At 35.6% G+C, this 69,043-nt stretch overlaps 7 protein-coding genes across 10 annotated transcripts; 5 read left to right on the forward strand and 2 right to left on the reverse strand.

Moving 5' to 3' along the window:
- The first annotated feature begins 11,257 nt into the window (after nucleotides 1–11,257).
- Nucleotides 11,258–14,201, forward strand: LOC110727275. The gene is made up of 3 exons (XM_021906842.1): nucleotides 11,258–11,378; nucleotides 11,488–12,690; nucleotides 13,819–14,201. Exons 1-3 carry the CDS (start codon nucleotides 11,258–11,260, stop codon nucleotides 14,199–14,201), a joined length of 1,707 nt encoding a protein of 568 aa, XP_021762534.1.
- Nucleotides 14,202–16,819: 2,618 nt separating this feature from the next.
- On the forward strand, nucleotides 16,820–17,416 carry LOC110727276 (uncharacterized mitochondrial protein AtMg00810-like). The gene has a single exon (XM_021906843.1). The coding sequence runs from the start codon at nucleotides 16,820–16,822 to the stop codon at nucleotides 17,414–17,416; it is 597 nt and encodes a 198-aa protein (XP_021762535.1).
- A 95-nt stretch (nucleotides 17,417–17,511) lies between these two features.
- Nucleotides 17,512–19,042, forward strand: LOC110727277 (probable serine/threonine-protein kinase PBL7). Its single transcript, XM_021906844.1, has 5 exons — nucleotides 17,512–17,686; nucleotides 17,923–18,192; nucleotides 18,288–18,460; nucleotides 18,553–18,632; nucleotides 18,763–19,042. Exons 1-5 carry the CDS (start codon nucleotides 17,512–17,514, stop codon nucleotides 19,040–19,042), a joined length of 978 nt encoding a protein of 325 aa, XP_021762536.1.
- A 10,271-nt stretch (nucleotides 19,043–29,313) lies between these two features.
- On the forward strand, nucleotides 29,314–29,748 carry LOC110727278. Its single transcript, XM_021906845.1, has one exon. It carries the CDS (start codon nucleotides 29,314–29,316, stop codon nucleotides 29,746–29,748), a length of 435 nt encoding a protein of 144 aa, XP_021762537.1.
- A 10,653-nt stretch (nucleotides 29,749–40,401) lies between these two features.
- On the reverse strand, nucleotides 40,402–40,899 carry LOC110727279. The gene has a single exon (XM_021906846.1). It carries the CDS (start codon nucleotides 40,897–40,899, stop codon nucleotides 40,402–40,404), a length of 498 nt encoding a protein of 165 aa, XP_021762538.1.
- Nucleotides 40,900–41,019: 120 nt separating this feature from the next.
- On the reverse strand, nucleotides 41,020–43,442 carry LOC110727280. Its single transcript, XM_021906847.1, has 3 exons — nucleotides 42,774–43,442; nucleotides 41,911–42,039; nucleotides 41,020–41,316 (listed from the first exon to the last, which is right to left on the reverse strand). The coding sequence occupies exons 1-3, from the start codon at nucleotides 43,440–43,442 to the stop codon at nucleotides 41,020–41,022; spliced, it is 1,095 nt and encodes a 364-aa protein (XP_021762539.1).
- Nucleotides 43,443–51,533: 8,091 nt separating this feature from the next.
- Nucleotides 51,534–56,340, forward strand: LOC110727224 (histone H2A.Z-specific chaperone CHZ1-like). 4 transcript variants are annotated; one of them, XR_002512507.1, is made up of 3 exons: nucleotides 51,534–52,218; nucleotides 53,025–53,184; nucleotides 53,289–53,623. XR_002512507.1 is itself a non-coding variant. In XM_021906790.1 (2 exons), the coding sequence occupies exon 1, from the start codon at nucleotides 51,675–51,677 to the stop codon at nucleotides 52,200–52,202; it is 528 nt and encodes a 175-aa protein (XP_021762482.1). In that variant the 5' UTR covers nucleotides 51,534–51,674; the 3' UTR covers nucleotides 52,203–52,218; nucleotides 56,139–56,340. The 4 variants fall into 4 exon arrangements, 3 of the variants coding, with proteins under 3 accessions (XP_021762482.1, XP_021762481.1, XP_021762483.1); XM_021906790.1 differs by lacking the exons at nucleotides 53,025–53,184; nucleotides 53,289–53,623 and adding an exon at nucleotides 56,139–56,340; XM_021906789.1 differs by having other exon boundaries at nucleotides 53,025–53,623.
- The last annotated feature ends 12,703 nt before the right edge of the window (nucleotides 56,341–69,043 follow it).

Raw genomic sequence — 69,043 nt, forward strand, 5'->3', positions numbered from 1 at the left:
CCTGTACGTTACTGACTTGATCGTCGGAGGCGGAGCTCCCACCAACCGGAGTCTTCGTGGTTTTGCATGTACAGGCGTCGGTTGCACATACTAGGAATTGTAACTCTCTCGCAGGACACATCAAAAACCCCTGAAACATCACTAATTAGAACCATAATCAAGGCATTATCCTAAACATGATACTAGAAAATCATAAAAACATCCTAAAATGATACTAGGAATTAAAATAAAATCCTAAACATGATACTAGTAAATCATAAAAACATCCTAACATGATACTAGGAATTAAAATAACATCCTAAACATGATACTAGGAATTAAAATAATATTGAAAACATGATTTCTACTCCAAAATCAAAGAATAATAATAAGGGTGATTGAATTACTCACTTTGAAGCCTCGACTTTCTTGCTATTAAAACAATAGACACCTTAGTAACTTCAAGAAAGATTAAATCAACAAATTAAATAAATCAAATACGAATTGTAATATAGATTTGGGACCAAACCCTTAAAACAATCAACCTTTCACGTCGAGGTTGAAGGAAACATTGAGGATGGCTAGGAGTATTCAAATCTCGTGAATGAGGAATGGTGTTTGATTTGGGAGAATATCAAGGATGTGTCTAGGCTAAGGCTAAGAAAATAGATATTTGATAAAGATGAAGATGATTGGAGCTAGGTGGTTATAGCTTATGATTGATGGTTCTAGCTAATTTGAAAACGGGGAAAACGACCTTTATTTATAAGGAAAAAAGAGAGTTTGGACGATTACAAAATATCATAATTCCAATCAGAATAAAATAGCTTTCATCGTGGGGCAATAGGAGTACCGCGGCGCGACAGAGTCCATTGCGGTGCGATGGGACTATCATCCTGTGATGGTTTTTAAAGATAAGAATCCGTACGGAGTTCGATTTTTAATAGAATTGGGTCAATGAAATATCCGTACGTCTTCTATTTTGAACGGGATTAGGATTATAAAAAAAAAGAGATGTTTTATTCGATATCAAACTCTTTAATCTTATCTTTTGGGGAAAGGATAAATTATAACCTTCTAGAGGATTCTAAAAGCTTTTAATGAATCCTAATTGGTTTACAATTGGGATTAAGTTATTTGGACCCTTACATGATCAATGGGTCGTAGGTAAGGTGGACCTAGGTCCGGTTTGGGCTTGGTTTAGTATTTTGGCCATAACTTATTCGTTTATAAGTCGGATTTAGGCTTATAATATATCGTTGGAAATCTCTTTTCATGCTACATCCAACTAAACAATAATTGGACTAGTATAAAGGACCAAAATTATCTAGTTTGGACGTTTTTATGGATTGGACACGAAATGAATGATTTTAAGGACACGAAATGGATGATTTTGGATTTAAACATTTAGAAAAGGTTAGGGGTATGGTCAAGGCTGAAGGAAACTTCACGAGACTCTTCAACTCTTTACCGAACTCGTAAATCAAAGACGTGAAAGGTACTCATCACTGGGTTTGGTTTTTGGGGAGACTCAATCAGGTGTCTACAGAAGCCCCACTTTGACTGAGTTTGGTGAAAAGTAAGTTTCAAAAACAAAAGTCAAAGTAGATCGAACGGGACGGAGAATGATTTAGAACGTTCTGCGATCCTAAATCATTCTTTTTAACGCTGATACCTGTAGAAAGCGTTAGTTTTACAAATAAAGGAGTTAGGGGGAAAGAAACGCGAATCTGGGTGACATCTTTTCGAATCAAAGTTGTTTTGTTTGACAACCTCCACATTCTCAGGGAGTGTTGTCGAAGACCACTTCGCTTTGAGCCATCTTCTCAAGTTAGGTGACAACCTCCACATTCTCAGGGAGCGCTGTTGATGTCCACTCGTGTCCGAACAAAAGAGCTTTGGATGAAATGTTAACTCACCTCTAAACAAAAGAGCTTGAAAGGAATGTCCACTCGTCTTTGAACAAAAGAGCTTGAAAGGAATGTCCACGCGTCTCTGAATAAAAGTGCTTGATAGGAAATGTCTACGCGCCTCTAAACAAAAGTGCTTGAAAAGGAATGTCCACGCGTCTCTGAACAAAAGAGCTTGAAAGGAAATGTCCACGCGTCTCTGAACAAAAGAGCTTGAAAGGAAATGTCCACGCGTCTCTGAACAAAAGAGCGTGAAAAGGTGCGAGCGTTCGATTCGCTGCGAACAGGAGCTTCAAAGAATTGCTTTTGGAATAGTGAGAGTGTTCGATTGGCTGCGAACAGGAGAGTCAAAGAATCGGTGACAGATGGTGAAATTGTTCGATTGGCTTTGAACAAAAACTTCGATGATTTGATGAAATTACTTGATTGACTCCGAACATGAGCTTTAATGATTTGGTGAGATTGCTCGATTGACTACGAACAGAAGCTTAGATGAATAGGTATATCTTGTAAAATCAAATATTGTAAAAGGACTTTGCTGGTGGTTGCTTACGGTTGACCCAAGACTTGGAGTAATTGAATAATTATGTGACTCAACATACTCAATTCGACTCGATGTGATAATGTGGTGAAATGACATGACTCGATATGCATGACTGTGTGTCCATACTCAACTTTATGTGGTGACATGACTCAATGTGCATGACTCGTGTGTGCATTGTGTTGCGATTGTGCTCGTGCAACTAGAAAATTTAGAAAAGCAAAAAAATTCCGTCATTTTTGTGGAGGGTATCGACTTTCTCCCGAAAAGAAACACGTGAAAAAAGGATGAAGAGTGGGTATAATTGAAAAACAAAGTTTTTAAACTTTCTCAAAGGAAAAGAATGACTCAAGTAATGATGCATGTTGAGTGAGCTTAATCAAGTGTATGGATTAACCGTTGTATCTCATGGTGCGAGGATTGCAGTAACCTAGACTATCTTAGTTGAAGATTCGATAATGAAAGTATTTGGGTAACTTAGGCGCAGAGGCTAAGTACCTCATACTTTGTGATGCGATGACGATTATGAGAGATTCAAAGATAACAAGGCATGCTTCAAAGTCGTACCAAGAATTTCATGACAAATGGTTCCTAAAGGAAGAATTATTCACTAGTGGAAAAAACACTATTAGCAGCTGGCAAAAAGTGACTTATAGCAACTGGCACATGGGGCTGTTATTGCGGGGGCTGCTAATAGGAATATTATTAGCAATTGACACTTGCCAGCTGCTAATAGTCATTATTTACAACTGGCGTATTTATTGGCCGGCTGCAAAAAGTCTTTATTTGCAGCTGGCATATAGTTTGGCCCGCTGCTCATAGTAATTAATTGCAACTGGCATATAGTTAGGCCAATTGCGAATAGTATTTATTTAAACTTAAAAAGGTGTTATTCGCAACTGGCCGAGTATTAGGTTTGCTGCTAATAGTATGTATTTGCAGCTGGCATATAATTTGGCTAGTTGCGAATAGTCAATTTTTAAAATAAAAAAAAATGCTATTTTTTTAGCCAAATTGACGTATGAAATATATCATAGATGGTACTATAGTAACAAATTTTTTGTTAATTTTGCATTATACATTAATTACAAACTTTTTTAAGAAAATGCAAGGCTTCTGGGAATGACAGTATTGGATCAGTTTTGTTTTTATTCGTGCTAGAGGTTCTTTCTCCCTTTGCTGAATTAGTAGATTGTGGTTTGTCTTCAACCAAAGATCCTGAAAACAGCTGGTTGCTGCAATTTTGAAAAGAAATTAATAAGCTTCATCAAAAAACTACATAAGACATCACTAGAAAAACAAAAAGGGAGGAAGGGAGGTTTACAGTAACACTTTAAGGCAGCAATAACACATTGATATAGGGTTAATATTCACAACAAATATTAGCCAGCCCCAGCCAGCCAGCCACCAGTTGCCAGGCAGCAGCAGCCAGCCAGCTAGCAGGCAACCAGTTGCCAAGCAGTAGCAGCTGCTAGCTAGGCAGCTGCATTGAGCCAGCTAGAACCGCAACACCCAGCCAACAGCAGCCAGCCTACAGCTACCAGCATCATGAGGCAACAGCAGCAAACAACCAGGCAAGAGCAGCCATCCGAGCACACACATGTAAGCTAGAGCAAGTTAACAAACAGCAAGCAGCATCATAGCAGCAACTAGATAGCATAGTCCCTTTATATTTTATATTCAAAAAAGCAATCAATTGTTAAAAAAAAGACATCTAACCTTAAGAAAGATTTAACTGTATTCTAAAATAACCCAACCATATTGTTTTATACAGAGCTATGATGCTGTGGTTACATGTATTCCAGTACAGATTTCAATTTGTATAATTCAAAGTAATAATTCAAGATCATTATGCTTACAAATCTTTCAAGTTTGTGCAAAGATTAATGTTCAAGTATAGTTTGACTTACCTCTCTAATCCTTCTTCCCCCCCCCCCCTCGTGCGATAGTTGTACTCCTTAAAGTTCCCCCAAGATGTCTCCTTGTTGGCTGCCTTCGACCATGGTCACTATTACAACCTATGTTAGTTTAAAGGTCACACATGATTAATGGGCCCAGCATTTGATGATTATCTTAGCACAGTTTTAATACTAAAAATAGATGCTCAAAAAACTTAATGGCTCAGCTCTTAAATAACATATATAGATCATAAGTATGTGTCAATAATATGTGTAAAGAACACTAGAAAGGAGGAACCTACTCTGCCATGAGCCCGTGAAGAGGTAAGTCAAATTATACTTGGTCAGCAACAAGAATCGATCACAGCAAATTATAAGGAAACTTTTTATATTTTCACGCTTGAAATATTACGACCTTGAAATAAATAGCAGCAACTATCTATTATCCTCATTGTAAGTAGTAAAGTAGCAACAATATCCCCAAACTAACAACAATAGTAGCTACAAAGACGTGAAAGGTACTCATCACTGGGTTTGGTTTTTGAGGAGACACAATCAGGTGTCTACAGAAGCCCCACTTTGACAGAGTTTGGTGAAACGTAAGTTTCAAAAACAAAAGTCAAAGTAGATCGAAAGGGACGGAGAATGATTTAGAACGTTCTGCGATCCTAAATCATTCTTTTTAACGCCGATACCTGCAGAAAGCGTTAGTTTTACAAATAAAGGAGTTAGGGGGAAAGAAACGCGAATCTGAGTGACATCTTGTCCAATCAAAGTTGTTTTGTTTGACAACCTCCACATTCTCAGGGAGTGTTGTCGAAGACCACTTCGCTTTGAGCCATCTTCTCAAGTTAGGTGACAACCTCCACATTCTCAGGGAGCGCTGTTGATGTCCACTCGTGTCCGAACAAAAGAGCTTTGGATGAAATGTTAACTCACCTCTGAACAAAAGAGCTTGAAAGGAATTTCCACTCGTCTTTGAACAAAAGAACTTGAAAGGAATGTCCACGCGTCTCTGAATAAGAGTGCTTGATAGTAAATGTCCACGCGCCTCTGAACAAAAGTGCTTGAAAAGGAATGTCCACGCGTCTCTGAACAAAAGAGCTTGAAAGGAAATGTCCACGCGTCTCTGAACAAAAGAGCTTGAAAGGAAATGTCCACGCGTCTCTAAACAAAAGAGCTTGAAAAGGTGCGAGCGTTCGATTCGCTGCGAACAGGAGCTTCAAAGAATTGCTTTTGGAATAGTGAGAGTGTTCGATTGGCTGCGAACAGGAGAGTCAAAGAATCGGTGACAGATGGTGAAATTGTTCGATTGGCTTTGAACAAAAGCTTCGATGATTTGATGAAATTACTTGATTGACTCCGAACATGAGCTTTAATGATTTGGTGAGATTGCTCGATTGACTCCGAACATAAGCTTAGATGAATAGGTATATCTTGTAAAATCAAATATTGTAAAAGGACTTTGCTGGTGGTTGCTTACGGTTGACCCAAGACTTGGTGTACTTGAATCATTATGTGACTCAACATACTCAATTCGACTCGATGTGATAATGTGGTGAAATGACATGACTCAATGTGCATGACTGTGTGTCCATACTCAACTTTATGTGGTGACATGACTCAATGTGCATGAATCGTGTGTGCATTGTGTTGTGATTGTGCTCGTGCAACTAGAAAATTTAGAAAAGCAAAAAATTTCCGTCATTTTTGTGGAGGGTATCGACTTTCTCCCGAAAAGAAACACGTGAAAAAAGGATGAAGAGTGGTATAATTGAAAAACAAAGTTTTTGAACTTTCTCAAAGGAAAAGAATGACTCAAGTAATGATGCATGTTGAGTGAGCTTAATCAAGTGTATGGATTAACCGTTGTATCTCATGGTGCGAGGATTGCAGTAACCTAGACTATCTTAGTTGAAGATTCGATAATGAAAGTATTTGGGTAACTTAGGCGCAGAGGCTAAGTACCTCATACTTTGTGATGCGATGACGATTATGAGAGATTCAAAGATAACAAGGCATGCTTCAAAGTCGTATCAAGAATTTCATGACAAATGGTTCCTAAAGGAAGAATTATTCACTAGTGGAAAAAACGCTATTAGCAGCTGGCAAAAAGTGACTTATAGCAACTGGCACATGGGGCTGTTATTGCGGGGGCTGCTAATAGGAATATTATTAGCAATTGACACTTGCCAGCTGCTAATAGTCATTATTTGCAACTGGTGTATTTATTGGCCAGCTGCAAAAAGTCTTTATTTGCAGCTGGCATATAGTTTGGCCCGCTGCTCATAGTAATTAATTGCAACTGGCATATAGTTAGGCCAATTGCGAATAGTATTTATTTAAACTTAAAAAGGTGTTATTCGCAACTGGCCGAGTATTAGGTTTGCTGCTAATAGTATGTATTTGCAGCTGGCATATAATTTGGCCAGTTGCGAATAGTCAATTTTTAAAATAAAAAAAAAATGCAATTTATTTTAGCCAAATTGACGTATGAAATATATCATAGAAGGTACTATATTAACAAATTTTTTGTTAATTTTGCATTATACATTAATTACTAACTTTTTTAAGAAAATACAAGGCTTCTGGGAATGACAGTATTGGATCAGTGTTGTTTTTATTCGTGCTAGAGGTTCTTTCTCCCTTTGCTGAATTGGTAGATTGTGGTTTGTCTTTAACCAAAGATCCTGAAAACAGCTGGTTGCTGCAATTTTGAAAAGAAATTAATAAGCTTCATCAAAAAACTACATAAGACATCACTAGAAAAACAAAAAGGGAGGAAGGGAGGTTTACAGTAACACTTTAAGGCAGCAATAACACATTGATATAGGGTTAATATTCACAACAAATATTAGCCAGCCCCAGCCAGCCAGCCACCAGTTGCCAGGCAGCAGCAGCCAGCCAGCTAGCAGGCCACCAGTTGCCAAGCAGTAGCAGCTGCTAGCTAGGCAGCTGCATTGAGCCAGCTAGCACCGCAACACCCAGCCAACAGCAGCCAGCCTACAGCTACCAGCAGCAGGAGGCAACAGCAGGAAACAACCAGGCAAGAGCAGCCATCCGAGCACACACATGTAAGCTAGAGCAAGTTAACAAACAGCAAGCAGCATCATAGCAGCAACTAGATAGCATAGTCCCTTTATATTTTATATTCAAAAAAGCAATCAATTGTTAAAAAAAAAGACATCTAACCTTAAGAAAGATTTAACTGTATTCTAAAATAACCCAACCATATTGTTTTATACAGAGCTATGATGCTGTGGTTACATGTATTCCAGTACAGATTTCAATTTATATAATTCAAAGTAATAATTCAAGATCATTATGCTTACAAATCTTTCAAGTTTGTGCAAAGATTAATGTTCAAGTATAGTTTGACTTACCTCTCTAATCCTTCTTCCCCCCCCCCCTCGTGCGATAGTTGTACTCCTTAAAGTTCCCCCCAAGATGTCTCCTTGTTGGCTGCCTTCGACCATGGTCACTATTACAACCTATGTTAGTTTAAAGGTCACACATGATTAATGGGCCCAGCATTTGATGATTATCTTAGCATAGTTTTAATACTAAAAATAGATGCTCAAAAAACTTAATGGCTCAGCTCTTAAATAACATATATAGATCATAAGTATGTGTCAATAATATGTGTAAAGAACACTAGTAAGGAGGAACCTACTCTGCCATGAGCCCGTGAAGAGGTAAGTCAAATTATACTTGGTCAGCAACAAGAATCGATCACAGCAAATTATAAGGAAACTTTTTATATTTTCACGGTTGAAATATTACGACCTTGAAATAAATAGCAGCAACTATCTATTATCCTCTTTGTAAGTAGTAAAGTAGCAACAATATCCCCAAACTAACAACAATAGTAGCTACAAGATACAATTCCTTCATTTACATGATTTTATCTAGTAGAAATTTAGTTCCAAAAAACCAGCAAGAAAATATTTAGGAGAGAAGAGCTATTGGTTATGTTCATTTAGCTCGTGGTCAATTCAAAAATGTCATGCTTAGAAATATGACATGCAAATCAAATTATTTTCATTTAATCAAATAGCAACTATTGGTTATGTTCCAAGATCAATAGTAGCTCTTTTGTGGAACTGCACTCACAAGATCAATTGCAAAATTACATACGTGAAATGCAAAAAGTTAACAATTTTAAATATACAACACCAGAATTACAGAACAAAAACATTAAAAATAAGAGAAATAAAAAAAAAATGTCGAATACCTTAGGATTTTGAGGAGCAACACCTCATCGTAAACGACGACACTTCTTATATCAAACTCCAGGTAAATAATTAAGAACTCCATAGTTTCCATTGTAAGAGCTTCGATTTCGAGGTATGAGAAAGATGATTCTTTGAAGCAACAAAGGATTGTAAAGGGGCATTGTCATTTTTGAGCAGCAGCCACCTCGTTTACTCCGCCTTCTCTCTCGCTGAAACCCTAAGTAGCCAAATCAATGGAGAGAGAGTGAATACTACTTTGATGATTAATTGAAGTCTGTCGGTCATTGTCTGCCTAAAGGGCCTTTTTAAGTTATCTCGTCCTCATTACTGTACGAAGTGTCATGCAAAAAAATTTGCATCTGAATCCTTGCATTTCTGTTGTGGTGATGGTGAAATTGAAATTGCTGTTAACTTGCACGTTTATTTACTTCCCAAGAAGAAGATGCTATACATTTTCGAAAGTATGCTAGGTTATATAACAACCTATTTGCTTTTAGTTCTTTGGATGGCAATTTTGATGCAAACACATGTAAGGGTATATATGTCTTCAAGTTACATGGGCAGATGTATCATTTTGTGCCGGATTTGCTCCCTGATAATAATTGTCCGAAATATTTGCAATTATATTTTTATGATGGACAGCATGAGGCTCAAAATAGGCTTGGATGTTTTCCAGAGCTCAGGGAAGATTATAGTTAATATTCTTATGAATGTGTCTCTTCAAAATCCATACGCCAGATATTTTCGTTCTTTGAAGGAAAGAGAGGTGACTGAGAACACACGGATACTTCTTAATCAGAATACTGTATTAGATCAGCGAGTTTACAATGCTCCTTCTGTAGATGATGTTGCTGTGATTTGGCCAGACAGTGGAGCATCTAAAGAGCTTAAGTCCTCACATTTTGGTCTCTGGTAAATCTACTGAATCACATCAAATCTACCATAATTATGGCTGCTATGATCCGCTACAATATCCTCTATTGTTTCCTCGTGGAGAGTGTGGCTGGACTTAAGGACTAAAGAAACGTTCTTCTGGTGGTAGGAGGCAAGTTGCTGTGGAACAAGATCCTGTAATGTCTTGCGCTGTACATACTACTGAAGACTTATTGGAACAAGAAGAATCTCGTACGTAGTTAATTATCTAGGATTATTTTACTAAATGGTTTCTTGTTTTCAGTTGTTTATAATGACAAATTTGATAATCAAATTACTGATTCAGGTTTTTAATATGCAGGGGCAAGTAGAAAACACAGTAAAGCAGACAAACATATTTCTCCAAGAAAATATTATGCCCACAAGTTACAGATTTGTCCTAATAATATGCTATTGCGCGCTGGAAGATGTTTCCAACAATACATAGTTGATATGTATGTGAAGTTTGAATATACAAGATTAGATTACTTCCGTAATAATCAAGAGACCATTAGAGCTGATCTTTATCAGGGAATTCTTGATTCACTTGATTCTAGAGAGAAGATGGGCTGCAATATTGGTCAAAGAGTTATTCTACCTCCAACATTTATTGGAGGGCCTAGAGATATGAAGACACGTTATCTAAATGCAATGGCTTTGGTGCAGAAATATGGGAAACCTGATTTTTTTGTTACTATTACATGTAATGCAAACTGGCCAGAGATTAAAGCTGAGCTAGCTCCTGGAGAAATAGCTCAAGATCGGCCTGATTTAGTAGTAAGAATATTTAGATCAAGATTACTTTTGTTGAAAAAGGAAATCATAGAGAAAAAACTATTGGGGGAGGTAGCTGCGATGATATGTGGTTGAGTTCCAGAAAAGAGGGCTAGCACATGCTCATTTTTTAATCATTTTGAAAGAAGATTTTAAAATGAAATGTCCTTCTGACTGTGATAGGTTTGTGTGTGCTGAGATTCTTCATACAAGCAATGGAAACCTTTAGGAAAATTGTGTTTGCACATATGATGGACGTTCCTTTTGGTCAGTTGAATCCTCAATGCTCATGTATGCGTAAAGAAGGGCATAAAGAAGTCTGTAAGAATAAGTATCCAAAGCAATTTTCAGCTGAGACAACTAACAATAAAGATGGCTATCCAGTGTATCGAAGACAGGAAACAGGAGAAAAAGTGATGATAAGGAATACTCAGCTAGATAATCGATGGGTCATTCCTTATAATCCTTATCTCTCGATCTTATTTGACTGCCATCTCAATATTGAAGTTTGCTCAACTATTAAAGCTGTGAAGTATCTCTACAAATATGTATATAAGGGTCATGATAAGATGTCTTACAATATAGTTTCTACAGATGGCAGTCCTGTAGATGAGATCGAACGATATCAATCAGGAAGGTGGGTATCACCGTGTGAAGCTGCATGGAGAATCTTTGGATTTGACTTATTTCAAATGTATCCACCTGTTCTTCCTTTACAGGTACATTTACCTAACATGCAGACAGTTCATCTTTGACCGCATGAACAATTGCATTCTATTGTCTTTAATTCTAAGCGGTCACGAACTCCTTTGACTGAGTTCCTTGCGATTAATGCTTCTGTACAAGGTGGAACAGGATATTTATATGGTGAGTTTAGTGAACATTATTGTTGGGACAAAAGCAGCAAAGAATGGATAGAGAGAAGTAATACTCGGTTTTCTGTAGGGCGTTTGGCGTTTGTTTATATAGCAGAAGGGGAGCGATTTTTCCTTCGACTTCTACTACTAAATGTCAGAAGTCCTTAATCATTTGAGCACCTTCTTTGTTCGTGCAACTTTTCATGAAGCAGCTCTGAAACTAGGATTCCTAGAAGATGATGATGTAGCAAATTCAGCTTTAGCTGAAGCATGTGAAGTTCAATTGCCTGCTGCTCTACGACGATTATTTGCAACAGTCTTAATCTTCTGTCAAGCATCTGATCCTTCTGCCTTATGGCTAAAATATTTTCCTCTTTTTAGCCGAGGACTTCGCTAAAAAATATCCAGAGAATTCACAAAAAGTGCAGCAGCTAACTGTTAGAGGAGTTGAGCAACATCTTGAAGCCATGGGAAAATCTCTGTCTGCATTTGGCTTGGACCATCTATATAGTGAAACTGATGATGAGTTTAGAAGAAAAAAGGATATTATAGATGCTCTTGATGCTCCTATTCCTGAAGAGTGTCTTAATTGTCGACCAAGATTAAATGCTGCATTTACATGTATAATGCAGCATATTTTGGAAGGAAAATCAGGTGCTTTCTTTATCGATGGCCCCGGAGGACCAGGCAAAACATTTTTGTATAATACCTTATACGCAGAAGTTCGGCTCATGAACAAAATTGTTTTACCTACAGCTGCATCGGGATTTGCTGCGGCAAATATTCCATCTGGTCGAACAGCTCACTCAAGGTTTAAAATCCCAATTGACAACGAAGGTTCTTTAGCATGTGATGTTCCCAAACAAAGTAGCCTTGCAGCACTTACAAGAAAGGCAACATTAATAATATGGGATGAAGCGTCAATGGCAAAAAAACAAAATCTTGAATCTTTGGACTTATTGTTGCAAGATGTATGTGAGAATAAGACCATGTTTGGTGGGAAAATAGTAGTGTTTGGTGGTGATTTCAGGCAGTTATTGCCTTTTGTTCCTCAGAAAACAATGAAAGAAGCTGTTGAAACAAGCATTGTTACATCGTATCTTTGGCAAGACTTCATAAAATTTAAATTGACAGTAAACATCAGAGCTCAGGAAGATCAAACATGTTCTGCATTCTTGCTTGCTTTAGGTAATGGTGAATTACAGACAGCTGAAAGTGGTTACATTCAGTTACCTAGACAAGTCGCACATTTCATTGAAAGTGACACAGATTTGATAAATGATCTTACACAAACAACGTTCCCTGAAATTAATCAAGGCAGCTTTGGCTCTGATGTATTTACAAAGGGGGCTATTCTGACTCCATTGAATGATGAAGTAGATGTAATCAATGCATATATGATTGAGAAGTTTCCAGGGGAGAGCATCATCTACAAAAGCTTTGATATCATGTTAAACGATACATGTAATGTATATCCAACAGAGTTCATAAATAAGCTATGCCCTGGAGGAATGAGCCCTCATGAGCTGGTGCTTAAACCAGACTGTCCAGTTATACTGCTAAGAAATTTGCTTCCTTCATCTGGTTTGTGTAATGGCACTTGTCTTATATGCAAGGGCTTTTTTTCCGAATGTTATCGGGTGTGTTATTGCTGTTGGCCATTATAAAGGAGTAGAAGTGTTTATACCCAGGATTAATTTGAGGCCTTCTAATTCTGTTAATTATCAGTTCCAATTTCATAGAAAACAATTTCCTCTTAAGTTAAGTTTCGCAATGACAATAAATAAGTCTCAAGGGCAGACTCTCGATCATGTGTCCATTCATCTTCCTCGCCCATGTTTCTCCCAGTCAGCTATATGTTGCCTTATCATGTGCAAAGAAAGCAGCTGATGTTTCTGTATTTTCAACACGAGCTCCAGAGAATTTCCCTAAAAAGGCTATAAAAAAAAAAGTTTCTTACGAAGTTCTAAGGCTAGCTGGTATTGTTTAGCCCGATGCTCCAGGGTAAATGTAGATAGCTAAAAGTTGGTGTTCAATCAACAACAAATGTTTGGTTTCAACGAACGATTCACATAATAAGGTAATTTTTCTTTTTCCTTGTATGTTTAATATAGTTGTATTTAGCTAATAAGGTAATTTTTCTTTTTCCTTGCATGTTTTTTATTTTTTTTTATTTATTATTTTTTTTTTTTAACTATACATGATTTGTAAGGTACTACTGTACTAATTAAATTGGTTGCTTTTTTTTTTTTTGAATCTTTTCTGATTTTTTATTTTATTTATTTAATTCTTAATATTATGGGATTGATTTGGTTGTATATTTGATGTTGTTAGTAAATGAGACTTTTGGTGTTCAACAATTAGTGAAGAAATCAGTGAATAAACTTGAATGTACTAGAGTTAGTAGGAGTAGTTGAAATGCCAAAAGTTGTGACTCTTCATTGCATCACAATAATGTAGAAGGCATCCCTCACCCCTATATAAAGTACTCTTGTACATATCAAAATAATATAAGAAATCTTCTTACTTTCTTTCTACATACACTGTCCAGCTTTGCTCTAACAACTTGTATCAAGAGCCTTATGATCTTAAGGGCCACAAAAAAAAAAAAAAAAAAAAAAAAAAAAAAAAAAAAAACAGAAGATAGGAAGAAGAAACTGAGCTGTTGAAGTATGGCTTCAACGTAAACCTCTTCCACAACTTCTCTGCCAGCACCTCCTACTTTCACAGGAGAGAATTATGATTATTGGTGTATAAAAATGAGGCTTTTTCTAAAAGCAAGTGCTTTGTGGGAGATAGTGGAAATTGGTTTTGTACGAAAACAAGGAGTGTCGTACACAGAAGCACAATTAAAGAAGATAAGTGATGATGAGATGAAGGATGCTAGAGCCTTATCTCATATCATCAATTGTGTTTCTGACACAATCTTCCCCAAGATCATGAGAGCCTCATCAACAAAAGAAGCTTGGAGTCTTCTTGAGGAGGAGTTTCATGGCGATGAAAAAATCAGAAATACTCGACTCAATACTTTGAGGAGTCAATATGATAATATGAAGATGAAGGAGAATGAGGAATATAAAAGGTTACACTTCTAGATTCATGGAAGTTGTAAACCAAATGAAGATTTAAGAGATCTCAGATGCAAAAATAGTGCAAAAGATCAACACAATGTCCATAATAATTGTTGATTCTTTGGACGTCACAAAACTCAGTGTGACGGAGCTAATGGGTTCGTTGCTTGCCCATGAGCATAAATTTGCAAAGGATGACCTAGGGAAATCCCCACCCTCGGAGATTGCTTTTTTGTCAAAGTCTCATAAAAAATTTACATTCAACAAAGGCAATAACCTGAAGAATAAAGGGGCCCCACGATCTAACAGAAAAGACAAGGAGCCGCCACAGTCCAAAGGGAAATTCCCTCCATGCGGTATATGCAATAAGACAAATCATCTTGAAAAAGATCCCTATCATAAGGGGAAACCGAAGTGCAGCCATTGCAAAAAACTAGGCCATTTGGAGAAGGATTGTTGGCACAAACAGAAGCAACAATCGTCAAACCCAAATGCTCGTAAGACTATTTGTTTTATGCACGTCAAGTGATGAGCGCTTGTACCAGCAAGGAAAGATGGTTGATTGATAGTGGGTGCACATCCCACATGACAAACAATTCAAGCTTATTTTGCAAGCTTGACTCTTCCATCAAAGTTCCAGTTCGTATATGGTGTTGTTGTACTCCTTTTTCCAGATTTGAATGAGAGTTTGCTTAGTGTTGCTCAGATGGTCAACAATGGTTATTCACTTGTATTTGAGAATAACTATTTCACCATCATTGACTAGAATAAGAAAGAGATTGTAAAAGTCCCGATGGAAAACAAAAGCTTTTTATTGAAGTGGGATTATCCGGTAGAGAATGTGAATGCAGAAAAACTCAAGCGACACATGGCTATGGCATAGGAGGTATGGACACTTTAATATGCGTGCTCTCAATGAACTTCACAAGAAATATCTAGTGAGAGATTTTCCTGCAATTTGTGTATCTAATGATCTTTGTCTTGTCAATTTGGCAAGCAACATAAGCTGCCTTTCCCGAAGGAGAATGTGTGGAGAGCATCAGAAAAATTGCAGCTTGTTCACACTGATGTTTGTGGACCTCATCGAACTTTATCTCTTGGTGAAAACAAGTATTTCATCCTTTTTATCGATGATTTCAACCGCATGACGTAGGTGTATTTCTTGAGAGAAAAATGTGAAATTTTCAGTGTTTTCAAAAAACTTAAAGCACTGGCAGAAGCTAGTGGTTGTAAACTACAAAAAAAACAGATCAGATCGAGGCAAGGAATATACTTCCTTTGAATTTGATATTTTCTGTGAAGATGAGGGAATTGAACATACAGTAGGTTATACACCTCAGCAAAATGGAGTTTCTGAACGAAAGAATAGAACCGTGATGGAGATGGCTCGCTGTATGTTAAGTGAGAAAAATCTGCCAAAAAAATTCTGGGCAGAACCAGTTCGCACATCTGTTTATTTGCTAAACAGGCTGCTCACAAAAGCGGTTCAAGGCAAAACTCCAATTGAAGCATGGAGTGGAAGAAAGCCAATAGCAAAACACTTAAGAGTATTTGGATCAGTTTGCTATGCTCATATTCCATCTCAAAAGAGAAGCAAACTAGATGCAAAAGCCGAAAGAGGAATCTTCCTTGGCTATGATTCACAAGCCAAAGGATATCGACTTTTCAATCTTATCAATAAAAAGATCATGATAGTCGAGATGTTGAATTCGATGAAGATGCAAGTTGGAATTGGGAAGAAGAGAAGGTTGAGAAGAAATATTTTCAAGTTGATAGCGAAGTGCATGATGAACCTAGAGATGAGAATATCGAAGAAGCGCCTTCCACTCCTATATAAGCTGGAAATGGCACTGGCGAAACTAGTGATGATGATAATGCCACGGGTCCTAGAGGTAAGAAGTCTCTCTCGGATTTGTACGAGGAATGTCCAGTCTTTCACCTAGATCCGAAGGAATGTGAAAGATGTTAAGTGTTGAAGAGCCCCAAACATATGAGCAGGCTTTTGAAGACAAAAGGTGGCAGCAAGCAATGGAAAATGAAATCAATATGATCAAGAAAAATCAGACTTGGGAGTTGGTTGATAGACCAAGTGATCGCAAAGTGATTGGCGTCAAGTGGGTCTACAAAATCAAATTGAATCCTTATGGGACCATAAGCAAGTTCAAGGCTAGGTTGGTCGTCAAAGGATACTCCCAACAAGCAGGAATTGATTATGGAGATACATTTGCTCCGGTGGCTAGGCTTGGCACAGTTAAAACTCTGATTGCTTTAGCAGCTCAAAGAGACATGGAAGATTTATCAACTTGATGTCAAGTTTGCCTTTCTCAATGGTGAACTCGAGGAGGAAATTTACATTGAGCAACCTCTCGGATTTGCTATTAAAGGGCAAGAAGAAAAAGTGTGCAAGCTGAAAAAGGCTCTATATGGGCTAAAACAAGCGCCACGAGCATGGTACAGCAAGATTGACTCATATCTACTTGCACAAGGGTTCAACAAAAGTAAAAATGAGCATTCTCTATGTTTAGAATCAAGGAGAAAATGATTTGCTCATTGTTTCACTCTATGTTGATGATCTTCTTGTGACGGGAAACAATTCAAAGATGATCCTCTCGTTCAAGGAGGAGATGAAAAGGAAGTTCGAAATGACAGACTTAGGCTTAATGAATTATTTCCTAGGGATGGAAGTTCATCAAGCTGAAGATGGAATCTTCATCTCTCAAAGGAAATATGCAAATGATGTTCTTAAGAAATTCCATATGCAAAACTGCAAGCCAGTCAGTACACCTCTTGTAGTGAATGAGAAGCTGTCCAGAGATGATGGTCAAAGGCAAGCTGACACTAGGCAGTACATGAGCTTAGTTGGAAGTCTACTTTACCTAACAGCCGCAAGGCTGATGTTCGCAGCAAGTTTGCTTTCAAGGTTCATGAGTGAACCAAGTGATGTTCATATGGGTGCTGCCAGAAGAGTGCTCAGGTATATAAGAGGAACTTCAGATTTTGGTGTTATGTTTAATGCAAGTGAAAACTCCAAATTGTTGGCATATTCAGACAGTGACTGGGGTGGTTCAAACGATGACATGAAAAGTACTCTGGGATATGTTTTTTCACTTGGATCTGGAGTGTTTTCATGGATTTCGAAGAAGCAAGAAGTAGTAGCTCAATCCACAGCTGAAGCCGAGTACATTGCAGCATCGGCAACTGTTAATCAAGCTGTGTGGCTCAGGAAAATACTGACTTAAGACACAAACAGGAAGAAGCTACTGAAGTTCTAGTAGACAACAAATCAGCAATTGCTATTTTAAAAAATCCAGTTTGTTTCAGCAAGACTAAGCACATGAGGATTAAGTATTATGCACTTAGAGAAGCTGAGCAAGAGAAAGAAGTGAAGCTGATTCATTGTCCTACTGAGTTCCAGCTCGCTGACATTTTGACCAAGGCTTTACCAAAAAGCAGATTTGAGTTTCTCAGACTCAAGCTTGGTATGATGGCGAAAAGTCTCAAGGAGGAGTGTTAGTAAATGAGACTTTTAGTGTTCAGCAATTAGTGAAGAAATCAGTGAATAAACTTGAATGTACTAGAGTTATTAGGAGTAGTTGAAATGCCAAAAGTTGTGACTCTTCATTGCATTACAATAATGTAGAAGGCATCCCTCACCCCTATATAAAGTACTCTTGTACATATCAAAATAATATAAGAAATCTTCCTACTTTCTTTCTACATACACTGTCCACCTTTGCTCTAACAGATGTGAAATCAGGTAGAGTAATGGGCAGAGGTGCATTGAGTTATGTATTTAGAGGTAGAGTTGGGTTTTTGAGAACAGCAGTGGCAGTAAAGAGGTTAGATAAAGAAGATAAGGAGAATACCAAGGCTTTTTGTAGAGAGTTGATGATTGTAAGTTCTCTTGAACGTCCAAACGTTGTTCCTCTTTTGGGATTTTGTATTGATCCAGAGGAAGGCCTGTTCTTGGTTTACAAATATGTGTCCAGTGGAAGCCTAGAGCGACATTTGCACGGTATAGCTAGCGTGATTCTTTGTTGTTTTATGAGATTTTTCATTGGTGTTGTGTAAATTTTGGATGGAAATTTAAATATGAGATGTTATTTGCAGGTAAGAAGAAGAGTGGGAAGGGTTTCGCGTCGCTTTCATGGTCTGCAAGGTATAAGGTTGCTGTAGGAATTGCAGAAGCTATTGCATATCTACATAATGGAACTGAAAAATGTATTGTTCATAGAGATATAAATCCCTCCAATATTTTTCTATCTTCCAAGAAAAGGCCAAAGGTGAATCCTGGTTTCTTTCTGGATTTAATGTTATGTTTTGATTGATTGTAATATATGATAAGATGTCTAAACTGAATTTATGAATTTTGTAGCTATGTGATTTCGGATTAGCAACATGGACTGCAGCACCATCAGTCCCTTTCCTTTGCAAAACTGTGAAAGGAACATTTAAGTATGAATTTACAAATAATTCAACTATTATTGTTTGTCAGTTTTGAAAAAAAAATATATTGGTTTTTCATCTGCTTTCTGTGCAGCAATTGTACTTTGTTCTTTACTCAGCGAATTCTGATTTTTTACAGATATTTGGCTCCTGAGTACTTCCAACACGGGAAGGTAACCGATAAAACTGATGTTTATGCCTTTGGAGTTGTCCTTTTAGAGTTTATAACAGGCCGAAAACCAATAGAATCATCAAGGCCATCCGGAGAAGAGAACCTGGTTCAATGGGTATGTGACATTACCTTGCCAATACTGTTATGTGATAGACAAGAAAGAGCACTTAATGTGAGATTTCCATGTCCAGGACAAATGATAGTTCCAATTGCTGAACTACAGAACAAAAAGGTAGCGGATAGATAATATCACTTACAAGATGAATTACCTTGCCAATACTGTTATTTCAAAACTATGCTTTTATTATTACTCTTATTAATCTATATGCTTAATGTACCCTTTTAATACCATGCAAGATGATCGGTGTTGGATTGAAGTTACAATTCAAGACCCTCAGCTATTTAGTATCAAACTGCTCATTGTTGAGTATTGAGTTTGATGGGAAATTCCTGTGTTTGAGAATACATATGAGACTGTTATTTACTTTCTCTGTTAATGCCCTTGCCATACTACCAATCGACACGTTTTCCAGCTTGAACAACTGTTTAAAATTCTTAAATGAGTTGGATTGTTCTCATTTTTCTAGGGGAGTGGTTTGTGAGGGGAAGGGATTTGATGGCACTTGCAGGTTTTGGATGTGCAAGACTTACACTAAATAGGGTCTGTTCAAAGTAACAAGGAAAAACTAAAGGGAGGTTGGACCTTGAAAAACTTGACAGTCTTAGGTGCAATCATGTAGATTCCTAATAACTTTGTGATTATTATCCTGTTCATAGATTATGACATTTGAAGCTTAGATTGAAAACTTTCAACCAATTTCTTTTTCAGATGTGCATTTTCTTTGTGAGCTTCTACGTCTACAATGTTTCCTCATTTTTTAGTAAAAAAGTAACATTTTTCCCGGTCCATGGGGGTTTCTGATTTATTATAGATATATGCCCCAATTCTGTAGTCTTTAATTTGATCTCATGCTTTAATATATAGCTTTTTTTCTTTTTTTCTTTTTTTTTTTTTTTTTTTTTTTTGATGAACTTTAATATATAGATCTTATTATAGAGATAAACTGTAGAATTGTATGCTCTTGTTATTTTACATTAGATCAAGGGATCCCTGAATATTATTTGCAAACTATTTTATTTTAAGGATTTAAAACTGAGATCCTTGCCTATATACCTGTAATCATCCAAAATTCTTAATTTAGGCCATAGAGGAACTTATGTTTGTCATTTATCATTTGAGCAGGGTTTTTGAAGTTATAGCTATGCCTATTATTAGAGGAAATGCCTCATATCTTGAGTGGCTCAAGAACAGTACAGGGGACTTAACCTCAACGTAAGGCAAGAACTGTAATTCTGATGGATACAAGGTGTTGCTGTTGTTTAGTGCAGTGCTCATTGTCAATGTAATAAGTGGGCAAATACATTAGTCATTTAGGCTCTGGCCATTTGCATGTTCTTGTCTCATACATTTCTTTGTTAGCCTAGACTACTAAATATGTCTGATCATTTCATTTCAGGTTAAATATTGGAAATTTGGTCTTGCGATGGTTACTCTTGCTTCTAAATCAGCTAGATACATCTCTCTCTTAGCATATGTTAAAATCTCTTTCATTTAAAAATTAAGATAAAATAAGGCCTTTAGTATTAGCACCTGAATCATTTTCCAAAGACATTATTACGTAGATTGTGATCCATGCCTTCCTGAAATATGTTGAATTGATTAGCATGCCTAAGGTAACCTACGATTAGGGCAATCGATCTTTCATAGTTTTGTAGAAATAATTTAATTAATCTGATTCACATACACCGAACGGCTATACAATTTGAAAAATCTTACCGAAACAATCCACAAAAACACAACTACAAATTAAGGTGTACAAAATTGAGGGTACGCGCACGCACCCACAACTAGTAAAATAGAAAATAAGGTACAGAGTAATAGTTTTTAGCAGCTGGCGCTTTAAGGCCGGCTATAATTATTTTGGTCAATTTTTTGTTGACCAGGTATTTTTAGCGGGCATTAAATAAGTCATCTACTAATAAACTTTCTACTTTTTACTTGACATTTATTAGCAGCGTGCATTTTTGTGCCAGCTGTGAATGCCACGGTATTTGCAATTGGCATTAGATAGGCCAGCTGCTAATATCAGTTTTAACTTTTACCCACCAATTATTAGCAACGTTCATATTTAAGTTAGTTGCTAATGATATAGTATTTGTAACTTACAATATTTTAGCTAGTTGCAATTAGTGTTTTAGTAACTAGCGTATTTAACGCCAATTGCTAATAGGGTGCTGCTAGGCCAAAGCAAGGCATCATCATTTTCTTAGGGATGTAAAGTATGCACTATGCCAAAGTATGGCATCACATATACATCAGTAAGGAGTCCTTAGATGTTGTAGCAAACGGGATAAGCGTCAAAAAGGCATTAGATGCGACGACTTATCAACCAAGATTAGTTTGGAACTATTAGCAATTGGATTTCTTACCTTGAAATAATAAGTGTTAAGACAAGCCCAAGCATGCTTAATCACTTATTGATTTTGGGATCTTGGAATCATTTTATTCAAGCGTATGAGACAAATTTAAATTGAATAAAGCGTTAATAAGTTGATTGAAATTGCTAGTTTGCATGTATTTCAAAGCTTATTATGTTATCTTGATAAATAATTATACTTTGCACTTATATTTGTAGAATTCTAAATCGAATTATAATGTTTCCTACGATTGATAAAAGGAAATATTTTGAGAATGGTTCTCAAAGAAAGAAAAGGCATTTCTAAAATACAACTTCCCATATATGACTTTCATGGCTAAGTCCGAAAGGACGGTTGGATATCATGAATTCTAAATACTATGTAGTTTTGATAAAATGAAGTATTGAGTTGAAAACTCAATTTGTCAATAATTGACAACCAACATATCTTTTCGCTTTATACATTAATGAGTAGGACTCATTGATGTAGTAATTCAAGTACGAATTAAAGGAAAAGAGCTTAGCAACTTGTCTTCACAAGTATTGGATACTACTTGTGTGATTCACCTTTGGAATGACCTCAAAAACCATTGAAGTTAAACTATGTTATTGACTTACGAGCTTGGAATAAAGAAAGTAGTTCTACATTAGTTGTAAGGTCATTAACCTTGTTTAAAGACCTTTTAAAGCTAAGGTAGGAACAAATAATGGTTATTGTGTTCCATAATTAGCAAACATTCTGTTTACACACAGAAAGAGTCACATTCAAAGTAAAAGAACAATAGTTGTTGGCTTTATTTGAATGGCATAGTCGTTTAAGCCATGAGTCAAGGATGCTTGATTATAAACAAACAATTCCGTAACATAAAATAACAAGGTTCAAGTCATGGACATGATTTGTGTTCGGAGTATATTTAGCAATGTCACATCGACAAGAACGTATTCAAGGCTTTATTAGATACATTCTTGAAAGTTGATCGATTCAGAACCGTTCTAAGAAAAGCAATTCATACTTGTTGAAATCGACAAAGAAAGGAACTAGTGTCCTTGGTATAGACAATTGAGTCCAAAAGCTAAAGAGGATTCCATTACTTCAACGATTTCACAAGAATTTAAAAGAATATGGCTATATTCATCAAATGTGCACAAACGTTTAGTGAAGTATAGCATCGACTTGGCAAGATATCAAAACGTCTAGATTAGATCGAGTGATGTTTGCTTGAGCCAAGAGTGATCATCTCAAGGTTATGAAATTGGAATTTCATAATCAGTTCCACAAAGAATATAGTATGTCTTGACGGAGACCTCAAAGCCATTAGAAAATGACTCGAACGATGATCACATCCCTTCCTACAAAGTTCTTAATGATATGCACCAATAACTAATATTACACGAAACAAAATTGTCAAAACTAAGAAAAGACACCATATTCAGTTATTAATAGAAATAGTTTCTAGTGCCTTTTCAAGTATATGTCTAGGGCTCTTAGCCTTAGTGGGAGCTAATTGGCTCAGCGGGAGCTAAGTGGCTCAATAAAAGGCTAAGATAGCCCAAGTTGGAGCTAATAGTTTGTTTTGCAATGAACCTTTACCCAAAGACGATATAAATGTCTCTTTGTAAGTATTCAAGTGAGACTATGGGCATTAATTCCACAACCATATTAAGAACATAGTACTTGTTGCTCTAAGTGGTGTCTTTCTGGAAAAGCAACACATTTCCAAAACGATAAGTGGAGGAAAATAAATTCGATGACCATCGAGACGAGCAACAAACGAAAACTGAATCTCAAAAGACTAAGGGCTTCATAAGAATGATTCATCAAGAATACTCAAAGGACTTTAGAAGTGCCTTAAGAGAATTCATTACTCACAAAACTTTAGAAGTGTTGGAGTAAGATCAAAATAATCAAAGGGCTTTAGAAGCGCCTTGAAAATCAGTTTTGATGCAATTAACCCATATAGGAATAGAATTCGCCAAAGGCTTGGATTGAATCCTATAAAGTTAAGAAAAGAAATAAAGTCTAAGCTAAGACAAGAAATAAAGCACTAAAGGGAAATTGTTTAGGCATAGAATTCACTCAAACATAAACAAGGCATGGAAATTGAATTGAAATATGAACTAAGCAACTCATGTCAATGATTTAAAGCACAATCTACCCACCTATCGGGGCTAATTGATTTCTCAACTCAAGCGCAATTTACATTATCGTCATAAGACACACTAATCGAGGTACAAATCAAGCAAATCATTCAATGGACATTCCTATATCACGCTATCGCCATAATCTAATTCAATCCACCCAACTACAACAATTGATAGGCCTCTATGAAATAATTGGTAAGACATGGAAAACAAAGCATTTTAATCACAAACAAATCAATTCCAAACCCTAAAACATGCTTAAGATCCAACTACACCACCACCATCCCCTTAGTACGGGAACTACTCACTAATCATGCTAATAACAAGATTAATCAACAAATTAACAAGCAATACCAAAGCAATAAACAAAAACAATAAATAAGAGGAGAGAGAGTGAGAAATGCTCATTGATTAAAAGTAAAAATCTCCAAATCTTCTTATCACATAGAAAAACCTTCAAATCTACAATCTTTCTTTGATTTTCATCACTTTCTCTCTCTAAAACCCTAACTATGGAGGCTAATCCTCCTTAAACCCTACACTAAGAAAGATAGCTAAAATATCTAATTAAGAGAGTGTTAAACTAATAAAATGGGTATTTATACTAAACTAATAAAAGAAATAAAAATAAGAAAATAAAGAAAGAAACACTACTAGAAAATCCGTGCTTTTTGGACGCTTTTAAAGCTGTTTTTCGACGCAAAAAAGCATCAAAAATATTCTTCTTAACGCTTCAGAAAAGCGTCGAGAAAACGTGAGTCGAGAAAATTATGCGTCATCAAAAAGCATCGCGAATCTCGATGCTTTATTAGTTTAGTATAAATACCCATTTAATATACAAGAAATGCAATTTACCATAGTTCTTCAACAAGGTAGAGTTTGCTGCCTGCAATTCTAAGTTAGAAACCAGCCTCTTAGTTAGAAAAATCCTTAAGAGTTGATATAGCAGCGAGTAACAGTGTCGTTCTCAAGATGTAATACTGATGGCATGTCCAGCAAATCACAGTAACTAACAAAAACATGCATTCAATTATTTAAATTAAAGAAAGGAATTAAAAAAAACGAAACATTTTAACAAATTGTATCATCATTCAAGGAAATTAATGAAAGTGACATAATATTCCTTAAAATAACTCAAAACTACACTGGAGAAAGTTGAAAGTAGAAAATTTTACCACCATAATGAAATGTTAAAATAGGAATAAGACACTTATGCTTCAAATATCTCTAGATGTGACGAAACTATGGCTCTGGAATTCTTCTGGTTCACAATCTACAAGAAACTCAGCATCTATAGTAGAATACGCAGAAGCATATTGAACAGTGCATGAAAATTACAATGAACAAATGCAACATTTTAAGAGAGGGAAGCTAAGGGGATAAGAGAGGGAAAGTTACAACTTCACACCTGAAGGGACTAGACACAAAAGCAATTCAAGTTCAGATCTGGTACTCTATTAGCTCTTCAAAACTTATATGCAAGTTATTATTCTCAACATGATACAGAGGTTATCAAAAACATGGATAGTCTTGATTGTTTATCTGATTACCCAAACTCTGATGGCCCTACCCAATTATCGCTAAGCTCTAAAAAAGAGTTCTATGGTGGAGAAGAGGAGGAAAAGGTCTGGGCTAAGAGTGAAGATATCAAGCAGGATGTCCATGATCCTCTAGAAGAAGTCCATTGTCCTAGGTTTACTTACGTAAGTAAGGAACTACCTAACAAGGATAAGTCATTAATGGTTGACATACTAAGTAAATACAAGGATTGTTTCGCATAGGAGCATCATGAAATGCCTGGTATAGATCCTTCTATTATCTAGCATAAGCTTCCCATCAAACCAGGTTATAATCCTATAGTCCAAAATTCAAGACATTTATCGCCAGAATTGATTCCAAAAATAAAGGAGAGATTGCCAAACTCTTGGAAGCATGATTTATACAACCCACCAAATATGCAGAGTGGATAGCCAACATTGTTCCTGTAATTAAAAAGAATGGCAATATCAGAATATGCATAGATTATAGAGACATTAACAAAGGATCAATACCCTATGGCTGTAGCAGATATGTTGATAGATGCGTCATCAAGACATGAGTTTGTATCAATGTTATGTAATACCCTAGAAATTCCTCCTTTTAAAATACACTTTTTACTCTAAATAAAACTCATTTTAGGAAATAACCAAAATATTACCGCCACCGTGATAACGGCTAAGGCTATTTTCAAAGTCACACAGCGGAAGTCTAAACTAAAAACCAACTTTTCAAAATAAAACTTGAGTTCACAACCTCAAAACATAAGTTAAGTAAAACATCCACAAATTGGATCCAATATGAATATAGCCCTTTAAAAACCAACTTAAAATAAAACATAACAATGTTAGTCCATAAATAATAATTCAACAATTTGATAAATAAAACTAAAAAGCATAACAAGTAACTCTCTGCACTCATCCCTTTCATGCTCTTCATGCTTCAAATACTTGTCACCTTCTCTTTATTTTAACCCCTCTACTTATCATATAAATGGGTCATAGTAGGGCCAATCCAAAGGAAATCCAAACACAAACACAAAAATACGAATCAACAAAAGCTGAGAACATATGCACCACACTAACATGAATATCCTAGCAATAATAAATAAAACATGTTCGCCACACAACTCACAAGTCAACTTACCTTTGGCTCATAACTAACAATATTAATTATTAATAAATAGATTTGGATTACGTATCGAATGGGTTTCCTTCCTTAAAAATATCCCATTTAAATATTGAGCCTCCAATTAGGGAGCTACCCCAATTGGCACCTACAATGTCACCTTGTGACAGAATTCCAGTGCATTAATAATAAAAGAAAGTACAGCATCTTGTACCCCTATAGAAGCTATGGTCAAATATAAAGTCACATAACTCCCCCCCCCCCCCATGTGTTCATACTCAAGGTGTATACGTTCCAAGAGTTTTGGTGAGTATCCTCTTACACTTTACGTGATTTACCAATTTAACTTGTGATGACTCCAGCCAATCAATCAAGAACCAACAAAATAACAATCAACACATACTTCCATTTCATTCTTGAATTAGTTAGTAAGCACATACTATTTATTTTGATTAAGGTTCCTTGCCTAGTTTTGTGCACAAAATTACACTATTATTACCTTGGTGCATAAGATGCACTAATAAACTTCTTTGTTGACTCAATCTCAACTTACATGAATGAGTAAACAATTAAACTAACTTCTTGACTCAACTCCAATAATAAATGGGTGAGAAATAAATTCATGAATCATACTCAATAAATTTAGCTTTTTTTTAAGCATACATAAGCAAGGCTTATTAAATTCATGCTTCCTTGACACTTGAAAATAAAACATACTTCCATGATTCATACATATTCAACTTGTATCATGCCTCAAATAACATGTTCACATGCTTGTATAATAATTCATGATCGACCAACATCAAATCCAAGCATATAATCAATCAAACATGCTACTAATCCATCACTACTTGAAACATATTTTACATTCCTAGCATGATACTACGCATACGTAAATAATACTACGCACATACGTACCTTGAATAGTGCCTAAACTCGATCACAGTCACTAGAAAACACCTAGCTCGAAGCTTCCTACAAATAAAAATACATAACTATAATTAATCCATTATTCTCACAAATTCCAGCAACTATAATATACCTTAAACCTCACTGATTAACCCAATATAATGGTTTAAAAGCCTTAAAACCTTTTCTTTAAGTGGGTACTTTAAATCCTTTCAAAAGGACTTAGTTTTCATGCCTTAAATAAAATTCCAGAATACTTAATTAATAGGAAACATCACTAATAGATTAAGAAATCATATTTAAATCATCAAGAACCTTTTTTTCCTTTTATGGGTGATCAAACCCTAACATAATAATTAAAAAGTAGTGTTTATAATTAAATTCTAGCATTAATTGAGGGCTTAAAACTCATTAAAAACATGGTCTTTAAGAATCACTGAAGATGATCGGTCAAAGACTGCATTTAGATGTCTAGGTTCTTTGGGACTCTATGAATATGTTGCAATGATATTTGGACTTAAGAATGCAGGGGCAACATATCAAAGAGCTATGAATCTCATATTTGATGAAATGATAGGTGATTTATGGAGGTTTACATTGATGACATATGTTTTGGTGAAATCCCATGACTTATCAAAGCATTTGGAACATCTCATTCTTGCTTTTGAAAGGACGAGGAAGATCAATCTAAAGATGAACCCTTAAATGTGCCTTTGGGGTTAAAGCCAACAGCTTTCTAGGGTTCCTAGTTCATAGAAATTCTATAGAGGTCGATCAGAACAAAGCCAAGGTTGTTCTTGAGGCATTACCTCCAACCAACAAAAAAGAATTATAGAAGTTCCTGGGACAAATTAACTATGTTCGAAGATTTATCACTAACTTGGCTGGAAAACCAAAAGTGTTTTCCCCTCTCCTTGAGCTTAAACAAGGAGAAGAGTTTAAATAGGAGCCAAAACACCAAGAAGCCTTCGAACAAATTAAAGAAGAAGCTGGCCACTCCAGCAGTATTAATTCCACCTAAGCAGAATAGAAAGCCATTAAGGTTATATCATTCAACAACAAAAGATGTTATTGCAAGTATGCTAACCCGGGAAAATAAGCAAGGTCATAAGCAGGCAATTTTCTACCTGAGTAGGATCTTACATAATACTGAAACAAGATATACCAATGCAGAGAAATGGTGTTTAAGTCTGTATGATGCTTCCATCAATCTTAATCATTATTTCATGGCTTTTCTAGTGGAGATTATTTCACCAATAGATGTACTCAAATACATGTTGAATCATCCTTTCATTAAAGGAATGTTATGCATATGGAGTATGCATCTGTCACAGTTTGAGCTGACCTATGTACCTCAAAATCCTGTCAAAGGGCAAGCGTTGGTAGATTTCTTGGCTAATCATCCACCTATGGAGAATGTGATGATCCAAGAAGAGAAACCATGGACTATGTTCTTTGATGAATCTAGCAGGAGGGAGTCAATTAGGGCTGAATAGTGATTTATTCACCTTCTGGTGTAGTGACAAAGATGACGATCACTTTCTCAACTCAATGCACAAATAATAGGGCAGAGTTCGAATCTTTGGCAATTGGATTGAGGACTCTCAAGGATATGGGTGTCACAAGAGTTAAGGTGCTAGGAGATTCTCAATGGGTGATAGGCCAAGTAAACAAAGAGTATAAGGGAATTTCACCCCTAACAATGACCTTTACATCTATTGTTCAAGAGTTAATCAACACTTTTGAATTTATTTAAATTAACCATATTCTAAGAGATGAAAATAAAGAGGCTGAATTTTTGGCACAACAAGCATCATTACTTGAATGTGAGGGTTTTAATGAATCAATTATTTATATATGCACATACAAGCTCAAGCCTTTGGATGAAAAGGTAAAGTTAGAGGTGCACAAGTGTAGTATCCTTGCATAAGATGTAGATTGGAGAAAGGAAATCAAAGAATATTAGAATAACCCTTCAAGAGGAAAAGTGCCAGCCAAAGTTAGATTCGCAGCTACGAAATACTTTCTCATGGGAAGTAAGTTGTATAGAACAGATCCTCAAGCCCTTTTACTAAGGTGTGTCAGCACAAAGAAAGTGTTAGCCATTTTTGCTAAAGTACATCACGGTATATGTGGGTCACATCAGACTGGGGTTAAGATGAGGTGGTTAAATCATTATATGAGTTTTTATTGGCCTTCTATTAAACAAGATTGTTTTTAGTATGCAAAAGGTTGCAAGCAATGCCATTGCTTTAGGCAAATAAGCAAGGCACCAACAATATAATTGCACCCTATAATCAAGCCTTGGCCTTTTAGAGGCTAGGAAATGGATGCAATTGAGCCTATCAAACCTCCTTCATCAGCTCACCATGAGTATATCCTGATAGCTTCAAATTACTTCACAAAGTGTATTGAAGTTCAGGCTCTTAAGAGTTTAAATGCGAGGGTAGTAATTCTATTCTTAGAAGACAAGATCTTTACAAGATATGGTATTCCTAAATCCATAACAATGGATCAAGCTACCATGTTTACAGGACATGAGTTCAATTCCTATCTCAAGGAATTTGAGATTCAAAAGATCCATTCTACCCATTATTTTGCTCAAGCCAATGGACAGGCTGAAGCCACTAACAAGGTAATCTCTAAAATGATTGCTAAAATGGTGGATGGAAATCCTAAGAATTGGCACGTTCTTCTACACTATGCTACTTGGGCATATAGAACATCAAAGATAGATGCAATTGGAACTATCCTCTACTAGTTGGTGTACGGGCATGAGCTAGTTGTACCATCGGAGTTAAGTGCTATGTCTGCCAGGATAGCCAAACAAATTAAATGGACATAAGCCAAGAAGATTATCAACAATTTGTGTCTATTTAATTAATGGATATCGAAGGTGAAACACTTCAAGCGCTGGCGAAGATCGAAGCTCAGAAAAAACAAGTAGCGAAGTCTTATAATAAAAAGATGAAACATAAAATCTTTTTAGAAGGAGACTAGGTGTGGAAGATGAAACTTCCTAAGCATGACTATAAAGATTACATATTTGGTAAATGGTCTTCTAAATGGGATGGTCCGTTCAGAGTTCATGAACTCATGTCCGGGAATGCCTATTTGTTGTAAGAATTAGATGGAGAAATGGTTCCAAGAGCGCTTAATCGAAAGTTTATGAAACAGTAAAACCCAAGTATTTGGGAACAATATAAAGTTTTACAACAAAGCATCCATCATTGGAAGCTTTTGACAAATGAAACTCATAAATGTATTGTTTACAAACGAAGCGATTCCTTAACTACAGCCTTGCGCTTGACCTGATCTAACAAAGCCTAACACTTGTTCATCATAGCCATTTGATTACCATGGTGATCAAACTAAGACAAAGATTCCTACACTAATGAAGCACTCTCATATATTTGGCACTTGTAGACACATGATTGTGTTTCCCAAAACACCAAACCCAGTGATGAGTGCCTTTTGTGTTTTGATTGACGAGCTTGGCAAAGAGTTGAAGAATCGCGAGAAGTTTCCTTAAGCCTTGACCATCTTTATAACCTTAACCGAAATGCCTTTAAACCTAGAAGCATTCATTTCGCGTCCTTAAACCCAAAAACATTCATTTCATGTCCTTAAATCCGAAAACATTCATTTTGTGTACTTAAAAAACATTTATTTCGTGCCCAAATTATAAAAACGTCCAACCTGATTATTTTGGTCCATTTTCACAATCCAATTATTGTTTGGTTGGATAGGGCTTGAAAAGAGTTTTCCAACTATATAATATAAGCCCAATTCGACTTAAAACAAATGAGATATGCCCAAGATACTAAACCGAACCCAAACCGAGCCTAGGTCCACCTTTAATACAACCCAATGATTATATGGAGTCCAAATATTTTATTTAGGCCCCATATGATCATATTCTAATCCTAAACCAGCTAGGAACTTCTAGAATCTTCTAGAAGATTCTAATCTATCCTTCCTAAAAAGATAAAGATCAAGAGTTTGAGATTGAATAGAATTCTTATGATAATCCTTAATTTTTCAGAAGACGTTCGGATACATTTTGTGAAAATAAACCATTAGAAACCAAACTCCTTTTGAAATTTTCTATCTTTAGAAGCATCGCGCCGCGTCAACCCTGTCGCGACGTAACAAGGGTCATCGCGCCATGACAAGCCTGTTGCGACGCGATAGAGAGTTCATCTTAGTCAGATTTTCTGATCTTTTTCAGATCGTTCGACTCTCTTTTATCCTTAATAATAGATTCGTTTTCCTCAATTCGAAAAAAACAAGGATCAATAACCAACATCATCAACAATAATCAATAACCCACAAGAAGAATTCGAGAGAGAATTCATATTCCCATGTTTTTAGCCTAAACACATCCAAGATACATCCCAATCATACACAATACTTCCTTTGCGTGATTTGAATACTCCAAACCATACTCGACGTTGTCTTCAACCTCGACGTGAAAGCTTGATATTTCAAAGGGTTTGGACCTAAATCTATATTTCTATTCCTAATTAATTTAGTTTATTATTTACTTCATTGATTTTACTTTCTTAAAGTTTACTAACGTGTGTATTATTTTTTAGCAAGAAGGTCGAAGCATCAAAGTAAGTAATTTAATTACTTTCTTGAATAGAAATCATGTTTAGGATAACGTATTGATTTTGTTATTAGTAACATGCTAGGGTTGCTATTAATCTGTTTAGTATCATGCCTAGGATCTTGCTACTAACGATGTCTTGTGATGATGATTATGATGTTAATTATATGTTGCTTGATTATCAATGATTTGTTGCTATTACTTGATCACGCCCCTTTTTGCAGGTTTAAATAGATTTAGAATTAATTTGATGTATGCATGTTTATCGAAAAGCGCGCATGAATATCAATAAGGATCAAGTAGCAGCCTATTTAGGGTGGGTTTGACCTCTTTAAGGTTAAGTTTGTACAATCATCCCCGAACATCCATTCATGGTTCCAAACCACTATGGAGTTAGCAATCTCTGTGATTGTGAATGAGGTGTAACCTTCAAAATCGTGAACGATTTACAAGTTCCTATAACTTGTTGGCGACTCTTTTTCTCTAGTTTTTTTTCCTTGGATCGCTGACATGCCTAAAAACATGACCCACATGTAGGGCGGAGATGAAAACTTCCCTACATTTTTTGGCGACTCTGCTGGGGACGATTTCTAATTAATTCCTAATTTGTTTGGAAATTAATAAGAATGAGTGGGTGAGACATGAAAGATACTTGATGTTCACGCGTGTAATTTTGATTAACATTGTGGCATAAGCCTATAAAGGAACGCATTGGAAAGACCATCTGTAATGCGTCAAAACATAGGAATACACATAGTAAAGGCTGGAAATACTTTTCACAACTAAAATCAGGAAGACGCTGCGAAAATCGGAAAATATATCGAAGATCAAGTCTACCGCAGAGCGCCAGAACTGTCGCGAGGCGACAGCGGTAAACGCCAGATGACAGCCCCATCGCATCGCGACAAGGTTGTCGCCGGTCGATGAACACTGCCGTCCAGCGACAAGATCTGGAAATTTTACGCCAGTCCTCTGTCGTTGCGTTTGGCCCGATTCTAGTATTGTCTCGACAATTTTACTTCCTGATTAAGTTTTTCTACCTTTCTGAACCCATATGTGTTTTACATGTAGTTTTAGCCCCTGGGAATTCACGCTCCATCGACCCTAATAAACGCTCCGTGCAAAAAGGGTTCATCTGAGTTTTTTGAATTCACCAAACCATGGAGTCGAGGTTAACTCGTGGGGTCCCGTCTATTGCACCAACCCTTCTAAGGTAAGGCTTCCGTGCGATGCATCCAGACTCTTAACCATGGACCTTCTTGGACACCAAAATCCTTAACCCTTAGAAAACTAGAGCCATGGTTAGGTTGCAAACTCATTGCATCATGTTGTGACTACTTGACTACTTGTGCATACCTTCTTTATGTTTAAACTAACCCTTTGTTTTGACTTGTTTCTTGTATATATGTCTATTTATGACCTGTAAATACTAACCCAAAGCTAAAAGGACTTTGCTTAATTAATTTGGTTGATTAAAATGAACCCATAAAATATGAATATGCTCGACCTAAAAGACTTTAGGCCTAAACCTTCAAAAGAACGACTGAAAACGGATCGTTGTGGTGCATCAATATTGGCGCGTCACTCCGGATTTGTGACGCATGGTGATGGGAATCATCACGTCGCGACAAGCTTTTCGTTTCACGATGGAACCATCGTCCCACGACAGTCCCATCGCCACGATTAACCAGTTTAATGTCAGTATACAGTCTTTCCTTGATCCTGTATGACTCTAACCACGTATCTAGTCACTTGGTCATGACGCGAGTCTTGTAAATATCACTTACACCCACAAGTCTTCACACACACCTTATCTACCATGGCCATGTCGTAGATCCATGCATGAGTCATCTTTTCTGTCATTGAGTTGAGGGTTTGTCCTATTCCTGGAAATTTCCATGACCTTCCACAAATACATCCTTTCCACATTCACATACTTTCCCTATACACATATACCTTCCTGCATACTTTCCTCCTTCATGCTTTCCCCATACATATCATTCCCCTCATACACTATGCTCTTTCCTCATATGTGCATGTTGAATCGAGTTTGAGTCATGTGATTGAGAAGATACGTCCATGGTTTCCTTTTTTTACAGCGTTTGGTCAAGGAAACAGGGTCGATTAGTTCGAGACAACTCCTACATTCAAGAGATCTTCTTCAAAAGCACGGTTTGAAGGAAGAAGAAACAACCAATGGCGACCACTAAGGAAGACATTGAATCTCTCTAAAAATCCATGGATACTCTTGTCGTGCTTGTTAAGAGGCTCTCCACTCGAGTGGAGAAATTTGAAAATACCGATGTATAAGTTCCACCTGAGACTATCAAGCGCATCCAAGAGAAGCTAAGCCAAGTTTCCAATGACTATAAGTATCTTGATATGAGTACTGAGGGAATCTCACTAGATAAGGAACTTCTTTCGAACAAGTTCTCTACCACTGACATTCCTAAGTTCAAGCCCACAGATAACCCTTACTTTCACTTAAGAGCTTTCAAAATAGTTATGGAAATCAAAGGGATTGACAAGCAACTCTTCCCTTCGATTTTCTCTCTTTCATTGGAACCAGATGCCAACAATGGTTCTTTTCCGTTGACTCCAAGGAAACTGCTACTTGGGAGAATATTGTACCTACTTTCATCAAGAGATACAAGTGCAACGTACAAGTAGAGAGTGATCATAGGGAACTTGAATTATGAAGCAAAAGGACAATGAAGGCTTCACCGAATTCTATACTAGGTGGAAGGAAGCTTCTGCTAAGATGATTAAGGCCCTAGACGAAAAGACTCTGTGCGAATGTTCATCAAAAACCTTCAAGACAAGTATCAAAAGCACTTAAGGTTCTTAGGGCTGACTACTTTCAGGATAGTCTATGACATAGATATTGACATTGAAGATGAGCTCTTGAAGGCTAGGACTAGTAACAATGGAAACAATGGCAAGAACAAGAAGAACGACAATCCTTCTTCCTCTTCTTCCCATCAAAATGTCAACTGCATTAATAATGTCAATGCCGATGAAATTTGGGCCCTTGACATGGATACCTCAAAAACCAAGAAACCCAAAAGGGAGTTCACACCTATTGGAATATCCTATGATGTTGCTTTCGATCGTCTCTACGATCGGGGCTTAATCAAGACCATTGGCCCCACTAAAGATCCAGCACCAGAAAAGCGATCTTCAAGATAGAATCCCAACTCTTATTGAAAATACCATCGAGGAAATGGTCATACCATGGATGAATGTTATAGATTCCAAAACCTTATTCAAGATCTCATTGATGCAAATAAGCTTCCGTTCCCTCCAACTGGCAAGAAGACTAAGTAATAATGAGACGAAACACAAGGCACTTCAATTTTTTAGGATTTTCATGAATTTTCTTTCTTATTTTGTTTTCCCTTTCCCTCAATAAGTCTAGCGTAGGCACCCTCCATCATTTTTTAGATTTACTTTATGAGTTTGTTTTTTCCCCTTTCATTTCAATAAAATGAGCATTTACTTTCCTGCATTTGATCACTGCATTACATTTCAAAAAAAAAAAAAAATCCACGCCGGAGGTATACCAATAGTTTGAGGCATCCCTTGTAGCTACATCATATCACCTTAACCTTTTCAATTACATGATCCTTTCTTGATAAACCACTTTGAGCCTCGTCTAACGATTAACCTTTCTTCTTTTACCCACATCTACCTAACCTTGGGATGGGACGTTGTGCAACTTATGCAATTTTCAAAGCCAAGTACAAAAGCTTGAGTGATTTTTACCAAAGTCCCAAAATTTCAAAAGTCCAAAAAGCAATAAAAGTATGCAAAGGGCAAGTGTTCCAATGTCTTTGATATTAACATGTCTCAAATTGCGTCTCTTATCGAGTGATCGGCACCGTGCCTGAGAAACATGAATGCCAAGTGAGGTGATAGACCGTATGATCAGGATTGCTCACACTTATCCAAAGAAGATTCAAATACAAATCTAAAATACAAAAACAAAAAAACAAGTTTAAAAGTGAGAAACCTCAAGCATACAAATACCAAGATTCAAATGCAAGGTAAGGTTGCACACCTTGGGGACTTATTTTGGGTCTTGAGCCTTTATCCTTTCTTCTTAAACCTTTAGCCTAACCCCGTTACAACCCTTGAAAGATCTCCTTGAGGTGTTCACACACTTGTGCGAGGTTCGGCTAGAGCTACGTTCGGCATGATTCCTAACGGATACGTAGGCAACCTCATATTAGGGTGCAACCGTAATAAAATGCATTCATTCATACTCACATCATAATTATATCAAGGGATCTCTAATGCTCATCCCTATCCATTTAGAGCTAGACTTGAGGGCTTGATCCCTATTTCATTAGCCTACCCAACCTAAGAGTCACTATCAGTTGGCTCTTCTCAAAATATTTTTTCCATACCCTTAGCCTTTACAGCCTAACCTTAGTGTCACTTTCACACGCATCACAAATACGTAGCCAAATAATCCTTCCCTTAGGAATCCTTTGTCATGAAATCCTGATACGACTCTAGCGCACGCTTTGTCATCTTAGAATCACTCATTATCATAATCATCATCACACTACAAGAAAACAACCGATTTCCGATGTAATTAATCTGTCGGAAATACCCCGAATTCCGTCGAAAAACCCATTTCTGACGAAAATTTCTATCAGAAGCAAGTGTCGAAAACCAATTTGTCGGAAAAACAACATATTCCGACGGAATTTCCGTCGGAAACCGTTTTCGACAGAATTGAGGCGTCGGAGGAGATTTCTTCGACCAAGAAAGTCCGTCGGAAATTTCCAACGGACTATGTTCCGCTCGAGATTTCCGACAGAAAATACGTAGGAAAATCCTACCAAAACAAATGAAAAAAAATAGCACACCAACACTAACAAAAAACTTCATATTATTCCCCACAACCACTACCCAGCTCCACTACGCCACCTCCTAACAGCCCTTAACCCCTAACTAACCCTGACCCTAACCCATTCACCCTAACCGACCCACCAACCTAACCCTAAAACAATCCACCCACAACCACGACTCACAACCACCACAACCACGACCCACCCACAACCACGACCCACCCACCATGACCCACAACCACGGACCACCACCACAATCCAAATTTTATTTTATTTTTGAAAAAAAAATTTCAAAACAAAAGAAAGAAAATTAAAAACACAAAAACATACCTTAAAATTTGAAATTGTCTTCGATTTTCAACCGAAATCTATTTAATAAGGCTAAATTCGACCATGAAGACTCTAGAGTTTTCATGGTCGAAATTGACCTTAAAAACCTTAAAAACCTTAAAAAAAATAAAAATAAATAATAAATAAATAAACGGCGTATAGGACAGAGCGGGGCGGTAGCAAGGACCGGCATACCGGGCGGGAGGGTAGCAGCGTCCGACGTAGAAGACTAGAAGAGTGAAGGGAGAAGAGGGACAAGGGAGAAGAGAGAAGAGAGAGGAGGAGGGACAACGAGAAGTTAGAGGAGGAAGGAGGACGAGATAAAGAAAAAGAGAAAGAAAAGAAAGGAGAACGGAGAAGAGAAAGAGAAGAAGGGAGAACGAGAAGAGAGAGGATGAGGGAGAACGAGCAGAGGAAGAGAAAATGAGGGGAAGAAAGAGAAAGAGAGGAGAAAGGAAAATGAAGGAGGAAAGGGCAAGGGGCGGTTGACAAAATAATTATGGTTTTAGGTTTTTTTTTAACCTTAATTCCGCCGGAAATCCATAAATTCTGTCGAAAATTTCCGACCAAAAATCTAAATTCATCAGAAATTTCCTACGAAGTTTAAATCCATAGGAAATTTCGTAATATTAGATGGATTTACGTGTTCGTCGGAATCTTTCCATCGGAAATTGAGCATTTTCTTGTAGTGTCACAAAGTATGAGGTACTTAGCCTCCGAGCCTAAGTTACCCAAATACTTTCATTATCGGATCATCAATTGAGATAGTCTAGGATGCTACAATCCTTGTACCATGAGATACAATGGTTAATGCATACACTTGATTAAGCTCATTCAACATGCATCATTACTCGATTCTTTCTTTTCATCTGTTTTCCTTTTCGGGAAGTCAAAAAACTTTATTTCTCACCAACAATTTACCTCTTTTCTTTTTCACGTCTTTTTTCGGGAGAAAGTCGGTACCCTCCACAAAAATGGCAGGAATTTTTATTTTTATTTTTTTTTGCTTTTTTACATTTTCGAGTTGCACGAGCATAATCACCACATAATACACGCGAGTCATGCACATTGAGTCATGTTGTGTCACCGCAACAAGTTGAGTCTACACACACAAGTCATGCACTTTAAGTCATGTTGTGTCAAATCACATCGAGTCGATTTGTGTACATTGATTTACATGATAAGTCATGTAAGTCGAGTCTCAAGTCAACCTCAAGCCAACCAACTGTCAAGGTCCTTTTGCAAAATTTGATTTTTTGCAAGGCTCGAGTACATCATCTATGCGGAAATCTTTTCCAATATTGGATTGTTATCTCCTCTGGCAATATTTCCAAGAGTGGATTGTCACGCATCTTCTTCATTTGATAATTTTTCTAAGATTAGATTGTCATGTATCATCTCTTCTGGCAATATTTCCAAAAGTGGATTGTCACGCATCTTCTTCATCTGGCAATTTTTTCCTAAATGGATTGTCATGAGTCATCCCTTTTGGCGATGAATGCCCAAACACCAAATCCGGTGATGAATGCCTTTCGCGTTTTGATTGACGAGTTTTGCAAAGAGTTGAAGAGTCACGCGAAGTTTACTTAAGCCTTGACCATCTTTATAACTACCGGAAATTTCTTTAAACACAGAAACATTCATTACGTGTCCTTAAACCCAAAAACATTCATTTCGTGTCCTTAAATCCGAAAACATCATATTGTGTCCTTCAAAAACATTCATTTCGTGCCCAAATTATAAAAATGTCCAACCTGATTATTTTGGTCCATTTTCCCATTCTAATTATTGTTTGGTTAGATGGGGCTTGGAAAGAGCTTTCCAACGATATATTATAAGCCCAAATCCGACTTATCGAATGAGATATGGCCAAAATACTAAACCGAGTCTATGTCCACCTTTAGTACAACTCAATGATTATATAGAGTCCAAATATTTTATTTAGGCCCCTAACTAGATAAAGTCGTATCTCCTAATCAAAAGAATTACCTAAGTCCTCTAGCTAAAGCAGATAGGGAAGTAGGGTCGAATCCACAAGGAAACAAGTCTTTCTATTCCTAAATAATTTATTTAATCTAGATCATCAAGTAACCAAATTATTTTGGGATATTCTATTTGGTGGTCTCCTGTTTTTAAAAATTCCACATGGGAGACAAACTTTTTTCGAACTCTCTATAGTATCCCTGGGATTTTATATAATTGATTACAGTGGCCTATTTGTCATTAAATGGGCTAACCTACCACAAAATGGTTCAATAGTTTACCACATTTGATGAAAAGACTAGCCTACCCCTGATTTAATCTTCTTTCACTCATTCATCTTAAATGCTCACTGCACTTCACCTCCTTGCTCGACATTGTTGAACAAAAAAAATCCCCAAACCCTTTCCTCTCCCTTCAACCTCCACCAAATCTCAGATTATCACCATGAATTTTCGTGGAGTTTCGTCAAGGAAGAGAGGCGCAACAGATGGAAGCTTTAATTGGGTAAGGATGAAGCACTGCAATTGCAACCCCCCTAGCAACGCTGAGGTTAGGTTTTCTGATTCCATGACCAATTCAAAGAAGGCGTACTATGGATGCATGGAAAAAGTGCGAGGTTGTGGATTTTTTGAGTGGGTTACAGAAGATGATGTGAGTTTTTATGATGCTTCACCAAATTCTGAGATTGTCGCCATACATAACATGGTGGAAGACCTTTTTGTTTGTTGCAAGAGGCTTATGAAGATTGCTATTATCATATTAGCAATTTGTGTTTTTTTTTATCTGAAATGATGTAAACAGGATAATGAGGGATAGGGGAGTATTGTTAGGGTTGATCCTAATTAAGTTATGTAATCAGGGGTAGTGATGCAATGTGTACTGGTTTTGTGAATGCAACTATGTAATACAAGCAAGTATAAATAAAAAGTCAGTTATGATTCTTGCTTTCCATTCTAAGTACATGTGCTGTTAATGAGAACAAAGTTGAGATTTGATAAAGTCTAAACACTTGTGAATTGAAAGTACAGACCACAAGTTCAAAAACCATAAGTTCACCTACAAGAACTTAAATACATAACATAAGTTCAAAAACCATAAGTTTACCTACAAGAACTTAATTACATAACAGAAGTTAAAAAAAACCATAAGTTCACCTACAACAACTTAATTACATAACAGAAGTTCAAAAGCCAGAGCTTGTCCTAGTAGATGATCTAGTTAAATACAAACCATAAGTTCAAAAACAAAAAGGTGCAAGCAGTTGCACTGTCATTTACAAAAACCAGCAGGACAAATTAGACTTTGTTCTTTCCTTTAGTACACTTCCTTGACCTAGTAACAGGTTGGCTACTTGGACCTTGAATAGGTTGATGTGAACTCTGAGTTGTGTTAATGGAGGGTTGTGGTTGTGAAAGAGACTGCAATGAGCTTCTTGTGAATCTCCTTGGTGGGTCTGGTGGGTTTGCTGTGGATGTAGTATTTGGTGCAGTGTGTGTAGAGGATCCAGAAGTTTTCTTTGCTGCTTTTTTAGCTCTTGCCTTTCCAATTCTCTGTCCATCCCTAGCACTTTGCTCTGCTGCTGTTAGTCCACCCTTACATGACTTTTGTTGTGTCCATAAGACATACATTTCTAACATTGGACTGTTGTGGACCTTTTTCCTTTGTCTGGTTCATCAGGTGCCCTTTTTCTTTGTCTAGATGGCCTACCAATGGATCTCTTCATCACTGGTGGTAGTATGGTAGGCATATCAATCTCTGGACAGTGATCAAAATTTGGGACAGAGTGTATTGGGTTGGCATATGCTTGCTTATAATTTTGGACTGAGAACCATGTGCTACAGAACTGGTGTAGGTTCAATCCAGCAGCCAAGATTGCTCTGATTGCATGTTTGCAAGGCAATCCAGAAATTTGCCAGGCCCCACAGAGACATGTCTTCCTGTTTAGTGACACATGAAGCATAGACTTCCCATCCTTGACTTCATATTCACCCTCATCTGACTGATAAGCTTTGCAAGTTCTTGATTCAAAGGTCAACATCTTTATTCTCTTGACTATATTAGGACATGGTTCATCCTCATTCCAGTTGTTGCACCTTTGTCTTCTTGTTGATAGTCTCACCATGCACATTCTTCTTATACTTATGCATTCATGTTAGTATATGTTAGATTCTAAATAAAATGGTGTGGAATATGTTAAAAGAAGTCAGGAACTGAAAAAGTATACCTTCCAGAAGTGTTAACACAGCCTTCATCTGTCTACACCCAAAGTTGAATTGAAGCTCTCTACAAAGTTGGTCTTGTTCTCGTCACTGCAAATGTTTGGATAAAATTTGTGTCTTGTCCATCTTGACTGATCTCCCAATTTAGCCAACCATTCACAAGCCATTGGATTCACAGCCTGAATCCTGTCCACAGCCTTTTTGAAGGTGAAAGGGGATGTTGCACTACAAGCCAACCAGAATAGGGAATGCATCAAAGGCCCAGGAAATGATGCTTTCCAGTTCTTAGCTAAGTGTTTACAGCAGTATCTCCTATCCACTTCAGGCTACACCTCATTTAGTGCCACATCTATTCCTTGCACACAATTTTTTAGGAAAACTGAGTTTGCTTGTTATTTACAATTACATTAATTTACAGTGTGTGAATGACAGAGATAACTTACTTTTTGGCTGTCTGAAATTATACACTAATCATTTCCCCTCTCAGAACCTGACAGGATATGCTTGAGGTGCCAGAAAAAATACTTCCAACTGTCACCATCTTCCTTGGGAACAATAGCCCATGCAAAAGGAAATAACTCATTGTTTCCATCTAGGGGTGTACACCGGTCCAAAACCGGACCGGACCTGGACCGGACCTGTTTGGACCGGGGACCTGACTTGGGTAATTATGAGGACCGGGGACCGGACCTGAATTAACAGGTCCGGTTCCGGGCTAGACCTGAAAAATCAGGTCCGGTCCAGGTTTGGACCTGAATGGACCTGTTTTGTGATTTTTTCGTTTTTTTTTTTTAATAAAAAACCTTAATTCATTATTTCGAATACAAAATACCCAAACATAATTAGATAATTTAGCAAAGTACTCATTAATTGAAATTCTACATGCAAAAGTTGTAAATAATCAATTAAATTCAGAATACCAAATCAATGAAAGAGCAACCACGAACGACACTCCAACTAAACGGCTTCACCGCTGCTGCTGTTTCACTTAGGTGGTTTTCTTCACAGATCCGTTGTTCTGCCAGCCCAGAAAAATCAAAGCAGAGCCTCTGAATTCCCGTAGAAAATGAAGGATTACAGAACACAGCTAAGTCACCTCGACTTCTCCGTCCGCTGCTTCGCTTCACCGCTGCTGCACTGCTTTACCGCCGCTGCTCTGCTACTTTGCAGCAGCTTCGCTAGCCCAGAGAACAACCCAACCAAGCCTCCTTCGGTGTTCTTCGCTATTCTGCTGCTCAAAAAGTTCTCCTTTTTTTGTTGCCCAGCAAGATCTCAAGATAAGCTCTAGAATCTCACCACCAAAAACCCCAAAAATAACTTACCGGAGAAATGGAAAATCGCGCAGTAGCTGTCTCATGCGGTGGCCGGTGGGCGCCTGGGCTTCGCCTGAGAGAGTGAGGAAGGCAGGAGGTGTCGGCGGTGGGCGTTGCCGCGTTGGGCTGAGACTGGAGACGACAGTGAGCGTGAGGGAGAGGGGGAGACAGCCAGGGAGTTTGGAGATTGGAGTCTTGGAGAATGGAGATAGTCAGATAGCTGTTTGTTAGGGTTGCAGCGTAATTTTGATTTTTGAATTTTTTTTTTTTTTTTTTTTTTTTTAAAAATACAATTTTTCCGGGTTTCAGGTCCGGACCTGAAAACCCCGGGTTTAGACCGGGTCCGGACCGGAACCGGGAACCTTGATTTTTAAGGACCGGGACCGGACCTGAATCAACAGGTCCGGGTCAGGTCCGGTCCGGATCAGGTCGGTTCAGGTCCGGTTTCAGGTCCGGTCCAGTTTTTGTACACCCCTATTTCCATCTACAGCCACAGCAGACAGAAGGATCCCACCAAAATGACCTTTCAAGTGAGCTCCATCAACCCCCACTAAACTCCTACATCCTGCAACAACACCATCAATGGCAACCTTGAAAGAAATGAATATGCTTGAGAATGTGAAGGATGGATCAGGTGGATTCAGTTGCTTCCATGCACAGTTTGCTGCAGATCCTGGGTTGGTTTCCTTAATCATCTCACAGTACTTTGGCAAATACCCATAAGAATTATCATGCCCACCATTTATCTCCTTCAATGCTACCCCTCTCATCTTGTAAAGGGTGCTGGTAGCCATATGCACTCCATATCTACTGAATAACAGATCATTCAATGTCTTTCCAGAGATGTCATTATTTGCCCTTATATCTTCAAGTAGTTTTTCAGCAGCCCATTTAACAGTCACCAAGGGATTCCTTTCATCTAAGCCTCCACAAGTGTGCTTAGGGTTCTTTATAGTCTTTATAGCCCATGTCACTCCATCAGGTAGCCTAATTGAATGAATTCTCCAACTACAGTTTAAAGCAAGACAGGAAGCAGTGAACCTACTTGGACAGCTCCTATCAACCACTACTGCAAATCCACATTGAATGCAGTAATCTCTGAAGACAGACATGAAATGCTCTTTATCACTAAAGATCATCTAGGGCTTTAACACAATACTGCCAAACTCAATATCAGTCACAAATTCACCATTTATGTACATCCTACTGAAATAAGTTTCATCTGCATTAAGACCTCTCTGCCAGCAGTCTGATGAGTATGGTTCATATGTGTCATGAACACACCCACTGCCTTCATCCTCTCCCATATCATCTTCCAACTCAGTATCCTCATTCAATTCATCTTCCTGCTCACCAGCATCACCAAATACAGCTTCCAGAACATCTCCCTCATACATGTCATCTTCCAGTCCAGCACCCTCCACCAACTCTTGAGTATTGTTAGCTCTACTGGTCTCACCAGTCTCATATGTTCTCCCAACCTGAGCATCCCTAGCCTCCAATCTCCTAACTGCTTCATTAAACTCACCCTCATCCACAACCAGAGCATCAACCGTGGTTTTATGAGTCTGGACATTCTTCTTCCTAGCAGCTGTAGTTCTAGGTATCTTGTGAAGGACAAGGACAGAGTTACATTGCAACTTTGAGGGTTTGTGGACAGAAGAATCTGTTTGTTTATGAATCACAGGTGCATTTGAGAAGGTTTGTTGTTGGGCCAAGGTTTTTTATGGGTATCACTACGTAGGTGGATCTTTCTCTTGACAGGTAGTTTCTTAGGTCTCATTGTTTTAGGAGCACCCTTTTTCTTCCTCTTTTGTTCAGTCTCCTGCTCACCCTCATCCATGTCATCAAATACTGCCTGTTCATCAAATGCTGCCTGTTCATTCAACCCTAATATCATTCAAGTACTCCTCATCATCAACAACATTTTCATTCCCACCTTGTTCATCATCAACTGATGCATTTTTCTTAGGTGGGCTAGGACCAAAATGTACACTAGGATTTTTTTTAAGGCTCTCAGCAAGCCTTCTAGCAACAATTACACAATCAATAGGCTTGTCAACACAACCAATCCAAATAGTGATCTCATCCATATCCTTTAATCTATCCATCATTGACATTAAATCACTATCAGAAGTAATCTTAACATCTTTCATGTTATAGCAGTAGTGAAAGCTAGGGAATTTAGGAAAGTCATAATTATTTTTCTTAAACCCTTCCTCACACTCAATGATCAAATCTATCCACATGACCTTGTCAATATCTTCTACAAATACTTCAATTATGTTACCCATATAGGCAAACTTTAGCATACACTGATCCATTCTGCAACATAACAACCAACACGCATATATTTCAACATCAAACACGTACTAGCAAGCATAAAGATTTCATCTTTGTTAAAAACGTACTCAGACAAACACAAACAGAGCATGCAACTTTTGCAATTAAAAGAACAACAACAACATACTTAATATTAAAGGACATACCTTGCTTAAGGTATGTATATCAGTTTAGCAACCGCAAGAATTCCCCGATATTGAGAATTCCGTCAGAATTTCGAGAACAAACCCTAAAATTCGAACCCCAAATTTCACCAAAAACCGAACAACTCTAATCAATTATTTCTAACAAATCCACAACAATTTCTCCAAACAATCGTCACGCAAAAGTGTTTGATCCTTACAATTCTTCAATTAATCTACTCTAAAATACGATTTCATGAAGGTTGAAGGAAGATGAAAGAGTTTTGGGTTTTTTTTTTGGAAGACTGTCAAGCATACAGAAGATGAATGAGTGAAAGAAGATTAAATCAAGGGTAGGTTAGTCTTTTCATCAAATGTGGTAAACTATTGAACCATTTTGTGGTAGGTTAGCCCATTTAATGACAATTAGGACACTGTAATCAGTTATATAAAATCCCAGGGACACTATAGAGAGTTCGAAAAAAGTTTGTCTCCCATGTGGAATTTTTAAAAACAGGAGACCACCAAATAGAATATCCCAATTATTTTTATGGGAATTGAACTAAGGAGAATAATTAAACTAAAACAAATTGAATAAGGGAGAAATCAATAAATCAAAGCCTAGGGTATAGGTTCACCAATAAAATAATATTCCAGGTTAAAACACAACAATCAATTATCAATGCATCAATTAATCAGATCATAAAGGGTTTTCGCTACGTATTACAATCACATAATTAATCTATCAGTATCAAATCACATCTCTTGAATCTTGACTTAACCATTTATAAATTAACCTGCCTATTGAAACTAAGCCTTAATATTAATTCTCATCTCTCGAATCTCGAATCAATATTGCATAACTCATACAATTAAACCAGGCCTAATCTAGTTGCATAGCATTAAATCAATCAATAGGATATCAACCAAAGCATTGGAAATCAACAACAGTAAATTACCCCTTCATATTATTTATGGATCCCCACAACCCTAGAAATAAAACTACTCACACATATTTAAATCTAAACTAAGCAAAGCAAATAAACAAGACATAATTAATCAAAGCAATTAATTACTGAAAATAAAAGGGGAAGAAATTGTTACGAAGTAAACGAAAATAATGAATTGCATAAACTAAAAGTGTAGAGAGAGAAAACAAGAGTATTAGCCCAAAAGCTTAAAACTAAAATTTGAGAATTTAACTCATGAATGACGTCCCCGTTATCTAGCTTAACAAAATGTATTTATACTTAAGCTCCAAAAATCCTAATTAAAAACAAACTAAAAACGTCAAACACCCTCAGAAACACACTCCCGGTCGGGCGGAAGCTCGCCCGGTCGGGGGCGCATTCAGGCAAGGACGCTTCACTTCCTTCTGCCTCTCCCGGCCGGGCGCGCCTTAGGGCGAGCACTACCCGGTTGGGCGAAGGCTCTTGGGTGAGGGAGCAACTTCGGCTTGGGCTATTTTCTCTTGGCCCAAATCCGGGTTTCCTCCTTGGGTCTTTATAGCTTGGTCCATTGCCTTGAACTCTTTCTTCACCGAGCCCTTAATTACCGGTTTGAAAACTCCAACCGATCTTGGGCTACGGAAAATGGTCAAATGAACGCGCTCCTACTCCAATGCTCGTAGTGGCTCCAATAAGTCCGGGAGAATGCTCCAAATCTGCAATTTCCTATAAAACAATACCAAATCTACGAAAACACTAGAAACCGTATATTAGTAATAAAAGTGACTCCAAAGAGCCAAAAATACTCCTAATTATGACCAAGGGATGGGGATAAATCACTATATAAAATGAACATATCAGCCCCATATGATCATATTCCTGATCCTAAACCAGCTAGAACTTCTAGATTCTTCTAAAAGGTTTTAATCTATCCTTCCCGAAAAGATAAAGATCAAGAGTTAAAGATTGAATAGAATTCTTATGATAATCCTTAATTTTTCAAAAGACGTTCGGATACATTTTGTGAAGATAAACCATCAGAAACCAAACTCCTTTCGAACTTTTCTATCTTTAAAACCATCGCGCAGCGACAGGATCATCGCGCCGCGTCAACCCTGTCGTGACACGACAAGGACCATCGCGCCGCGACAACCCTGTCGCAACGCGACAGAGAGTTCTATCTTAGTCAGACTTTCTAATCTTTTTTCAATAGTTTGACTCTCTTTTTTCCTTATAAATAGAGGTTGTTTTCATCAATTCGAAAAAAAACAAGGATTAACAACCAACATCATCAACAATCATCAATAACCCACAAAAAGAATTCGAGAGAGAACTCCTATTCCCATGTTCTTAGCCTAAACACATCCAAGATACTTCCCAATCATACACAATACTTTCTTTGCCTGATTCGAATACTTCAAACCATACTCGACGTTGTCTTCGACCTCGAAGTGAAAGGTTGATATTTCTGAGGGTTTGGACCTAAATCTATATTTCTATTCCTAATTAATTTAATTTATTATTTACTTTCTTGAAGTTTACTAACGTGTTTATTGTTTTATAGTAAGAAGGTCGAAGCATCAAAGTAAGTAATTTAATTACTTTCTTGAATAAAAATCATGTTTAGGATAACGTAATGATTTTGTTATTAGTAACATGCTAGGGTTGCTATTAATCTATTTAGTATCATGCCTAGGATCTTACTACTAACGATGTTTTGTGATGATAATTGTGATGTTAATTATATGCTGCTTGATTATCAATGATTTGTTGCTATTACTTGATCACGCCCCTTTTTGCAGGTTTAAAGGGAATTTGTAATTGAAATTATGCCTAATAAGATAATTAATAATTGGATTTAGATTAACATGATTTAATTCAAGTGATCACAAGTATTAGATTTAATTGTGCATTAATAATCAACCAACATAGATTAAACAAGTTTAGGATTAATTTGATGTATGTATGTTGATTGAAAAGCGTGCATGCATGAATATCAATAAGGATCAAGTAGAGGCCTATTTAGGGTGGGTTTGACCTCTTTAAGGTTAAGTTCGTGCCATTATCCCCGAACATCTAGTCATGGTTCCAGACCACTATGGAGATAGCAATCTCTGTGATTATGAATGGGGTGTAACCTTCACAATCGTGAACGGTTTACAAGCTCCTAAAACTTGTTGGCGACTCTTTTTCTCTAGTTTATTTTCTTTGGATCGTCGGCATGCCTACGAACATGACCCACATGTAGGGCGGAGATGAAAAATTCCCTACAACGCTTCATTTTCTTCTTCTCTTCTCTTCGTTCAAGGAGTTTTTGTTCTACCGAAGCTCTCTTAACTTTGAGTTTCTTCTCCTCCTCCATTATGTCATCAATCTCAGCTCACAAGTGATCCATCTCCAAGTCTAACTCAAGATCTTTCATATTTAAAAGATCTCATTGTTGGAAGACATGAGACACTTGCTGAGAAAACTCTAAGACCATCAAAGGAGGAAAAGATGACCTTGTCTGATTTAGCTCTGTAGCACATGCCTGACAAGCGATAGACAAATCCTCCCAAATAACAGGGTCATTAGCCCCTAGCAGACAAACCTGGGCCATCAGTTGCAAAGATAGCTTGATCTGCATGCTTGGCGATGTCTACAACACTAATCTCTCACAAAGAGAGAGAACTTCTTCAAGGAGTTTGACCTCTGGAGATATAGACACTGGGGCATAACCAATAACAAGTGTTAGTCAAAATGAAAGCTCAATAAGCATGATAATGCATGAAATTAGAATGCTTACTTTCACCTGACGCATGATCTTTGGAATCCTTGTTCTCCCCAATCCCCTTATTATAAGGTGTCATCACTGAAATGCAGCAAGACACATTAGATATAAAAGTAAAGGAGCATAAAAGAGGATTTGAATATTATCACTCACCAAAGTCTGAAGATTTGTCTTTCTCCACATGAGCTTCTTCGCAAAGACTTGACTCTGTGGCATCAGAAGCTTCATGAGCAGTCTGAAGCTCGGATTCCTTGGCTTCCTAATTATCCCCATCTTGAACATCTGTATTGCTGTCTTGTGCAACTAGAGGGATAGGATCCATGGTTTGTTGAATTGGAAATAAGATCTGCAGGCTGGTCTGAATAAATAGAAGAAGTAGAAATTTGTTCTAGAACAGGTTTCTCAGAGTTTGATTGGCAAGGGCCTAACTGATCACCCACATTATCTTTAACACCTGGGATAATAGGATCACTACCAGAGGATAAACTATCTGCCACTAACTGATTATGCGAAGCTAAATCATCACCCTTACTCTTACTAGAGTCAACATTACCCTGTCTCTTCTTATCAGCCCTTTGATATGTTTGGGAAGAGGGTACAGGATCATGAGGGGGTGACTTCTCTAATGATAGTAAGCTTGAGCTAGTAGTTTTCTTTAAGAGATCTGGATAGTTTGTTGTACCTATCAATTCTTCTTTATCACTGTTAATTGAAATAGGGTTAGAAGGCGTGGTTTTCCCTGGAGATATCTGCTTCCTCTTAATGTTAGGGGCCAAACCTGACATGAAGGGAGCCAAAGTGAGTAACAAGATGCAATAAGCTTGGACAATTTAGATCTAATGCACTTATTAGTAAGAAGGATATCAGCAGTTTGTAGCTCTAATTCTGTCTTTAATGCAGATTGTGCTCTTGTGCTAAGGCTTGACATGGGGATGCTCCTATGCTTGTTACTCCTTGACTTCTGTGAGGAACCCAGATTTGAAAGAGAGATCATCTTTCTCAATCCAATTCTGTCAGTGTGGAGGTAAACAATACTCCTGTAAGAGTCATCTATGGCAATGGGCTGATAATTGAAGTCTGCTGCTATTGTTACACCCAAAAATCAGATTTTTGGCTTTTATTGACTTTTTCTTGACTTTGACCCGATTGACCAAGTAAGATGGACTTTATAGTCGGTGAAAGGTTTTGGGTTAAACAAACAAGGATAGGTGAAAATGGGCTGGCAGTACCCAAGGGCCCAATATATATGGAAAAGAACCGGCTTGGAGGCAAAGTAGACAATTCAATTTTTAAAGAGAGTTGGTGCCTAGAAGCATAGCTGCAAAACAGTTAGGGGAGTCAGCCATAACCGCTCTAATTTGTCTATAAATAGAAGCATGAAGACCAAAGGAAGGACATTAGCAAATCAATCAACAAAAAGCATTTCATTTCTTTTAAGCTTTTTCTTAGCTTCCTTAGTTTCCCTTGGCTTAGTAGCTAAGCGATAGCGTGGTTTTCCTAACATGTATTAAAGATCGTTTGTTCATTTCCAATTGTATGAACATGGAGGTAACCTCTCCTTCAATTTGTACAATTGTAGACCCAGCTCTATCCTTTAATTAATAGAATACATTTGTATCTTTTGTCATATATTCATATACTCGTTTCTTTACGCAATCTAACTTGTTTAATTTCTTTGAGAAAGCTTCCTTATTGTTTATTTTGTTACATTAGCAAAGTTATCAATCTTTGAAACCGGTAACTTCAAGGGCAACCCCCTAATACTCTAGAACAATATAGGGTATTTAACTTGTTGACAAAGAACAATATTTGCCTCAACAGTTATAATGTGGAATTTCCCTTTATTATTTCTCTCTCCAACCAACCTTAATTATGCTATTTTTTATTATTTCTCTCTACTAACAATTAAATATATCCCCACTAACTATACTATATAGAAAATTTTAAGTTTTACCACCACAAAAAAAAACACTAAATTGTTTTTTAGCACCAAAACTTCTATAAGTTTTTATTTTACCACCAAAAAAAATTCAAAAAATTGTTTTTCACCACCTACCGTCAAGAGAATCGTAAATCTAATGGTTTTTTAAAAATTTCTTCGATCTCTATGCCAAAAACATGCTTTTTAGAAGTGGTCATTTTGGTCCTATGGGACCGATTTGAAGTCACAAATGACCAAAAAAATATCAAAAATATACCTGCTTGCGTGTGTCACGCAAACCGAGGTTTTTTAAGTAGGCAAATCGAGGCATTTTTTGTCAATTCAAACCTCAAGTCGGTCCCAAAGGACCAAAATGACCCCCAAAACCATGAAAAACATTTTTTGGGCTCGAAAATCGAAGAATTTTTTTAATTTCGTTTGATTTAATGATTATATTGACGACAGGTGGTGAAAAACAATGTTTGGATTTTTATTTGGTGGTAAACTAAAAATTTTACTCCTTCCATCCTTTTATTAAGAGTCTGTATTCCATTTAAGAGTAACCAAAATTAAGAGCCTATTTCCATTTAAAGTTGTTCTTTTTGACAATATTACTCTCTTTTATTTATGATTTGTCAACATTTTTCTTTTTCTTTTTAGTACTTTTGACATCAATTCTCAATACTTTCTCTATCCCTCTCATCAATAATTTTCAACAACTTTTTTTTTTCTATTTATCTCTCTCTAACCCCTACATGCATATTTGTACTTCCAATAATTATTTTTAAGGAATTTACAAATTTCTTAATTCACGTTAAAAACCCCAAATAGGCTCTTAATAAAATAATGGGGGGAGTAGAAATTTTGGTGTAAAAAACAATTTCGTGTTTTCTTTTTTTTTTTGTGGTGGTATAAGTTAAATTTTCCTACGGAGTACTTTATATTACTTGTATATAATTCCCCTTTTGATCCCACCTTATAATTTTCCTAAAGCTTGTACAATACCTAATATTACAATTTTTATAAAATAAAGGAAGTAATAAAAATACGAGTATAATTTTTTTTAGTCCGAACCCAACCTCACCGATCCAAATTGACACCCCTAAAGGCTCTAATCAGCCCTAAGTAAGAAAATAAAGAGCTTTGAACAAAAAGGAAAATTCACTCGCACAGTCGCAGCTGAACCCTGCATATACCCTTGCCTTTGCCCCCCTTTTCTCTCTCTCTTCCGAGAGAAGCCAAACTCACATATTCCCCCAAATTCATCAATGGCGGACGTCAATAATTGCCCCGAACCCACATTGCCCACCAAGCGTATCCCCGATCCAACCACCGATAACTCCGCCATTGATGCCAAAAGGCAGAAACTCGAAATCCCAGATAACAATGGCAAAGATACTCTCGAATCTCTTGAACCAACCCCAGAAAACGACGTCGTACAGAAAGGAAAGAGTATCGAAGAACAACTGGACCCAGTAGCAGAAGAAGTTGAAGAAGAAAAGGGTTCTAATGGTAGCAAAGCTGAAATTGACAGGAAAGGGAAGGGTATTCTTATTGAAGAAGACGAAGAAGAAGATGAAGATGATTCCGATGATGATTCTGATGATTCAGGTTCCGATGAATTTGGTGATGAATTATCTGATGGTAGTGATATTGCTGAAGATCCCTTGGCTGAGGTTGATCTTGATAATATTCTTCCGTCTCGAACTCGCCGGAAAATCATTAATCCTGGTGCTTACCTTGCTACTGATCTTCCTCCTGAGAATTCTGATGACAGTGATGACCCTGATGCTTAGAATTTTTTTTATCGAGGTTAGTTTTTAGAATTTGATCAATGTGTTAGGTTATTTAAGTTAGAATATATGTTGTGGCTTGTGAAGAATGATACTTTTATTAGTGTTTTTTATTTATGATTATTATTATATGGATTTTTAGTTACCCTTTGTTTCTAATATGTTTATGATCTTGGTAGCATTGTTTAATTTGTTGTTATTGCCCGAATTCGGACTTATTGGTTTTATATGTTTGATGATGTTGTTAATAGGTATTTTGTTGAGGCAGTAAATTAGGTGTTGTAGTTTAGATTTGAGGGTTTGCACCTATGATCTTGTGAACATATATGATCACAGAAATTTTTCGAGTTTGCTTTGCAGTTTTTCGAGTACCAAGTGGATGATTAAAGATTGTAGCCGGATTAGCTGATAACATTAGGGGAAGCCCTGTTATGTTCTTTTTCAATTATGTCTTCGGGTGTAAGTAGAATTTAGTGTTCTTTCTCGGGTGTAAGTAGATTATTTTGCTGGAAAAACGTTGTATATCACGTTCATATTTTGTTACATTGGAGCCTTCAGCCATATAAGATAGTATAGCTTGTTATTTAGCTGGAGTTTGTCCTTTCGGTGTTTTGAATGATTGAGTGCATTTGTTCACTGTAATGGTTTGTAAAACAATAATATGATAGCTCTTTGCTTTGATTCTTCAGGGAAAAGAAAAGTGGACTTGTACTACACTGGTTATTAATATAGTAATTAAACATTAACTCAGACCAATGACACTAAATATATGAAGTAATGTTTGGTCTTCCTTGTGAATTTCATGGGTTCCCTTTTTGTCTGCAGGGAATTCCGCTCCTAGGATTTTTTGCTTTGAGTTTAATGGTGATTGATGTAATATATGGTAATGGACTGAACAAGATGTTTCAGAACATAAGTCCTTTTGTCCGAACACGGTAGTATCTCTGAAACTATTGTGTTTAAAAGTCCAGAATGCGGGTTGTGGGTATGTTCACCTAAATCTTAGTATATAACTTGCAAACATAGTACTGGTATGCAGTGCGTATCTCGCAGGAAAAGTTTATTATATAACATATGACTTGTATGCAGAGACTCATGAAATCATACTTATAGAGAAATACACTACAAACATGGTCATTGCTGGAGTTGTGAAGAATAATACAATACAAACATGGTCATTGCTGAATTTATGAAGAATAGTTCATGTATGTTGGTGAAGTTGCAGTATTACTGAGTATTACCTTTGGCATGGGAATTATCTTGTAAAATTTGTATGCAATCTCAATTACACTCCATCACTTATTACCATGAAAAATTTGGCCGTAAAAGAAAGTCTAAGAATGTACGGTACAAAAAGACTTGTAAGCAAAGAATGAAACGAGAATGGGAAAATAAAGTCTGCTAGATTTAAAAAAAAAAAAAAAGATGTGTTTACACTTTACAGTTTACTTCTATATTGGGGATCATGTTTATTAACTGAATTATTTTTTCCTTTATAGTCGGCTATATCATTTCTCCCTCTAAGTAAACCACTTGGCCACTTTTTTCCATTGGCTATCTGGAAGGCCAGCTTGGAGCTGCTAAACAGAGTGGTCATTCCTTTTTTCTGCAATCAGAACTTAGGCTCAGTTTTTTATGGTGGAAAACATTTTCTTGGAAGATGATTTTTTTCTTTTTTTTTTTTCATTTCTTCATTTTCCTTTGTTTGTTTTGTTGACAGGTGGAAAACAATTTTCCCTAGGTGGAAAGTTACTTTTATGAGAAAGAAAACTATTTTCCTTTTATAAAGATGGTGTTCTACATTTTCCTCTTTGCTCATCACTTCTCAGTTTTCTATCCTTCACCTCCTTTTTACTTTCATCTTTCTTTTCCTCCATAATTTTTTCTATAATCAAACAAACAAAGGAACCCTTTTCACAATCTTATTTCCATTGAAGATTGTTTTCTTTAAAAATTGATTTTCCATGAAAGATGTTTTCCATCAAAACAAATGGAGCCTTAGCCCCAATCTTTTGTGGTTCTGTTGTTGTACTGTAAGATATTCTATCCTTTAAATCCTAAATCAGAAGCAACTTTTGATTTGTTCATTTGAAGATGTAATTTGTATCCAATTTCCAATAGAATTTGCTGGAGGTTAGTCATTGCCTCGAGTAAAGTCTATATTTTTCTGGATGTATTTGGCTTTTCTGCTTGGAGTTTTTGCTACTGTTGTCCTATTTCTTAAAGCTTTATGATCTGTATAGAACTTAGGCCTCTAGGGGCATGGGTGAATTTGGTAATTTGGTCATGGGAAAGCAACTTGGAATTCATTTGCTCAATTATCTTGAAGCTAAGAGGAGAGTAAGATTATAGAGAGACCTTGCATGCGTGACTTTTGAGTTACTACGTAGTTTTTTCTATAAGATAGTTGAGTGTAGCTTTTAGAGTTTAGATGAAGTGCATCAGATCAGAGTTGAGATGTTTGGTCCTTTGTGTACTTGCCCTACTTGGTGATTCAACTAGCTTTGTTTTTAAGATTTTGCTACAGCATGAAAAGAAAATGCTAGAAGACTTTTGACATTGCTTAGAATCCATCAGCGGTAAAATAAACTAATTGTGGTCTTTGTGGATATGGCATTTCAGAACTTGGTGAATCAAGGGTGTTAGATTTTTACTCTGTAATTCTGGTTTACATTAGGACAGGAGAATTTGTGTAATATTGATGGTAAACTTAGAATATCTGGTAATAGTTCCTATTGCAATGAAATTAGTTGTAATGGTTTCCTTGACGTGATATGTGAGTATAGATTAGGTGGCAGCTGGCTAAAACAGTGATGCTAAGCCATTGTATATGCAATTTTGTTAAGTCCTGGTCTAAGCTATTCTTGTGCGGTTGTCCCTTTCTTTTCAATGTTCCATATTCTATTCATATTCATTTGTAATTAAAAGAGAAGGCAAAAATCAGGTAAGTGGTCAACATTGTCTCTTGCCTTGTATAAAAATGAAGGCTATTATTTGTACTTTTTTGTATTTGAAGAGAGGATAAGATATTGGAATAAGTTTCAGCACTTAAAAGTGATTAATCTTACAGAGTATTATATGCCCTACAATATCCCTTGTACATTGCAAATTCTCTACTCGTCTGCCCATTTGGAAAGCTCAACATAAGCTCTCCAAATGGGCAAGTGAGCAAAAAATTGGCCTTGTGTGTTCCTGTATTTGGGTATATAATACAGTTCTCGCTGTATGGTAATAATTTGCTTCATACAGTGCAAATTAGCATAGAAAGGAAAAGTTAGCTTCCATATCAGTATAGTATGTATACAGAGTAAAACTTTGTAACTTGTCTTGCTTTTCTGGTGTTGTCGTGTTAGTTTGATATAACATAAAGCTTGATATGAAGCTTGTCCTTTCTTCTGTAGGTGAATGCTTCATTATTTAGTTGTTCTTGTATCCTCTGTTTGCTTTCTACATCTTGCAACAGCTTAAGTTTCCGTCTCTTTTTGCCCAGTCAATTTTGTCTTGTATTTTCCTTAAGGATTTATTTTGCTTATTTGATGGCATAAATGTTTCTATCTACTGGTCATCATTGTGACGAACTAATCGTGGTGACTAGGGTTGTTTTAACTGTGAAGCACGGTTCAAACCACACACCAAACTGTTTTTTGTAGCATGGTGCAATTTTCATTTTGAAATTTTTGGTTTGGAATTTTGACCACATTGTGGTTTATGATTTAAGTGCGGTTTATCAAACTAGGAAACCAAATTGCACCACAAACAACATTAGAACGTAAACTGTTTCTATATTTTTGTTAAAGAAAAAAGACAAAAGGTTTTAAATACAGATTTATATTATTAAAAATATACTGTATAAGTTACCTTTGCACAATTTTTTTATTTGAATACTCCATTAATTTATTACGGACTAGTTATAATAAGATTCATTTCTTTTGGGTGCAGGATGGTCAGGTAGTGGTATTGAGTCATTTGATGGGGTTTGATTTGATTCATATTCAGTCAAGGAGTCATTTGTTTCGATTTGGAATCATCTGAGTTTATTGTCAGGTAGCTTGTAATGATAGATTAACAGATATTAGTCATGTATATATTGATCGAGTTGATTTGGATCAGTATTGGTTTAGGTCTCAATGGATTCATGTGATTTCAAGTTTAGTTTGGCTTTGAGTTTGATAAACAGGAGCGAGTTAGTCTTGCCAAGCCTTGTCAAAGCTCTATCAACTTAGGTTTTATTGCACTCCCAAAAACTATAGAAGACTAGAAGTTATAAAGGCCGTCTTTGAGTTGATAGTTGTAGCCTAATTTCTCTTAGACAAAGTGTCCGATAATTTCCATCGGAGATTATCCTCTGATAGTTGTTCGCTTTACCTTGTATCTTTCAGCTAATCTTGATTTTACAAGGCCCTGACTAAGGCTTTAGCAATCTCAAACTTGTCATGTCGTAGCAAACTGGACACTTACTCCAAAATTTCGCGCCACTACACTCAATCCTCCTAGCCATCATTTATCACTGTTGCAGCAGAATTATTCCTGGCAGTCCCTCTTGCATGGCTCAGGCTGCTGCAATCTTGAAATCTTGAAATGTATCTCCTGCAATCCTTGTAGCACTATATGAAGAAATGAAGGCTGCTGCAATCTTGAAATGTACCTCCTGCATGGCTCAGGCCCACAAGCCCAAAACATGCAAATGTAACAACAGCCTTGCTACATAAGCCTTCAGCTTGCCCAAATGCTAGTGATAATTTGGCTTATCCAAACCATCCTATGAAGTTTAGGTTTTGACTTTTTTTTTTTTTTTTTTTTTTGGGAAGAAAGGTACATAATTGCTAATGGATTCTCTATTACAGGAAATGACCAAAAACAGCTAATGATTTCCCTATCTCTGGAAAAGAACCAAAAGCCATAACAAAAGGAAAAAAAAACAATCACACACGCATAACAAGAAAGAAATCTAGGCCTCGTAAGGAAGCCAATCTCCTAAGAGACGAGCAAAATATGATTGGCCAATCTCCTAAGAGGCGAGCAAAGTATGAACATGTAAACATATAAAATCATGATTCTGTATTTGGTTATGAAAAATCCTTAACAAATGACAAAGTATACAACCTAAAAATAAGGAATACTCTTGTCAAAAAAAAAAAAAAAAAAAAAAAAAAAAAAAAAAAAAAAAAAAAAAAAACGGAATTCAATAACGAACATGGAAGAGAATTCAAACAAAATATCCAAATTAGAACTACAAAAACTATGAACAAACTCAACAAAGTATCAATAGGCAGGGTCTTAAAATAGCTTCATAGCATCAATGGATGCAAGGTCAAAACAAGCGTGGAGACCTTTGCTTGAATATCAAAACAAAATACCAATCCAATCCATAGATTAAATATAGAATTGTTGTTGTTGATAGTTCATCACAACACCCTCCAACATTTAAAACCTTTTACTAGTAGAAGATGTCATTAGGTAACAAAATTTGGACTTAATGATAAATTTTCAATGTACTAAAAAAGTCACTAGATCAAACATGAGAAGATAGTTGATTATATAAATATTCTCCATGTTTTGAGCTAAACCAGTTAAAATAGGTTAACATGATCAATTGATTTATAGGGAGAAGGGTTGGTGTCAAGCATTTGACCCATATTGGGTTGGATTAGTATTAATGAATTTCAAGGCATTTATTTTTTGCAACTTGATAACTCATAACTCATTTGTCGACTCTAAATTTTACTTCCTCCATTCATTTTTACTAACAACACCTGCAACTTTACACTATTCACATCCTTTCATTAGACCACCACTATTGATTTTTATATATGTTAGGCAAAATATAAAATCATGTGAGATCTTGTTATATTCATCTCAATTATATTTTCACAATATCAATTTTTATATTTTTACCTTTCTATAGTTAGAAATATGAGAAATTAAAACTATACATTGATAAACATGAAAGTCAAGACATTACAACTAAAAGTGAATGTAGAAGTAATTCATCACGTTCTTCCTCTCCTTGTTATTTTTCCTTGTTGTACTCTTGCTTGAGACCATATATCATTTGATACATTTTTGTTGCTAATGTTAAATTTTGAATTATTTTTGTAAATTATTGCGGTTGAGTTCATTAAGGTTGTCCAACAAGATAGCATTAGGTACTCCTTTGTTTTTATTAAGTGTCTCACTTTGATAAGTACATTTGTCAATGTAGGATTTTGACCAATATTATATTTACTTATCGATAAATTTAAATTTTAAAAGGAAAATGATAAACAAGTCCTAAGGGCTGTGTATAAGAAGCTAAAAAAGATTGAGGATAAATTAACGTTAATTACACCGATTTGCGCGTGATTTTATGATGAATTCCTCACTTAATTCCATTTTAGGAATTATATTTAATGCTTATCATACATAAACTATACATTGAGAAAATTCTAACTAGTAATCATATGAATATGTTTGACCTTATATATAAAATATAAACATTGAATCAAACTAGTATATATACGCGAATAGTGCAAAATTAAAGTAAAAGTGTGACACTTAAAAAAACAAAGGGAGTAATTTATTCATGTTAAATACTCCGTATAATTTTTCACAATCAAAAATTTGGCTTTTCCTTTCTACTTGCAACACTATGAGCTTCATGTGTTGTCGATGAAACATTTTCATCAATACCTTAAAAAGATTTTACATTTTCACTACTTTTTTTATTATTAATTTTTTTTTTGACAAGTACATTTTTACTACTTATTGTACGTGATATGTAGTAATATTGTTTTATATATTAGTAAAATTAATTGCCAAAGTTATTTTATAAGTAGTGCAAAAGCTAAAATATTGCCATTAATTAAAGGGAAATTCTTAACGGTGACCTCCAACTTCTGTTACGTATTAATGGTCACCTCCCTTTTTTTCTTATTATATAAAATGACTCTAATTAAAAAATTTATCTCACATATGACATTAATGAGTGTTATTTATTTGAAAAAAAACTAACTATGGTTAACTTTGAAAAAAAAAAAAAAAAAAAAAAACTAAAAATAAAAACCACCAACCCAGCCACCACCTTCACCTTCATCCCCACCAGATGTAGCCAGCACCACCTCCACCCTCACCGGAGCCACCATCTCCCTACCTCCACCTTCAACCTATCACCACACAACACCAGTGCAACAACTCCCTCGCACCACAGGCCGCAACCAACCAGCACCCGCTTCCCACGAGACAACCACCATCAGCCGCCGAATAATTCACCCAACAACCGGCCACCCCCAGCTGCCCAGCCACCATCTCCCTTTCCAGCGAGACCACCTCGACCACTCCCAGACCGCCGAACCCAAATCACGACCACCCCAGATCGCCGAACCCAAACAACGACCACCCTACATCGCCGAACTTAGAACCCTGACCACTCCCAGATCGCTGAACTTAGAACCCCGACCACCCCAGACTGCCGAAGCCAAACATCGACCACCCCAGATCTCCAAATTACCTAGAACCGACCACTGATCCTCCTGCTCTCTCTTTCTCCTCCACCCTCTCTCTCTTTATCTTTCGCCTTCTCCGATCCCCGCCCAGAATCGAAACCTCACGACGAAGCGGTGAGAATCGAAGTTCAAGGAGAGAGAGTTGTGAGGTTAGGGTCGGTTCGGGTAAGAATCGGGCTTAGCGGTGGTCGAGGTGGAGTTGGCGCAGTGTCAACGGCGGTCGGGGGAGTCTGGGTAGTGTAGGCGGCGATCGATGGAACCTAGGGTAGTGTCGCCGGAAGGGATATGGTGGCTAGTTTTGGTGGTTGGGGTTAATTTTATAAAAAAAAATTTTTTTTTGGTTTTTTAAATAGAAATCTAACCATAGTTAATATTTAATGAAATAAGGTTATGAGTGAAATGAAATTTTTAAACTAAGGTCATTTTGTATAATAAAAAAAAAAGGGAGGTGACCATTGATGCGTAGCAAAAGTTGAGTGTCACCGTTGAAAATTTTCCTTAATTAAATTAAAATTAAGTGAAAGAAAGAAATTTGGAATTTCAAAATTATGTATTTTGGCAAAATAAAAAAGTTAAATAAAAAGTTGTCTCTGTTAGATAGTCCCCCACCCAAAACCAATGTCATGTCAAAAATCATAATCCATGCCAAGGGTCGGTCAATTGCAAGCAATCATGGACTAACATAAATACTTTGGACCATACACTTATATGACTCACCACCTTCTGTTATCATTTTCAATCCCCCACCCCTCCATTTTCTTTGTAGGGTTCCTCCACACTCTTTGTACCACCAAAAAAAATTAAAATTTATAATAAGCTTTTTCTCAATGACTATTCATTCTCATGTTGCAATCTCTACATTAACTACAATTATTACCATTATTATTATTTCATACAATTTAAAGATGTAAGAGATCTACTAGGAAAACTACCCCATTCAATTATTGAACCACCACAATCAACAGTTTTAGATATTGATATGATTTTTATTTTTGAGAGTACTTAGAAAAGATAATAATAGAACGTCAAGATGATGTATATGTTTGTGTGAGACCCATTTGCATGTGGAGGGAGGGCGGGGGAGGGGGTGTTCATGTGATAAGGTTATGCATAAGATAAGACCCTTAACATAACTAATTTTCTAACCTAGTGTGCTAGTGATTTACAATTGTTTTATGCATTTATAACTATTGATATTTAAGGAGGATGTAAATTGTAAATAAGTGTGTTGTTTTACTATGACAACATAAGTAATTTAACTTGTTATTTTAAATTATATTTGGGATTTTTTTAGAAAAAGGAAAATAAGTACTCGTAAAATAAAAGGGTAGTCCTCTCATTAATTAGCTAGGGACCTAGGGTTTCTTAGTAGGACGGTTTGAATTTCACTTAGCTTAGAGTGTATGCCACCATTCTCTTCTCCATTCCTATGACTTCTATATTTATGACAAAGATTCAAAGTTAAGATTTGAAATCCCAAAATAAAAAGAAGAAGATAAGATCCTAGGTCTAGGAGAAGTCCATGGTAATTAAACAAATAAATAAATATATATATATCAAATTATTTCAGAATTAATCTGATGGAAAGAATAAAGTATTTTAATTATTCAATTCTTAGTTGAGACTCCATAAGAGTCTATGAGAATGAGAGGCTGAAATAGTAAGGAAATTAAAGAATATGGTTTAGTACCAATAATTTGAGACATGATCATTATTAAGTGTTTGTTTGGTTAACATTATAAAAAAACGAAGACTAATTTAAAGTGTTTAATAGTGTGTAAATTGTTATTTAAGTATGTTGATTAATGCTTTTTATAAATGATAATGATATTTAAGGAGGATATAAATTGTTATTAAGTGTGTTGTTTATTATGACATAGATCTATAGGATTATTACTTGTTATTTTCAATAACATCTAAGTTTTTTTTAGACATAATGAAGATAATTAATTGTAAAAATAGGTCGACCTCTCACTAGCCAGTCCATAGTTTCTTACTAGAATGGTTTGAATTTCTCTTAGAGTGTGTATAGCCATTTTCTCCATTCCTATAACTTCTCCACTTATTACAATAGACAATCAAAGTTAAGAATTCACTCAAAAAAGAGAATGAGATAAAGGATCTAGGAGAAGTCTAGGTGGTAATTCAAAATACTACTCCTTACCAATTTGAGTTTCTAACTAATGGGACTTTACATGTATTTAAGGCTTTTTAAATGTACCTTTAAAATATAGTGTTATCTTTACCAAATACAACTATTTTTGAATTAATTAATAAAACTTATTCTTATGAACATATTAGAAAAGGCTTTTATTTTATTTATAATTCAATTATTGAGTCAATTTGAGTCTACGAGGATGAAAGACTAGAATATCAGATAATATGTGATATGATCGATCATTATTAAGCGCTTGTTTTGTTGACATAAAAAAGTGAAAATAGAGTGTTTAATCGTACTTTCCTCGTTCATTTAAGTTGTTACATTTCTTTAATCATGCTTGTCGATGACAATTTTAATCACTAACATTTTCGTTCATTTTTTCTTAGCTAGGTATTTCTCCGTTTAATTCTTCGTTTTTTCTTAGGATTCATTTAATTTGGCAGGAAAACCACCGAAAATGGTGGTCGATGTTGATGAAGAAAATGAATTGAGGGTGGTGGCATCGGTGTTGGAAATGGTGGTGGCGGAAATGGTGATGTTGGAAGAAGATCAATGAAGATAGAGGAGATGAAAGAAGATGAAGGTGGAGGAGGTGAAAGAAGATGAAGGTGGAGGAGATGTAGAATATGAATAGTGATGTTGGGATTGAAGGAAGGAGGAGGAAGAGGAAGGAAGAATGACAAAATAACCTTCACTATCTACTGGAAATGACCAGTTCACCCCTTGATAAATCAAGATGATAAACCTGGTTTTCCTCTATGATTAGTGCTAAGTGCTTGTTTGGTTGACATCATAAAATTAAAGTGGAAACTAAGTGCTTAATAGGTATATATCTAACTACCTCATGTCATTGTAGTTGTTACGTTTCATTTCTCTAGCCATGCTTGTCAATGCATAGGCGGCTCAATCACTATTCATTAAAATCAAAATATTTACTTATCAATATAAACAAATACGGAGTACGTATTATGAAATTTGAAAGTTAAAAAAAAAATGGATACAATTAAATTAAGATCCCATTTGTCTGTGTATATTTGTGAATATAAATTAAATTATATGAATAGTGTTTACAAAATGTAATAACTTAAAATAGCTCTTGGAACCTTGTCATGCATCCCGACCGTTTAGGCTCATTTTTTTTAATCAATTTCTCTATTGGATTATTGGGTCTTTCAATCCTCTAGCATTAGGATAGAAATGAAAGGGCTAAGGTGTGTAGATGATCCATCGATGATTCGTGTTTATTTAAATAAAAAGTTCATAATGATGATTAATATAGTAGTGAGATTAGAGGAAAAGAATGTTTTGTGGAAAAGGAAGCACGATTAGCTGGTCGAAGGAGTTCTTGAGGCTGAGGATGCATACAAACTTTGAGTGGTTAGAGCTAGCTCCCCTCCCGATTTCAAGAGATCTTGGGATCGATTCTTATCACCTATCCTTGTGACTCTCTAAACACCAAAAAAAAACAGACATCGATGTCCACATACAATACCTTAAATGCCTTTAATTTTACATACTATCATAAATGCTTTGTGTAGATAAATATAAAAATCTATGCTACACATAGTCCGAAAAGGGATTAACAAAAGCAACAAAAATAACACTTCGGATAATATTAGGAAAATACCTACATAAGTTAGGATTATTCCAAAATAATCAAAGATTGGGATTATTTAGAGAAGATGATTAAAAGTTGGGATTATTCATGTTAAATTTTCCCGACAAATAAAAAGAGAAAAGAGAGGAATAATAAAAGATGCGACTTTATATTGTCTCTTATTATATCCTATATACTATAGACAAATCAGTCGCTAATAGAGACTGAACACGGCCGGTATATACCGACTGTTAGCGACTGTCTGGTTTTCAATCCGTATTTAGCAACTGATTAAAAATCAGTCGGAAATTTCTGAAAATCGATCGTAAAATATTTTCCGGCCTAATTTCAGTCGGTAAATCTGTATTTTACCGACCAAACCTTTACTGACCGATGTTTAATGACCGATTTCAGTCAGTAGTAGATTTAGCGACCAATTTTGAAGTTTTATCGGCGAATTTTTTCAGTCGGTAAAGCATTGTTTTCATATTGTGTTTTTTTCATCCCATTTTTTAAACTTCTCTTAATATATGTAGAACAAAAAAGAGCAAAAGTAGTGCTATATCTGTTTCATCAAAATCATTGCATCAAAATATATATATATATATATATATATATATATATATATATATATATATATATATATATATATATATATATATATATATATTTGCTAGAATGAGAAATGAGAAAGCCACTAATCCATTGACATATCATCTTGGTTTAAAATTCAAATTCGCTCCTCTTTTTATTCTTAACTTTCTCATATTTTGACAATGACATGTGTTAGGATATTATATAGGGTCAAATGAGAAGTTTCTTAAGATGAGAAGGACTTAATGTGCACAAATTTTCCACTAAATGTGTTTATTTTTTGAATAGAATGTGCAAAAAAAATTTAACCGGAATTATGCATATTTTTTGTTCATAAATTATCGTTTTCCCAGAAACTTGAAAAAAGTAGCAGGTCAAAAATTAATTATGCACATTTAGTTCAAAATATATGCACGTCTAACCCTTTTCATTCTTCTCATTTTAAGAAACTTCTCATTGGATCCCACCCCTATATATATATATATTGTAAAATGCTGTTAGTTTTTCTCAATGTACAAATATTATTTTAAATGTTAATGGTCAAACTTTACATTTGTAGTATTCTCAATACCTACATTTCACTTAACTTTAATAAAAAAATAAAAAAAATAAAAAAAATGGCCTTACTTTATATCACTGGTTCTCATCCTATCCTATTTTATTTGAACTTATAAGTCGTTATTTCATCTTATCTAAAATTATCAGCTATTACATTTTAATATATCATATTATATTGCATCATCATTGTATTTTACTTCCTATTAAACATATACTTGTATTATTGATGGACCTTGTACTTATTAGATTTTAGGCCATGTTTAGTTCACCTTTTTAAATAACTAGATTAAGTCCCGTGTCATTCACGGTCATAATTAAAATTTACAACAAATAAATTATAAATAATGGTGTTAATTCAACAATAATTTATCCAAAAATAATATTTGAAAAAAATAACTTGAATTTTAATTTATACCAATACCATATACGTAAAGGTTATATAAGAGAATGAAAATATTATCTTAGGTTAGTACCCATATAACCAGCTAGCTAATTTTGAGGTTTTATATAAGAGAATGAAATAAAAAAAAAAAAAAAATAGCTTAGGTTAGTACCCATATACAAACTCATATACATTTGCCCCTATATTTTGTTAACACACTTTGACCGGCATTATATGAAAATTTAGTTGATTTTATTTTACTTTAGGATAATTAGTATTCTGTAATCAACTTTTTAAAATATATTTTTAGTGAGTAGTAGGGGTTTAAAATTTTTTTTTTTAATTTTTTTTATTTTTTTTAATAATCACATAAATGTTTAGAGTAATTAGATTGAATTTTCCAATATATGATACTATGAAAAAACGATTTTGTTCCGTTGTTCTTATAAAAGTTATGTAAAATTTTAAGATTTACACAAAGTGTGCTATCAAAATAATTTTACTTTTTTAATTAAAATAAATTTTATTGTCTAATGATAGAAGTTGGAGAAAAAAATTTGTTAATATTATAATAATCTTGGATAATAGTATACTACAATACCTTATTTTTAATCTGTGTTAGTATTATTGTAACTAAAAGTTTCCTAGTATATACAATAGAATATATGGAAAAAAAATTAATTGTGTATAATTGGATTAAATATGTTATCAAAATGGAAATAAGTATTAATGTAGGCTATAAAATGGTTGTCATTAAAACTTGACCGAAAAAAAGGGAAGAAAGAAAGAAAAAAGGCGGGAAAATTTATATAGTTATTGATCTTATTATTAATTTTAGATCAGATCATAAAAAATAAGTCCAGGACATATTTAATCGTTTTATTGTAACTTTTTATCTCTAAATACCTTTAATTCCCAAATGAAAAAATTATTAAAATTGCATATTTGAAAATACAAATTAATTAATATAACTAATAAAGCCCCATTTGTTTTTTTTTTTTTTTGTTTTTTTTTTCATCGATTAGCATATACAATAGGTGAAAGTTTAGTAAAATCAGATAAAAAAAAAATTCAAACCAGGTCAAATAAAAAATAAATTTCAGATTGATTGGATTAGATAGACAAATATAAGGTAAATTAAATATAGCCTTATTAGGGTGCATCTAAACTAAACTAAACTTATCTAACCTTATTAAAACTTATTTCAGTTGTCAATTAAATCTGATTAACTTTTTTTTTCGTAATTTATCTTATTTGAACTTACTTTTTCATAGTTCATCTTATCCAATCATATTTTCATGATATAAATGATATAAGTGGATTAAAATGGGCCATAAACCTTATTAACCTCTCTGTTCCTTAACAATTAACACACTTTGATATTTTTCACTATTAGGCCTGTTTTGTTCACCTTATTTTCACTTATTTCAAGTGTAATAAGTTCAGATAATTAAACTCTGCTCATGAAAAATAAGTTCTGATAAGGGTTACCCAAGTACAAATTACAACTTTGATATGTTATTATAAGGTCTAATAAGTTCAGATAAGATAATATAAATCTAGATAAGTGAAAATCAAATGAGTAAACTTTTAACTATGTTTTTGAGTAATGTATGAAAAGCAACTAGTATCATTAAAAATGTTTTTAGTTAGATATTAATATGAGTTTAATGTTCATCGAAAAAAATGTGAAGTTTAATAAATTTACTATTTCAACAATCTTTTTAATATTTAATTGTATCAATATATTAATGTATGGTACGATCAACCTCATACATCCACATGCGTGCTAAGTTTAATTGTGTCAATTAATATGAAACGAAGGGTGTATAACTTAGCGGTTGTAGAGCTTTTTGGAGCAAAAAGAGTTTTTTTGACTATTTCAAAATACTATTTGAGGTGTTTGGTAGAGTTGCTTGAAAGAGTTTTTTTAGGTCCAAAATGCTCTTTTATAAAGAACTATTATGAGGAGCTTTTTGAAAGAGTTTTTAGCCTTTTGGTTGTTTATACAGTATTAAAGCTAATATCTAACAACTATTTACCAAACACTTTTACACAAACAGCTAATTAGATCAACTAGTGAAAACATGATGTAGACCAAAGGCATCATGATTGAAATTTTAATTATTTTCTTTAATTTTGCTCAGGTCGCCTAATAATTGTGAGGTTGGGTACATCAATCCAAAAGTTACATATAATTAAAAGATTTGGTTGTTTGTTTCTATAATCAATTAGTCCCATGCGTGAATCGGATTAATTTATGAAAAATATGAAATTTTTATCTTTTAATAAGATATATTTAAGATTTTCACATACACTTTATTGAGGATTATCTTAAGGTTAATTTTATCTTTTCGAAATATCCTAGTTGGCATAGGATGTATCCTATAAATATGTTTACTTTCATTAATAAAAAGTCTTTGTTATCATAGGTTTAGGGAGTTAAACCAAACACAAAATTGGGACTTTTGTATATCTTATTGACTGCGATTGATAAGAAACTCTTAATTCCTACGAGAGTTAAAAGATCTATCTTAGTTACTTTTTATTGGATCTACTTAAATAGATCCACATCAAATTGGTATCAGAGCTAGTTAAAAAAAATTCAAGAAAAAAAAAATCATGATCTAAAACAACTTGGTTGAGCATTGATTTGTTTTACCCCATTCTCCCTCGTTATAAAGGCTTTTTCGACGATTTTTTTTTTTGAATCTGGATTTTTTTCCTACTTTTCACTTGTGAATTTGCAGATTTTTTGGACATAGCTTGTGTAATACTTGAATATTTTGTTACCTTTAAAAAAAGATCTAATATATATATATATATAAAGAGGAGTTTTTTTCCCAAGTTTTTAGAGCGCCACGTAGGATTTTAATTTTTTAAAAATTATTAGAGCGCCACTTAGGATTAGTATTTTTAAAACGCTATAATAAGATTTTGACACGCAAGATTTTTTTTTAAAGCGCTACGTAGGATTATAATAAAAAATCACCACGTAGGATTAACAATTTTAAAACGCTACACTAGGATTATGCCACGTAAGATTAAATTTATAGCGTCACAAAGGAAAATGTTATATTTTAGCCAATAGAAAAAGAATTACTTTTTATTTTAGATCAAAAATTTTATATTAATTATAAAAATAAAATCAGAGTGTTTTTTGTGTGGCGGGTCATATCGTGTGGCCGGCAGAGACACACCAAAACACTGATCGAATAACCCCTGACCGTCCGAGTAACCCCTGATCGATTGAGTAACCCTTGACCAACCAAGTAACTCCCGACCACACAGTGTGACCAGCCACATATTAAATTTTGTGCAATAAAATATTATCTTTTTATATTACGAATATTATCTAAATATGAGAAACAAAGTTAATAATTTATTTTATAATAAAATAATTCAAGTAGTAGCAAGCGAATATCACAAATTTTATTAGATAAATATATATTAGTAAAATATTTTATTTGAAAAAATACAAACAAACCGTGCATCGCACGAAATTCATCCAGTATAAATTAGAATTTCATATATGTTAAATAAATATTTTGTTGCTTCATTATTTTTTTTCATCCAGTTGCGTATTCTTCCTCCTCGTCTCTTGTGCTTTAATTTGGAACAAGCAATTGCTTAAGCTCCACTAGCAATTAAGCAATATAATTCTCTTCTTAAAACTTCAGGCCTTTGATTATTATCTTAATTCTTCCACCAAACCTGTTGTCATGACAATTAACATGTAAGCCCACGTATCCCATTTAACATGTCGTTTCGCAAGAAGTGCAATTCGTGAGTCGAGAGGCACGCAATGAAATACCGTGCTCTAATATTTGCTTAATTGTTTTAATCACACTATATCAATCTTTTGATAATATAATTTGATTGTATTGTTTATTATGCGTAATCAGAGGAAACTTATTTTGAAGTTGTTTATATTATATTTCGCATTATTTTGTGTGAATTGTATGATTTATTATTTGTAATCTTGTACATATATATGACAAATTATTATGGTATTATATGGTTTGATTGGTTTTGAATATCGTATCACTTTTGTTGTATTGATTGATCGTG

Source organism: Chenopodium quinoa, unplaced genomic scaffold, assembly GCF_001683475.1.
Source record: "Chenopodium quinoa cultivar QQ74 unplaced genomic scaffold, ASM168347v1, whole genome shotgun sequence".
Taxonomy (NCBI): domain Eukaryota; kingdom Viridiplantae; phylum Streptophyta; class Magnoliopsida; order Caryophyllales; family Amaranthaceae; genus Chenopodium; species Chenopodium quinoa.

Excerpts from the sequence above, each read along its gene's own strand:
- LOC110727275 (XM_021906842.1), top strand. The coding sequence starts at position 11,258 with ATGTCAGAAGTCCTTAATCATTTGAGCACCTTCTTTGTTCGTGCAACT. Across the intron at positions 11,379-11,487 it reads TTCAGCTTTAGCTGAAGCAT|CCGAGGACTTCGCTAAAAAA; the intron begins GTGAAGTTCAAT and ends TCCTCTTTTTAG. Across the intron at positions 12,691-13,818 it reads AAATTTGCTTCCTTCATCTG|CACCTCCTACTTTCACAGGA; the intron begins GTTTGTGTAATG and ends CTTCTCTGCCAG.
- LOC110727276 (XM_021906843.1), top strand. The coding sequence starts at position 16,820 with ATGACAGACTTAGGCTTAATGAATTATTTCCTAGGGATGGAAGTTCAT.
- LOC110727277 (XM_021906844.1), top strand. The coding sequence starts at position 17,512 with ATGAGGATTAAGTATTATGCACTTAGAGAAGCTGAGCAAGAGAAAGAA. Across the intron at positions 17,687-17,922 it reads GAAAAGTCTCAAGGAGGAGT|ATGTGAAATCAGGTAGAGTA; the intron begins GTTAGTAAATGA and ends TTGCTCTAACAG. Across the intron at positions 18,633-18,762 it reads ACTGTGAAAGGAACATTTAA|ATATTTGGCTCCTGAGTACT; the intron begins GTATGAATTTAC and ends GATTTTTTACAG.
- LOC110727278 (XM_021906845.1), top strand. The coding sequence starts at position 29,314 with ATGGATGCAATTGAGCCTATCAAACCTCCTTCATCAGCTCACCATGAG.
- LOC110727279 (XM_021906846.1), bottom strand. The coding sequence starts at position 40,899 with ATGTGCATGGTGAGACTATCAACAAGAAGACAAAGGTGCAACAACTGG.
- LOC110727280 (XM_021906847.1), bottom strand. The coding sequence starts at position 43,442 with ATGATCTTTAGTGATAAAGAGCATTTCATGTCTGTCTTCAGAGATTAC. Across the intron at positions 42,040-42,773 it reads CTGTAGATGGAAATAGGGGT|AGGCTCTGCTTTGATTTTTC; the intron begins GTACAAAAACTG and ends ACGGGAATTCAG. Across the intron at positions 41,317-41,910 it reads GTTGCTCTTTCATTGATTTG|CCTGAAGTGGATAGGAGATA; the intron begins GTATTCTGAATT and ends AATGAGGTGTAG.
- LOC110727224 (XM_021906790.1), top strand. The coding sequence starts at position 51,675 with ATGGCGGACGTCAATAATTGCCCCGAACCCACATTGCCCACCAAGCGT.